At 34.5% G+C, this 72,089-nt stretch overlaps 1 protein-coding gene across 2 annotated transcripts; it reads right to left on the bottom strand.

Moving 5' to 3' along the window:
- Positions 1 to 15,205: 15,205 nt before the first annotated feature.
- On the bottom strand, positions 15,206 to 52,005 carry LOC130223043 (podocan). Of its 2 annotated transcripts, XM_056455740.1 has the most exons (4): positions 51,870 to 52,005; positions 19,282 to 19,363; positions 18,136 to 19,018; positions 15,206 to 17,482 (listed from the first exon to the last, which is right to left on the bottom strand). In XM_056455740.1, the coding sequence occupies exons 2-4, from the start codon at positions 19,346 to 19,348 to the stop codon at positions 16,393 to 16,395; spliced, it is 2,040 nt and encodes a 679-aa protein (XP_056311715.1). In that variant the 5' UTR covers positions 19,349 to 19,363; positions 51,870 to 52,005; the 3' UTR covers positions 15,206 to 16,392. The 2 variants fall into 2 exon arrangements, with proteins under 2 accessions (XP_056311715.1, XP_056311716.1); XM_056455741.1 differs by lacking the exon at positions 51,870 to 52,005 and having other exon boundaries at positions 19,282 to 19,431.
- Between the last annotated feature and the right edge of the window lie 20,084 nt (positions 52,006 to 72,089).

The following is a 72,089-nucleotide window of genomic DNA, read 5'->3' as shown; positions in this document are numbered from 1 at the left end:
ACTACCAGACGAAACACTTCCTTTGTATATGTCCGGCCTCGGCGCCTGGCCATCACTGCGCCTGTTTTTATCTCCTTGTGTCCGTTTGAGAGAATATAAAGAGACAATATAAAGAGACAAAATCTTTAAAGACACTCAGATATTTGAATATTGTTTCCTTCGAAAATCTTGCGAAAATATTAAACAACGTAATGGCATTACATGTTTTTTGAGAACGAAGCAATTCTGAAAGGGAAGGTAAAGCAAAAATGGCAGATAAGGTGAAATAGCTTTTAAATATAACTTTAAGATATAGGTATAAATATTTATTGCAACTCAAACACTTAAAATGACTGCAAGTCAAGTTTTTCAAGTTTAACAAATTCAAGTCTCATTATCCTGACAAGAAGTAGACTGTTATCAAATTGGTAGCAAACATTTTGCAAAATCTCTAAGCTGCTGTATTTAAAACGCATTAATGAATTAGTTTAGAAGTACGCTAATGTCAAACTACAGACATCGATTATGAGTCACCCCTGCTGAAAAAAAATGCTTAAAAACAATTTTAGCTGGTCGACCAGCCTGGTTTTAGAAAGGTTTTGGTAATTTCCAGGCTGGTTTTCAGCCATTTCCAGCCTGGTCTTAGCTGGTCAGGCTGGAAAATGACCAGCTAAAACCAGGTTGAACAGCCTAGTTTACGATGAACCTAGCTGGTTTTTGCTGGTCATCTTCCAGCCTGACCAGCTAAGACCAGGTTGGAAATGGCTGGAAACCAGCCTGGAAATTACCAAAACCTTTCTAAAACCAGGCTGGTCGACCAGCTAAAACCAGCTGACCAGCTTAGGCTGGTTTAAGCCCTTTTTTCTTTAGGGACAGCTTTCATGAAAAGCTGCTGAAAGCTGCTGAATTTATGTATATTTTATTACAACTTTATAGGCTACAGCTATTTATAATTGCTCATAATCATCAACACATAATAGCTGCAAGTCAATTTTTCCAAGATGCTAGGAAACTATTCTGTGCGCTATGCATTTCACCCATATTAGTGTAGTTGTCATCATGTTGTTAGCTTAGCAACATGCTGCTACAATTGACTGCAAGACACAGTTCAGGCATGATGTAGCTTTTAGCAATAGCATAGTGAATGTTCAGCAAAATGCTAAGTCAAAACACTTGAAATCAAGTGTGTCACATTTTTATGAGGAACTACTGTGAATGAATTTTATGTATAGAGTGGCAGAATGTTATCAAGCTTTTACCAAACATTTAACAAAATACTATATTCCAATTGACTGTGAGCTACATGTTAGGTATTTACATGAGTTACTGTGTGTGAAATTCATTGAGTATTGAATTATTAGCATAGCAGCATGCTAACGTGCAACTAAAGACATATACATACATACACACACACATATATATATATATATATATATATATATATATATATATATATATATATATATATATATATATACACACACATTTTCCATGAAGTTGTTGCATGCTATGCTTTTTTAAGGATATCAGTATTGTGCTGCTACTTTAGAAACATAGTTTGAACTGTTTTGAAGTGGTTTCTCACAATATTGCGAGTTACTGTCAATGGTTAGGATGCTGCCTTTGAAAAATTTTGATGATGAATGGTATACATGTATGTTTATGTAACTTTTTCCATCAAATTTTGTGGTGCATCACAATCCTACAGTGTCTTTACCTTGCAATGACAGCAACATTAAATTTAACTGATAATCATGTTGTTACAGTCACAAGGCATTTTTACCGCAGTATGTGAAGAATAGGACCGACTTAACTCTAAAAGTAGCTGCTTTCACATTACTGTCACCCATAAATCTGCTGTGGGTGAATGAAGTCTGTCTGGGATGAATGAAATCCTGATGTCACTGTGAATCGTCTCACGTGGCTCCCCATTGTGCCCAGTGGTGCTGACTTCCCATCATGCTCCAGAGAATATAATAGCAGCCCGTTCTGTTTCTCTTGGACGTACGTGTGTTTGCTCTACAGTTTGCATATATTCTGCGCAAAAGGATTCACATTCTCATAACTGAGATCAAGTGCCTGTGGCTTGCTTTACTGCTACCGCTAAAACGTTTTGCAGAGAATGAGTTAGCCATACTCAAACTGAATGAAAAAAAAGATGGGAGAGAGAAAGGGAGAGAGAGAGAAACAGAAAGAGGGAGAGAACCTGCATGGGAAGCAGAGATCAAACTGTTCTAAAACTAGATTTGTTTTAGTTTCTATCATTCAAAATCACCACCGATTCAAAATCCTTGACACAAATAATTAGCAAATTAGCCTCAGTGAATGCCAGTAAACAGTATCAACAGCATCCATATTTGACTACACTGTAAAAATAATTCTTTCTAGATTGTAAATTCAGCTACGATTATTCTGTTTTAGCTAAGATTGTTTTAGACAAATTAGTTAATTCATTTAAAAAGTCCTTCTGAAGTGAAAAGCTAACTCAAAATGGCTGGTGAGAAGGTGAAAATTTGAGAAGCTATTAGTTTAGCACCATTAGCTTATTAGCTTAATAGCAAACTCCACTCAAACTTACTATTAGTTTAATTTATCGTGATGCTGAGGAGCCTCTAATAAAAATTAACAAATATTTTTATTAGAGTAGGCTACTGGTATGTTAGCTTAGCAATATGCTAATGTACAACTCTAAAAATGAATAACCGTAGCTACTGAGCTGTTAACAACATTCTAACGGCAAACAATCTACGCCATCTACGCCATAGAATATATCTGTGCAGCATAACAGCAATACTACTCATTTTTGGGGATTCACAACATTCACAACAAGTCATTCTGAAGTAAAATGCTAACTCAAAATGGCAGGTGAGAAGGTGAAAAGTTGAGACGCTGTTATTTTAGCACCATTAGCTTATTAGCTTAATAGCAAACCACTCAAACTTATTGTTAGTTTCATTTATTCATGATGCTGAGGATAAAAAAATTAACAAATATTTTTTCTAGAATAGGCTACTGGGCTGTTAGCTTAGCAATATGCTAATATACAACTCTAAAAATAAAAAAAAAACATACTGAGCTGTTAGCAACATGGCAAACAATCAACGCCAACTATTAGATTATATCTGTGCAACATAACAGCAATACTACTCACTTTTGGGGATTCACAACATTCACAACAAGTCATTCTGAAGTGAAAAGCTAACTCAAAATGGCAGGTGAGATGGTGAAAAGTTGAGACGCTGTTATTTTAGTGCCATTAGCTTATTAGCTTAATAGCAAACTCCACTTAAACTTATTGTTAGTTTCATTTATCAAACTACTGGGGACCCTCTAATAAAAAATAACAAATTGTTTTATTAGAATAGGCAACTGGGTTTTAGCTTAGCAATATGCTAACATACAACTCTAAAAATTAATAACCGGTTAGCAACATGCTAATGGCAAACAATCGATGCCAACCAGTAGATTAAATCTGTGCAACATAACTGCAATACTACTTACTTTTGGGGATCACAACATCTAAAGTAACTACATTAGGGGGAAAAGTAAGTTGTTATGAAGATAACTGTTACTGGAATGTGTTTTTAGTCCTACAGTCCTTCCGAAGAAACATTTTCTAGCAAGTTCTGAGTGAAAACTTTTTTGTAGCCAAAACCACAAATTTGCCATATACTGCTACACATACCAGTTTACGAAAATCATCTACTAAAATCATAATTTTGGTAAAATTATTGTTATCCAAGTGGTAATCAATACATTAAAAAGGTTTTAAATATAATAAAAGCACGGTTAACTTTCTTAAGGGTACACAAAAGGTACACATTTGTACTTAAAGGGTCCATATTGGTACCACAAAAGTATATATTAGTACCTAAAAATTTTAAGGGGAACATATTCGTACTTTTTAGGTACTAATATGTACCCTTGAGGTATTAATATGGACCTTGTAGGTACATATTTGTACCTTTTGAAAAGGTACCACCCCAGTGACAGCTTGCGTACCTTTATTTCTGAGAGTATACACATTTATACAGTGTTTATTTATTCTTGACACTTTGGATCGCAGTAGGCTACATTTGGATGTGCTCAAAGGTGATCAGAGAACTGCTGTTTCTGTTCCGCTGTTACATAACCATATATCAGTTCCAATCAGTGTATGTGAGAGTATTTAAAATTCTTATGCTGGCCTTGTAACACACATCTTGACAGATTATTGTGTGAACTCTGCCCTTCTTACCCACTATGACTGTGTGTCTGGCGTAAAAAGTGCCTTCTTACCTAAGTGTGCTTCTGGCTCTCTTCTCATCTCCGCTTGGCTCCGTTTCCTTTCTCATATCGACACATAACACATCTGCTTTTGTTCATTTCTCCATCTGAAGTGTGTGCCTGTTTTGCAAAAAAGAATTGATCATATTCTTGATTTCACTCAAATATTTATGCATAATTCACTGAAAAGTCATAATAATTCAAGATTTTTATTACATTGTAAGGTTTTGATGATTGGTGATTAAATTAACTTGTATTTTCTGCTTTCAAAGCATCACAAAGAGAGTTAACAATCAACACAAGGTTTGCCTCACCGCGTTTTAATACAGACACTTCAGTGTTCACAAAAACTTCTCAGCTTCATGAGTTCACATGTTTATATGATTCTAATGAGTGATAACAGTAAACAGATGTGGCTTCCTGTCCACAACAGAGGAGCTCCAGCACAGTTTCACATTGCATAGCATTTATGCAGGCCAGATTTTATGATTTTTTAAAAATAAATAAACCAATGTATCAATTCAATTTAAGGAAGGAATTTCAGCAATGCATAAAAAGTGAGATTGAAAACGTATACTATTGCAAAACATTTTGCAGTGCTGTATGTATACTTAAATAATACTTACACTATACTCATCTAAGAAAGTTTTTACCTAGTTTCATTATGCATCTGATGTAGGGCTGCACAATATATTACGTTTCAGCATTGATATCACGTGTGTGCCCGCAAAAGTACTTTATAAAAGCACTTTATAAAACGGACCCAACCAATCTATTAATGATTTTATTTTTCACAAATAGAGCTATTTAAGCCATCTGGTAAAATAGTTTTAAGAAAGAAGAAAGAATTGTGTTTAGCGTTTCCCTATCACAAACACAACAGCAATCTGGTAGTGATTGCGCTGCTTTTTTCAGGGTTAATTATTGTGATCTCCTGATTGCAACAGAGAAATACTGGGAGATATCTCTGTAGACTGATGGCATTTCATGCCATTTAGCCTTATAATCTTAAAATGTCAGCAAAATCACCAGTTTTGTCGTCACTTAAGACAATATGCTAGAGAATTATTCTAGCTCTAAAGTGACGTTGGTGAATATGAAATGGTTTCTACTGTTCTGACGTCAGTTGCAGATGTGACTGAATGATGGAAGAAAGTAGTTCCTCATACAAAAGAGTTTTTAGACTCTCCGTGTTTGACTTACTTTTTTATATATTTTTTTATACGATTATGCCGTCGAACTTTTGTATAAACGCAATATCACACTCGTAGCAGCCCAATGTGTCTGTATATCGTCACTGGTGGGACACTAAAGCACTCGGACTGCAGTCTCGTGTCAACGCACGCCTCCCACCAGTGCCGATATACGCTACTTGTATGATATTGCTCATATATGTATATATAACTACATATTTTTAATATTTATTATGCATAAAAATTGCTATTTAACAATACTGTATATTGTCCTTCACTCACTGTTTTTTACTGTTTACACTTCTTTACAAAACAAGTTGAAACTACACAATTCTTAAGGTTTTTGGGACAATGTAATTGTTTAATGTTGAATTCACTTCAATTTGTTAAAAAACATGAAGGAATTGTGTGCAACTCAGTATTTTTACAGTGTTTAGAAAACAGTGTAGACTCTACTGCTAAACCGTTAATAAAACAAAGGAGCACTCAGAAAAAGAGAAGAGTCAAAGACTCAAGATGGATCACGCAGGGAGATTTGAGAGCTGAATGAAAAACGATGAGTCTGCTAAAAATCACCTTTAAATGCCAGATGGTTTATCAAAGCATAACATGAGTCTACACACACACACATGCACACACAATTACAGAAGACCCTTCAGGCAGCCTCGATGTGATGCAGGAAACACATTAAAACAATAATTATCCTCTGAAACACATCCTGCTTTCTTCTGAAGGCCTCGTACTTGCCCAAACAGACACTCGGGCAGCAATTGAAAGTTCATTAGGGGCCGTAATACACCATTTAAAAAATGCTGCAAACTCATCGCCGCTTGCTTATAAGCTTCCTGATTTCTTGGTTTCGTCACAAATCGAAAGTTATGAGGAGAGATATAAATCGCTATATGTGCTGTGTGGTAAACCTCCGCGAAGGAAAGCAACACAATGAAGTTAACAAACAGGTCTGCCACAGCTGGAGATCACATTACTGAGCGTCTGCAGGCCTAGAAAGAGCTGCGTCATGAAAGATCTATTCCTAGTGGCAAACGGCAAAAGTGTTTTCATAAGCATTTCCACCGCGTCTAATGAAGCAACTGTCCCAGTTCTCATTGACGTGAACGCAAGACAGATTAAAAGCAAAAAATGACCAAAAATGGGAGGACGCGTGTCAGCTTTGGAGTGCTTAGGTAATGTCTGCTCGAAGAGGAAACACTGTGTTCTACAACAAATTTTTTGTCCAGTCAGGGATGAAATGAAAAAAAAGGGGGAGAGGGAAGGGAAAAGTCGATTTTTACATTTCCTGAAGAAAATCTGAGTAGTGCTTGCCTCTGGAAAACTCCACCACAATGTAAAGGTTATGCTAATTGGTCGCTAAAACCTGCAGAGCGGTTGTTAGCACATTGCTAAGCTCCCGCTATGATGTTTTAAGCCGTTATTCACTGGCTCAACCATTGGTATGCAAGGCTGTGAAATTCACACTAAAAAAACTAAGATTCATTATTGAAACAATGAATTCAATTATTAATTCCAGGATTTAGATGCACCATGACTTTGCAGGCAGAGTTTGCGTATAAATATACCACACAAAACTGGTTTCAGGGCTTTTTTACTTGACTTTTAAGGCAAAATAGAGGTAAAGATATACATTACAATGCATTATGTTCAATCAGATCATAAGTAGACAGGGTGCATTCCTGTTTACATCTCTTTTGTCCACTTTCAAATACTTTACTCCTTATGGAGTGTTTGTATGAGCTTTTTGCGACAGAATATGTTGTGATAATTGGATTCAGAAGCGCCTTGTTGCATTCCTACTTCTATATGCACAGTATTTTTTCACTTTTGGCCCTGTTTCCAACATGATTTCAGTGTCTTACCACAGGTGGTCAGTCAAGATTCATTACTGTTTCTTCCTGGTATTAACATTTGACCACTTTTTCTCAGATTTTGCATACTCTTGGATGAATGAAACCAAGTTACATAGATTATACAGCCGATTCAAATGCTATAACTGGATTGAACAGGCGTTATCAGTGGTTATCAGCCAATAGATATTGGCCAGAAGGGGCCTTCTGTGACTACTGGTGCATGGATGATTACAGCTTTCTGAGCCTACAGCCTTCTGAGCCTATCTGGCCCATATCTATCAGCTGATATCCATTGAGTGATAACATTTGAAGCGGGTGGATTATAAGCAAGAGGAACAGCAAGTGAATGAACATAAATAGTTGGCAACTACGAATCTGATTTTATTTGTGTTTTTTAGTACAACACAATGAAATAGTACCTTGTTTTAGTACACTTTCTAACAAAATGTCCCATAACATGTTTGTTCATAGTCATTTTTATTTATTTTTTATTGCTGTTTGAACATATTCAACCATATGAGCATTTACATTGATGAAAACCAATCAAGTGTGTGTTTCCTCTGTAATCGGTTGAAATTTTAGACCATATACATCTGTATATAACGTCATCCACTGGTAATCAGATTGACGAAAACAAATCCTAACACTGGGGGCTCTATTTTGATGATCCATGCACAAAGTGCAAAGCGAAGGGCGCAAACGCATTAAGGGCGTGTCAGAATCCAATTTTGCCAATATATCCACTTTGCGCCGTGGCGCATGGTCTAAAAGGGTTGAGCTTATTTTCTTAATGAGTTATAGGTGTGTTTTTAGAATAAACCAATCAGAGTCTCATCTCCCATTCCCTTTAAGAGTCAGTTGCGTTGTGCCATAGCGCATTTGCTATTGACATGACGGACTTTGTAAGTGGAAAAACTGACCCCTTCACTAGAGAGAAAACAGTTAAACAGAGCATCTACAGCGTGAGAATGAGAGATGAGCCTCATCATTGTTTACTTTCGCTTTCACTCTCGTGGATAGGGAAACCTTGTACGCACAGACATCCATTAGCCTATAAATAATTAATTTCGCTTTTTAAGTGCAAAGATTTGTTTCAAAACTATTTCTAAATTCAGTTCTAATTTCCAGCAAACGAATAAATGAACAATAATAACGAAGTGTGCTTAAAAAACTGAGTTATATCCTACACATGCTGTGCCCCATATGGTCTAAAAACCTGACAGGTGGGCAAATCTAAGCTTGTTTTTAATAAAACAAATATAAATATGCATATAATAAACAATACTGCTAATAATGATAACATTATGCAAAAGCAAATTGTCATGAATAAACTGAAAAAGCCCCCCCAAGATGAAGGCATGGAAGTATGCTTTTTTATTTATGTAGGCTAGAAAATAATGTTTTGCAATATTTTAATCCTTTATATTTATATCCTATATATATCCTTATTATATACTTAATATATTAATTTTTCATATGTAAGGATATTTGCGTATTGCTGTACATCCTGTTTGCATTAAGCAATGTGTAAACAAGGCACATAACTAACGTGCTCTGTGCTGGACTTTAGACGAGCTTTGTTCTGGTCTATAGAACAGTCTGTTAAAGTTTCTCAAAATAGCAACGCACCAGCAATGCGCCTCAACATGCCTCCTTTTTTAGATCAGAACGCCTATGGATGCGTAAATGCATTTGCTAACGACACTTGCGCCAAGCTGAAACTAGCAAACAACAATTGCGTCGCACCTTGCGGGTGTATGAAAGGGCCCTGGATGTAAATAAGGCTAAAGCTTGATTAATAATAAACAATTCTTACCAATTCCTACCAACAATTTTCAAGTCTCTGTATGAGTTCTTTTGACAGCAAATGAGAATCTTAAAAAAACACACAAAAAAGAAGTGATTTGATCCCAAATTCGATACCAAAAATTACTTCGGTTTTCTTTTTCACAATCCTTTCGAAAACAACCTAATAAAGCCTTGTAGAAACATGGAATTCCTATAAAGACCCTAAAAAGGACACCTGATTGCTCAGGGGGTCTCATAATCCCTCCTTGCAGATCACATTTAGGGATAAAACCAGACAGGGTGTAAAATAAGTATACTGACCTTTGACCTTTCAGATTTACCACCGGCAGTCCTACGACCCTGAAAGGTCTACAGTTATGGGCCATAACCTTGTTAACTTCATGGAGAAAAAGTTTCTTGTATGCTTTTCCTAAATCTGAAAATAGACAAGGGGGATATATTAGGTATAATCACAGATTCACAACAAAACAATGTAACATGGTCTTTAATTAATCTGCAATAATCAATAGCATCATGTTTTATATACACATACATAGACTCTGTGCAAATGAAAGGAGTGGCTTTACCACTATCTTTCCAGGACAGAAAAAAACCCAATGTTTTATATGCATATGTATATATTTGCATGCATATGGTAATGAAGTGAATCAGCCGAAGTGAAAAACACAAACACAGCAGCCCTCTTGTGGAGTCTGCATGTGTGTAAATGAAGGGCTTTGCATTGGCTGGTTTGTCCCAATAAGGGTTAAATGAAACTGAGGGAAGAGGGTGAAAGAGTGATGGTGTGAGGGATTGAGGACTGTAAGTGTAAATGCATACATGTGTCCATATATTAGTGTGGGTGTGAGTGTGTAGAGGTCCGTCTGGCTCCCATGGTTCTGTCTTTGACTCGATTACTCTCTCTTTCGCTCCACCTCCTGCTTTTCTGCCCGTGTTTCTGCTTCTCGTCTGCATTGACTCAAGCGCCACCTCACTTCAGCTGCAGTAACAGCAGAGACTCTTGAATGTGGAGAGCTCAGGTAGCTCTGAAAAAAAGTAATGATCAGTTTTAGTCATTTGATATCAGGGTACAGTTGTCTTTAGCTGTTAAAATATGAATTTATATGTGTATTATATTAATATTAATAAATATGAATTAACAGTAAAGAGTTTTATCTAGATCTGTTGTATAAAGATTACACTGTTTATATAAATCAAAACATAGTCACATGTATTAATATTAGATTTGCTTTTTATCCAAGCTACAGTACTTTACATAAGGCAAAATAGCTATATAATAATAATTAGTTTAAATAAGGCACAATAGCTATTTAATAATAATAATAATAATAATAATAATAATAATAATAATAATAATAATAATAATAATAATAATAATTAGTTTAAATAAGGCACAATAGCTATACAATAATAATAACAACAACAATAATAATAATAATAATAATAATAATAATAATAATAATAATAATAATAATAATAATAATAATTAGTTTAAATAAGGCACAATAGCTATACAATAATAATAACAATAATAATAATAATAATAAAAATAATAATAATAATTAGTTTAAATAAGGCACAATAGCTATATAAATAATAATAATAATAATAATAATATTAATAATAATAATAATAATAATAATAATAATAATAATAATAATAATAATAATAATAATAATGTTATTAAATAAGGCACATTAGCTGTATAATAATGATTAGTTTAAATAAGGCACAATAGCTATATAATAATAATTATTATAATTAATGCCTCTACTTTTCCCAGCAGTTTATTAATGATTAATTGGTTGATTAGTTGCATTAAGGCAACTGTTTTGTGAAATTTGCTTAAATATGCATGTGGCATTATATGTATATTTAGGTATATTTATAATCTTGCATACAGGGAAAATAAACAGAGGGAGCTATTAATTCAGGGGGTTTAATAATTCTGACTTCAACTGTAAATGTCTATTTTGAATGTTTTCTTTGCACTATTGTGGATAAAATGTTATGAAAGCCAACTAAGTCAAAATCTAATTAAAAAAAAAACAACAATTGTTCTGCCCTTATTGTCTCACCAAATAAAAAGGATGACAAACCCATGAGCAGGTCACCGCAATACCAAATTAGTGCTGAAATCTTTAGCAGAAAATAAATTAGATGCAACTTCAAACTAAGCAATTTCATTCATTCAGGTATCCCAGACTCACGATTGAATTGACTTCCAGGTCCCGTAGACCAGTGTTGACCTGGTTTTCTGTTCATTGACCTGGACAGATGCTTTGTCTCTATCCATTTATTCCTCTTCCTTTTTCCAGGGTGGGGTTTCATTTCCTGGCTTTGTGTTTGCAGACATTCTTGACTGGTAAATAAGTTCAGGCCTTCTGTTCATTAAACGCCACAGGCTAGACTGAATAGAATCACAGATGTTAGCATTAGCATTAAAAGTGCATGCCCACAGGCTCACAGATTTTGTACACTAAGTTTACTTCTTTCATCAATATTAAACAATTATTTAACCTCAGGCAATGTAATGTCTGTGACCTACCCTGGGTTCGGTTCATGGGTTGACATTTTGAAAAGATGTCTGCAATATGTTGGTTTTTAAGGCTTTAGCTTAGGACTGATCAATTGCACACATCTAAACTATAGTTCATGCATTGTGGGTTATTAGATTCAGTAATATACTTTAACCATCCAAAAGGTAACCTGGAGAAACAGAAAGCAAACGGTAAATAAAGTTTGGGTCATTGGGTAGAGTTCTTACTATTACAGTTTTTCTCGATAGCTAAAACACTATTTCTGCTCCATTTTCTTACGTGACATCAATTTTGAGTGGTTGTGTTTAATCAATGACATCTTTTCTCTATTTGTATTTGATTGTTGCTATACTTGTGTTTACCAGAATGGATGGCTTGTGCACTAGAGTGCAGAATTTGTTTTGAGAATGAGAATGTGTTCAGATTTTTGCTAAAAAGTCTAAGTAAGATCTGGACAATGTGTTTTACCATGTGAAATGGTTTAAAGTATTGACAACAGAATGCACAATAAGCTAAATGAGGTCAGGCAACAGAGAACTTAGTTCAGCCAATGGGTTTTAGTGTTCTAGCAACTGAGAAAAACTGTAACTATGAGTTTTGCCTCAATAAACTCTTAATTTGCTGCTTATTAATAGCTATTAAGGTAATTGTTAGGTTTACATATTGGATATGGATGTAGAATAAGATCATGCAGAATATGAAGTGCCATCTAGAATTCTCTTCTACAATGAGCATTTTTCTCAGCCTCCTATGTTTATGTTTAGTTATTTCATGTTAAAAGCGATGAAAATAACCTATTCTTTGCCATAAAAGTGAAATTACTGAATCAAGACAAAGGAGCCTGAGAAAACTGCTAATATTAGAAGAAAATTTCAGATGGCACTAGAGGTTTTTGCATCTAAACTCTTCATATGTACTTTATAAGCACTAATAAACAGCCAATGTCCTAATAATAGGCAGGTAATAAACACTAGATATTAGTTCAAATTGTTACTTAAAATAAAGTGTTATTAATTTTTTCTAAAGTTATAGATTAGAGGTGTCCAATCTCGGTCCTAGAGGGCCGGTGTCCCGCATTGTAAAGCTTTAACTTCCTTCAACACACCTCTCTAGACGTTTTTTTGTACACCAAGAAAGAGCTTGATTAGCTAGTTCAGGTGGGTTTAATTGTGGTTTAATTGGGACCCTGTTATAGATTTTTAAGGGAACAAGTGTGATATAATAGGAAGTGGTAAATTGTGCAACCTTGATCTGCTAAACTGAGGAAAATTTGTCTTGCATCACCATATTTTTAACACTTGTCAGTTAAAAAGGCAAGGCAAGTTTATTTATATAGCACATTTCATACACAGTGGTAATTCAAAGTGCTTTACATAAACAGGAATAAAAGAGACAAGTATAAATAAAATAAAAACTAATAATATTAAACAGTTTTTCCATATTCTAAAACACTGGTGTATCATAATTTCTCATTTTACTCTGGGACTTCCCCACTCTGGTGATCACCCCCTCTTCCCCTCTGTAGACTTTTTTGGTACCTATTAATCTTGGACGTCTCCAACAGATTCATTTTTCACCTAGATTCGAAAAGTTAAGCTTTGAAGCTCTAATTACATGCCCCCCAATTTCAACTTCCTTCTGTAAGTAAATCGCACGGCCCCTGATTTCTACCCCCTCCCGGGAGTAGATTACTTTAGCTAGTCAAACGTAATAAAAGGTTTTTATCTCAGCCAGACGCCAGGGACTTTAACCCCCTCGCAACAGATTATCTGTGGCGAGTCACGTCTCAGATCCCACTTATTGTAATCACGCTGCTATCCCAAACAGATCTACCAGTATGGTGATGGCCCAAGTTAAATCTTTTAATTACAAAACACAGCTGTATCATATTTTCTCACTTTACTCTGGGACTTCCTATTCTGGTGATCACCCCCACACCCCCATCCGTGGAGTCAATAAAAATACTGTCATATAATTATCAGTTAGTTATAGTATAACACTTGAGGATTTTTTTAATTTAATTACATTTTTAACTGGACAGTAAAATGTAATTATGTCATAACAGATTTGTTAAGACATAAAATATATCAAAACATGAAAAAAACTGCTTGCAAATTTCACAATTAATTACAAAGAAACACCCAACCCCAGGCAACCCAACCCAACATTTTTAAGTTATATGACTGAAATAGTATTTTCTTCTAACATATTCTCCCAAAACCTTTTCTTATTCATTTCCATTTTTATAGTGTACAGTTTGTCCCTTTGTTATAGAAGATTCTGATCAAATAATTATAAGGATCATCTTTAACACTATACTATTTATTCATGCTTTCTATGCTATACTATCCACCCTCTCTCGCTTTTGCCAAACAAATCTGAATGGGTTAAAGTCAAATAAACTCATCAAGTAATAATAAAAGGAGTTTTAAAAAAGATAAATATCAGGGGTCAGGGTCCTGCTGGACTGTAGGGATGTTCTGGAAGAATCTCCTTCACCTTACTTAAATCCTCTCTTTTTTCCCCCTCAGTCTTCCTCTCTTCTTTTCCTCAGACTCTCTCTCTCTCACTCTTTCACTCTCTCTCTCTCCAGCTGTCTCCCAGTGCCACGTAGCTTTCCTGCATTATTAGACAGATGGAATTCACCAACCCTACACATGAAGCTGCGATTTGCTTTCTTTCCATCTCATTTCTCTCTCACTTTGTCACCCCCTTCCCCCCTCTTCACCTCTCCTTCCTTGTATTCCCTAACTCTTACACACACTCATACGGTTTGCTTAAATAGTCTCACTGAATTGAAACTAAAGACCGCAAGAGATTGGCAAGACCCTGTCAACTTTGTTCATATGCTAGAGCAGGAACATAATATGCATATGCTTTGAAACAAAAATATACATTTGAGACATATTTTATTAAGAACGGCCATTAAAAACCCACAATAATGTGAATAAAGAGAGCTGAATGATCAATGATGTGCAACTTTTTAAATGGAGCATATTAACTTTGTAATTCTTGACCAGAGAGAAATATTGAATCGTGTGCAAAGGTTTGTTAAAATATACTCTTCTGCCATCTATTGGTGAATACAACCATGTGCAAGTGTCTGTCAAGGTTGTATTTTGGACTCATCCTAAAAGCATAACCTTGAGGTACTCAAATATGTTAAACCAAACATGTTTATTTGCAGGAGATTTCTTTCTTAAACACACACACTGGAACTGCAGCCAATGGCATAGATGGACTGGCTAAGTCCCTGGTGTAAGAGAAAGAAACAGCCAAGAGCTCCTCGGCCAAATTCTGAATAATGCGCTTTTATTCACTTTAAATCTGGCACAAACAACCGCAGCCAATCAGCAAACCCCGCCAAGCACTTACCAAGAAAAATAAAACAAGCAATTTTTAGAAAAACACTACAGATAATGAGAAACATAGTGACAATTATGTATCAGCTCGATGTGAAGAATGTCCCATGTTGAATTTTTAACAGTACATATTTGGAGTGAAGAACCACTCAACATTAGCTGGAGAAGACAGAGATAAGACGACTGCCAAGTTACAAAAGTGAGTGATTTATTTTCAAATGTAAGACATGTTGTGTCACATCGAATTATAATACAATCTCAAAAACAAGTGGGACTGGGATATATCCAAACAAAACAACTCTGATCTCAGTCTTATTCAACATCTAGTCAAATTTCAGAGATGTAACAGCAGTTAACATCATCACAACCAATAACCCAGGCCACATACACTTAAATTCTGTTTTTGGCTATATTTGATCAAACCGAGTAGGATCTGTCTGCGGACTGCAAGACAGGGGCGTAACATGAAGGGGCCTTGTAGTACGTTAGAGGTGTAACAAAGTTATGGAGACATGTCAAAACTATGTTGTCGGCAAGATGGCGCTGTATATCAGTTATTAACGTCTACAACCTAAACCAAACCATCACAGTTATTAACGTCTATACCTACCTAGAGTTGTCACGATACTGGAATTCAATACCAATTGGTACTGAATTTAAAAAACATCCATTTCCCGCAAACCTTTAAGCGCCTTGGAGCATGCTCTTAAACTATTGTGCCAATGTGTACACCTGTTCAGCAGAAATGACTGTGATTGGCTGTGAAGGTCATCGGTTCATTGAACTCAGCGCTGTTTACTGAGTGTAAACACAAATACAGGGACACTGGAGCGTTTCAAAGTCACGTCGATCAGCTGGTTTGTCTGTAAGCTGACATACGAGCGATCCGCTGATGAATCGTGGCTTTAAATATAATAATATATCAACTGAATTGGTTGAGGATAAATCTGGAGAAAACTCTGAAAATGTTCTCTGGTAAGCCATCTTGCCAACTACATTTCATTGTAACATCTCGCATGGTTCAATGGGATCTCGATAACTGTTACAAGTTACACCCCTTCATCTTACGCCTCTGTCTTGCAGTCCGCAGGCAGATACACTTGATCAAATCAGAGAAGCAGCATCAGAAAAGTACTCAATATGTGTCAAGTAATGCACTACCCCTCATGGCCATCAAAACTATCTTCTACAGAGCTGAGCCTGCATATAGTTTGTGGCATTTCTGCCGTTTATATAGTTTATCACTAACTGCAATTTCTGACTCTTCATTCTATTGAAAGTAAGTTTGCCTAACTCATTATCACCCCAGATGCCATTGGCAAAAGTCACCTCTATCCATAGCTTGCCCCTTTTGTCCAGGGCTTCTCAATTTGTTAATTCAGTAAAGCTCCACCACTTGAAAGCCTCTAAGGCATCTGAAGGCCAGCGTGTCCAGATGACCCAGATCTATCATGTTATATTCCAGTTGCACCTTCACCAAGCGGCTCAGTGGGGACACATTGTCTCGACCCCAACAGAATGAATCACGTGGAATCGAGCGGATCTTGTTGTGCATAAATGTTGCAGAGTGCAGCCACAATGGGAGCTGCCGTGGTACCTGTTGTAAGGCATTGTAACTCATATCTAGCTGATGCAGAAGTGGGAGAACTCTGAAAGCACCAAGAGCCACTTTGGTGATTTTGTTTCTTGCTAAACCTAGGTGCTCCAGTTGAGGCATTGAAACAAAGGCATCCTTGGTAATACTTGAGATAAAGTTTCCTTCCAAGTTGAGGGTCTTTATGGTGTATGGTAGATGGCGAGGAACTTCCTTCAGTAAGTTGCCCTCTAGATTCAAACTCTCAAGGCCAGTGGCGTTCAATAGTGCTGCCTTTCCAAGCCCTTTATCGGTCAATCTGTTCAAACTTAAATCCAGAATCTGCAGCTCCGACTCTCCCCAGAACATGTCACCTTGTAAACGTTGAATGCGATTGCCTCTGAGATACAGTTCTCGAAGACTGAGGGGCAGCTGCATTGGAACAGAGGCGAGCTGGTTGTAGGACAGAGTGAGGGTCTGAAGGTTGACCAAAGAAAGAAGTACTCCTGGAGGGATTGTCGGCAGGGTGTTGTTGCTCAGGCTAAGGATTTGCAAACTTGGACAGCGTTCAAAAGCTGCATTGGACATCACACTTATTTGGTTCCGGTCCAGACGTAGCTCCTCAAGAGTAGCAGGCAGGTCTGTGGGGAAGCTTCGGAGAAGGTTCCGCTCCACATACAGTCTCTTGAGATGCTGAATCCCTTCGAAGGCTCTCTTGAGTGAGGAATCTGTTAAACGGTTGTTCCTTAACACCAGGAACTCCATGGAGTCATACTGGGAAAGCAAGTTTAACTGAATGCTATCAATTTTGTTGTTCATTAAGAGAATGTACCGGGAGTTGTACGGAATTCCATAAGGTATTTTGACCAGGTGTTTGTCGGAACACTGCACAACCCTGTAAAACAAGAGATTGATTTGAAGGTCAAATAACAGTGTAAAACGTTAAGGTCAGTTATTTAATGTTTGGTTAAGACAAGGGCTGGAAGTCTAGCTTCATTTTAGCTGCAAACATAATCCAATACACATAATAAAGCTAATCTCATCATGGGACCATTCACCCAAAAATGAAAAATTGCCATTATTTGCTCATTGTCCATCTGTACCTAACAAGTTTGAGTTTCTGAAAAACATATATCGAAGAAAGTTGGACAAAAAGCTACTTACATCAATAGTAGGAACAAAACATACTATGGATTTCAATGGCTGTTTTTCCCAACATTCTACAGTGTATTTTGTTTTGTGTTCAACAGAAGAAAGAAATTCAAGTTTAGGACCACTTCAGTGTGAGTAAATGGTGAGGAAATTTTCATTTTTGGGTAAACTATTATTTAAATGTCTTCAGGAGTACTAAAAACAACAACAGGCAAGTAAGTTTAACAAGAGGTTGGAGGTCAAAACAGCTCCATTACACCTGCCTGTACGTTTCAATTGAGTCTGAAGATCTTGATAATCTTGAAATTTTAGCATGTCTAATTAGTGTTGGAGATAAACTATAAAACACAATGACCCTAAAGGACACCCCTGGGTTAAGATGTAGTTGTCACATACCTCCCATAGCAGGAACACTCTGGTGGGCAGTAGTTATCTTCAAAATAAGGAAAATGCGAAGGAGTTGTTGGCTTGAGTTTCTGCTTATGATTTAACTTTTTAACTTTCTTTGCTTTTTTCGGAACTTTAGTTGTCTTCCTCGGCTTCCCCTTTACAGCCTTTTTTTTCTTCCCTTTCAGTGTTTTATTGTCTTTATGTTTGGCCACTTTGTTTTTTGCTTTGTCCGCAAAGGTACTGGGAAGGGCAATTGCAGTGGGTTCCGCTCTCGCTGCCAAGGCTGTGACTTCTACACTCACTTCCTCCTTTAAGTGGAACTCGGAGACATTCATCACAAGGAGTTCCACTTTAAGATCATCATTTGTGCTGCTTTCATTTAGTAATGTGGCTCCCATTGCATCTGGAGTGTGAAATTTTGGGTTTTCAACTGTGGTTTCAGATGAAAGGTTTGTATTGGTAATGACATAGAAGGTCTCTGGAGTTGATGCTGGTCTCTGTGGTGTGGAGGAGAATGATGGAGGTGGAGTAGCTGATTCTGTGAGCGGAACTGGATGGGATGTGATAGATATGCTAGAAGTGTTATATTCCTTCAGAGTTGGCCCAGTGACATCCAATGTGTCAGGTTCAACCAGACTCTGTCCTTGCTGCTTCTCTGTTTCCTTTGCATCCTCAATGAGCACCATTGTTTGCTCATTACTTTCTGTTTCTCTCGCACCATGTTCTTCATTACTATTGTCAGTTTCTTCTTCTGCACCATGAATTTTGACCTCTTCCTCACTTCTTTTCTCCTCTTCAGTGTTTAGAGCTTCAATGTACAGAGTAAGTCTCTGCTTTCCCCAAAGGTCACCTTCTGCAGATGCATTCTGCAAAACTGCCACAGTTACCCCTACAGAATAAAAGGTAATTCATCTTTATGACTTTTACAAACACAATATGTTTAAAAAAATAAATAATGGTTCAGTTATTATAGGACATTTGACAAATATATTGTAATTCCTTAGAAATATGATATAAGCGAATTACAGTCATATTTCTTAAGAATCCTGCTATTTTTTGTATTTCGACATGCATCTTTGAAACATTCTGAATATTTAACATTAAAACACAGATGAAAACTTATTTAAATTACTTCACTTCAAGAGTACTTACTTGGCTGAAGCACAGAAGCGTGTAAGGTCACAACAAAAATCCAGCACAGCAGCACGAGGGGCTTCATTTTTGGTTAAAAGGGCTAAGGAGAAGAAAGCAATCGTGTAACTAACAATGAAAAGTTCGAATAAAACCATCTGCTGTTATAAAAAAAAATCTGTGGCCATCAACCAAGCTCCAGGAGACTAAAATAAAAAATGTAAACACCTACGATTTTTAAAATGGCAGGCAACCACATTAAAGTTTCCAGAAAGCTTCCATTTACAAGCTGTAACTGATCATTTGAGCATAAATCCAGATCCTGAAGATTTTTTAATGAGGTCGGCCCAGCAGGCACGGCTTACCTGGAGTGTGTTCAAGGTGAGTATGTGGCATCCGTCCCTCATATGTATAAGTTTTTGTGCTCTGCAGACATGCTGGCTTTCTGCTTTACCGTCTTCACAGCATGACTGACTCAACACAAACAAATAGATGCGCATACGGACTAATGGACCCATTTAAAGACTCTCCCGTCTCCTTAATGCAAATTCCACATACACACTCAGGAAAATGACTCGGGAGTATTATAGCTCTCTTCAAAGATGCTTATCATTACGGGAATTTTCTCACTCACACACTAGATCCAAAAACAATCTAGCGGATCAATTCAGAGGAATGGAGATAGACATACTGAACTGAAAGGCCAAAGGTCAGGATTGATACTATTTGCCTTCATTTCACAGACACCGGTACACTGGCACTACAATGACAAGTGCTTTCCTGAGACTATGCGACCTTTGACCTTTCAATAGGATTGTGTGAGGTGCGTAGAGCTGTGTGAGGTGAGGCATAACAAAATATTCTAGACTGAAAATTCTGTAGAAAAGAAACGTTTTGTTCAACCTCTATTTGGTATTTTATTGTAACAGATGTCAAACCAAACAAATAAATTATTCAAAACCTTTGTCTCCAGAGATTCCTTCGCTTTTCTGAGGCATTTGAGCAAGCCGATGTCTAATTCTGACTCCTACTGTGTATCCCAGCAGAGCTTTAGCAGATGCAGCTTTATCCAGAGTGTGGGAAAACAAAAAAAGATGATTAAAATAAGATGTTTGCTGTCACCACCAAACAGCAGGAGAGGAGAGCGTGAGCTGGCAGGAAAATGCAGAGTTTTGGATAGTTTCACGATGCGTTTGCAACTTTGTCATACACTGTACGTCAGGCCTTCCATTAACTCTGCCAGAACATCTGACAGATTTACACAAATTGTTTTTACAGGCCAGCACAGCACAGCACCAGTTTATTTTTATTCAACTGCTTTCAGAATTGTCTGATTTTATTTTATTTTAGAAAAAAAAATTAATAATTATTTTTAATGGTTTTTTCACCTTTATTATGATAGGACAGTAGAAATTTCAGACAGGAAAGCATTGAGTGCAGAGAGAGGGGAAGGATCGGCAAAGGACCTCGAGCCGGGAATCGAACTCTAGTCACCATCAGCACGTCTGTGCTATATGTTGGTGCACAGTACCACTAGGCTATTGGCACAAAACGATAACCTTTTTTTCAGTAATTGCAAATCCTAAGTTGAAGTTATTAAACACGTTACTTCGAGAGAAAAAAATGTCACTGTATTTACATATAGAGGATATATTAAAGTGTCCACCTTAATATTAATAAAATAAAATAATAAATGACAAAATATGGACTGAATCTCCTATTCCACTATAAAATCTGTACTAGGCATGGGCCGGTATAAGATTGTGCCGGTATGATAACCTTGGATAAAAAGATCGTGGTTTCACGGTATTATGATTACAGCTCTAAAATATGTTCTTTTTAAATGTCTGGGTAAAAAACAAACAAAAAAATCCCTTTTTCAAATCCCTTTTGAACACAATATATTTTATTTTTAAGAAACATTTAAAATATTTTGGAACAATAGCTTTTGATGTGGAGGGTCTTGCTCTGCTGGAGATACTGTTGTCCTAAAAAACTAAATAAAATAGTAGCAAAAAACGGGTAAAAAAAACTGTACATATATCGTAGAAACGGTATAAAAGAACATTCTGACAGTTTTAAAAACTTGACCTTTCCAAACTGCAGTAAACCTTGAAACCGGTATCGTCCCATGCCTAATCTGTACTTATATAAATGAATAAATTATCATACAATATTTTATATTGTATATTATTTTATATATTATAAAATAACAACATATGAATCTGTTATATTGCAAGTCATTAGTGACAACTAAAAACTATTTTTTAAAGGCCAGTGGCCAAGTAAAATATAAAAAACAATTAATTAAGTACTTTGGGGTTGAACTTGGATCCTTGAATTAAGCCTTTTAGTATCAGCAAGTAACTCTTGCTCTATATATGACAAACTGTTGTAGCATTGAATGGCATTTCAGTGGGCCTCTTCTGCAAATCATTAAAAAAACATTAGTTTTTAAAAATGGTTTTGACATTTTATATATCAATATTGTTTCTGCACTTTACAGATTCTGTGTTTTTTCCTCCAAGGGTCACCTTAGCACCCTCTTGTGGCCCCCCTAAAAATTTTACTTTGCCTTTTAAATATGTCTCTGGCTAAATGTCTGTTTTTAAATCCATCCTACTGTACGTCTTGCCATTTTCTTTAGTGAGTTAAAAGTTTGCAGTCAAGCCTGTCGCTGGGCTTCTTAATGTAAAATCAATCTCCGGCCCACCACAAATACATGAAAACCTCATAACATCATGATGCATAAATAATACACATTCATTAAACCCTAATGCTTCAAGTGGCACTAAATGACTTGCGTGGTCAGCAATCTGACAGAATGAAGATCAGCTTGTGACTTATGAATCCATGGCTGAGCTCAATTCAAAACACGTTTTTGGAAAGATGTCTGTGATACATTACACTGTAAAGTGAGTAAACCCATTGCCTTAAAAATTACATGTTGATTTTACTTTTACAATTGAAAGTATTTCTGTTAAGAATTGTTAAATTAACTTTAATGTTAAAATTATGCACTTAGCTCATTTACTTAATAATTTGAAGTCAATGTGTTTCAACTAATCGCTTTTTACAGTGTATACAACTACAGATGGTACAGGGAGCACTCATTTCTTTAGATCAGTAACTTATATACAGTAATTCATTCATTTTCTTCTCGGCTTAGTCCCTTTATTAATCTGGGGTCGCCACAGCGGAATTAACCGCCAACTTATCCAGCATTTGTTTCACGCAGCGGATGCCCTTCCAGCTGCAACCCATCACTGGGAAACCCATACACACTTATTCACACACACACATACACTATCAATAACTTTAGCTTACCCAATTTACCTGTGCCGCATGTCTTTGGACTGTGGGGGAAACCGGAGCACCCGGAGGAAACCCACGCAAACGCATGGAGAACATGCAAACTTCACATAGAAACGCCAACTGACCCAGCCGAGGCTCGAACCAGCGACCTTCTTGCTACTTTACACTTTACACAATTTACCTACTAGTTTATTACCTGCCTATTATTAAGATATGAACTGTTTATTAACATTATGATCTTATTTTTCATCACTAATCCTACCCAATACCTAAACCCAATTAATAATAAGTATCTAATTGGGAGTTTGTTCGGCTAAAAGTCTTAATGTTTTTTTTAATATTGTGAATTGTATATTAAAATAAAGTGTGATCCATTTTTTAACCAATGTAGTCAACATACTGACATTGGTCAAGTTTGTTTCTCACCACAGGCTTGCTTGGTCTGGGACTTGTGGAGCTGCGCATTGATGGATTTGCTCTTCAGTGTTTGGACTTCCAGCAGTGAAATTTAAACCACACTGAACTGAACTAAACTGAACTCTGAAAACTGGACTGACACAGTTTCAATGTACTAGAACTTCTATGTTAAGCTACTTTGACACAATCTACATTGTAAAAGCGATATATAATAATAAATAAACATGAATTGAATTGTTCTCTCACAATTAACCACCAGAGGACGCTAAAGGACTGCTTAACTTTCAATCGTTTGCTCAGCTGGTCCATTCTGTTGTGTTGCTTAAGAATTCAGGCCAGAAGTGGATATACTGAACAAGTGGATTGTATCTTCAGCAAACTTTTCCAGCTACCTGTTTATGAAGTCGTCAGCAGCACACATAAAAATAGAAAACAATAGGACATTGAGAAATGTTCCTTCTTTGGTGTCAACAGCTTTATCCTGAAGTAGATAAGAAGAGCTCTGAAAAGAAAGGACAGTGTTTGTCTTACTATTATCTACCGGGATAACTAGAACAGCCTGTCCCAAAACAGACTACCTGTTTGGGTAAAGCTGCATCAACATTTTGGAAAAAATCAATTATAACAAGAGCTTATAATAGCTTCGAATGCAAGATGGTGTCATTGGTAGCCCAAACACTTGACTTGACGTTTGCTAAATGGCACATCTTGAGTTGCTTTAAACCTTTTGTGAGCTGTCCTTTGTGCATGTGCTAATGCCGTAATGACACACACCTGGTCAGGAGACAGCTGAACGGCCAGCTGTCCAATTACATTTACTCAAAGGACTGTAATTTCAACATGGCTTGTTGTTTATGACTGCAAATATCCTGAAATTAAAGCTGACAGGCTGGACTTTAAACCCAGCAGAGATGGTCAAAGACGGGTAATAGAAACCTCATGGTTGATTTTCTAATTCGACAATGCAGAGTGAAACAAAAGCAAATGTTTAGGCGTTCAAATGGATGGAACGGTGTGTGTTTGAGTGTGTGAGGGCTACATAAACAGTGATCCATCAATCTACTCGATAACAAAACCACTGGTTTTCACAAGTTTCTACTATAGCTTGCTATTAAATGTGAACCCTGAAGGTTAACCAACTCAAGCAAGCTTTAAATTTTACACTGTATTCTGCTTTAGTGTGCATGGAGATGTATCAAGCTACATTTATGAAGAGTGGCTGATTTAAAACTTATATGTGGCATGGTTGTGTTTTTTTTTTCCTGAGCCAAGGGTTTTTTTTAGTTGATGTCAATGGAAGTGCAGCGTTTGCATTGACTTTGTATGTAATTTATGTGCACAGATATACTTAAATTCTCATTTGCTGTGTTCCCAGCATCCAAATTCTGTGCAATTTAAATCCCATACGTGGTGTAAATATAAGTATAGTTCATTTTGATGCATGTGCATGGTTTATTCATATAAATGAACTAAGCTCAAATGTAGAACATCATTGATCATTGATGTAAACACGTAGTGTATTTGTATAGGTGAATGCATTAGCTCAAAAGCTTACTGAAGTTCTGGCACAAACAAAGTGCATTTGCATATATAGCTTAAAGAGATGCAAACGTGAATTCATACAGCTCAATGCAGAAGCCCAAAGTGTGCTTCAATTTTAATTCAAACACGTTCCCATAGATGATTCTAAAGTATACTTTAGATTTAATGAAAGGATGTGCCATAGTCATACAGCTGAATGCACGAACTCAAACTATATCAGTTTCAACCCAAACATATGTAGCGTAGAGTATTCATACAGCTGAACAGAACTTGAAGTGTACGAAGTTATGCTTATTTAAAAGCAAATGCTTAAAATATACTACAGCTCTTAGGCAAACACTTAGCTCATGGATAGCTAAATGTGTAAGCCCACAAACAAACTTAAGTACACTTCAATTTTGGCATAAATGCTTAGAACAGGCTAACATACAACTATGAAAAAATCAGGAATCTTCTGCTAAAGGTATATTCCAGCCTGATCTCACGAGAAAACGTAAGTATTTTATGTTTTGTCAGTTTAGTGGCTAATTCGTTTGAATTCGTACAAGTTCAGTCGTACGAAAATGTACGATTTTAAAAAGGGGGCAACCCCACCCCTAAACCAAACCATCATTGGGTGATTAGCAAATTGTACAATATTGTACGAATTAGATCATACAAATTGATACGAATTAGCCACTAAATCAAAAAGTTACGAATTGCCGTGAGATTGTGTTGAATATTCATACAAAACACATTTCTCAATTCCAACATGCTACTTTTCCATAGTTGTCTATGTAAACTTGATATGCAGGAACGTGTCTTTTGAAGCACCTTGCACATGAGTGCCACATTTTTAAGACGCCGTGTCAGGTTAAAAACGTGATAATAACTTGACTTTTACAAATAATACAATACATTGGTGCCTCGTTATTCGCGGGAGTTACCTTCCCACAATCCAGAAAAAGAAAAGCCCCCTGATTTTTACCACGCTTTCAGATTTGACCACATTCTCACCCTGTTATTTAATTGTTTATTTTATTTTTTAGCTTTTGTTTTTTGTCGTACTTGCTTTCTGGAACCGTTCTTCACCGAGCTCAAACCTTGTTGTCGCGGTCAACTCCGCTCTGCCGAAATACGTGTTGAGCTACCCGACAAACTGGTAACAGCCGCCCATACGGAGGTAAGCGGTCAGCTGGTGAGCGTGAAAAGGAACAGCATCATACCACCCCGTGGCGTTCGTTTTAAAGATGAAATGCAGCCATTCGTAGCTCTGGTTACATAATTTGCGGTCTCCAGAAACTTATATAGGGCTACGTTTTCAGAATGAGTTTATGTTGAAAAAATGAGTAAATCCAATGAATCAATTTGAGTGTTGTTAAACTAAACTAGATGAATGAGATGTGTGTTTTTTTTGTGCTAAAGCACCCAGAACAAACATATCACAGCTGCTTATTAAACGTAAATTGACGAATGGCCAAAGCCAGTGGTTGGAAAGCCCATAAAGGCCCCCTGATTTCCATTGTGGATCCTGTCCACCTTGGGCATATCAAAGCTTAGTGGTATTGACCTTACACTCACACACACCTGGGTCTCTCATAGAGTAATTCAACCACCAAGGATGTGCTTTCCGGTTTCATGTGCAGCCCAATTGGACTACGGTATCACTTTCAATAGAAAACCAACAGTTTCTGCTGAAACTAGAGATATTTCTACTGGAAACAGAAAGGAAAAAGGAGAACACAATGACATTGACTGAGAATAGGACACCGCCGCTGCCCCTGTTCCCCTCAAACAAACCCCCATCTGCCCTTCTCTCTGTCTGTCTGCTTGGGGTCGGGCTTGAAAGGTCACAGGTCACAGACAGCAATCAATTTGTTTGTGTCAGGCTCATACAGTAGAGCGAATGAACTCTTATCTTTATATGCACATAAAACCTTATCGGGTTTCTGAGCATCTGATGCCTCTAACAACGGGACAGTCTGTCTGCTGCTTATGTCTCTGAGAGAAAAGCCTGTGTAAATGTTTAATCACAGCTCACCGCTAATTCTGGCTCGCTCTCAAAACTCAGAGCCGATCACTAAGAAATCTAAAGCAGCACTTTAATATCTCCTTATTCCTGGATGAACGGATACTGACCGCACAATGACCAGTCATACATACGCAAATGCCGGTGGTGGACAGGAACTAAGTATATTTTATTTCACTAAACTGGAGTATGTTTTTAAAGTATCTGTAATTAATCACTGAATCAAATGATATGGTCAAAGGGAGACTCTAGTAAACAATTCACAAACTGATTCAAAATCAAATAAGTCGAAAATAAGATTTCAGAGTCAGTGCTTGTGACTGATAGCAAGTTACTGATGTCAAATTTCTTTTATGAGTGCCAGGATTTATTATTGTGAATAAAAAATCATATTTAGGTCACGACTGTAAGTTGTTTGTGAACTAAATCTGGTGTTAAAGGTTGAGCTGTTTAAGCTGTGTAAAATGCTTGAATGTGGACATGTCCATTTTTGTGTATTACTGCATTAATGGTGTAGGTTTTATTTAAAAACTAAACACATTCATTAAAAAAACACATATTAATGCTCGTGCATTTTACCAAACTATGTAGCAACACAAACAGTAGATTTAAAAATGTATATCTACTAAAAATGTCAACATATTTTGACTATGCAACATACAGTTGACGTCAGAATTATTAGCACCCCTGAATTATTAGCCCTCCTGTTTATTTTTTCCCCAATTTCTGTTTAACAGAGAGAAGATTTTTTTTAACACATAATAGTTTCTAAATAATTTCTAAACATAATAGTTTTAATAACTCATTTCTAATAACTGATTTATTTTATCTTTGCCATGATGACAGTAAATAATATTTTACTAGAAATTTTCAAGACACTTCTATACAGCTTAAAGTAACATTTAAAGGCTTAACTAGGTTAATTAGGTTAACTAGGCAGGTTAGGGTAATTAGGCAAGTTATTGTATAATAATGGTTTGTTCTGTAGACTATCGGAAAAAAATAGCTAAAAGGGGCTAATAATTTTGACCTTGAAATGGTTTTTAAAAAATTAAAAACTGCTTTTATTCTTGCCGAAATAAAACAAATAAGACTTTCTCCAGACAAAAAAATATTATCAGCATTTTTTTTTGTTATATACTATGCTGTTTGGTATATTTTTGTAATGTTCACACTTGAAATTTGACGAATAATCATGTATTATTGTTATTTGTGCATGATGTTTTGGTAATGAAACATTTGGTAACCATTTAGTTTAAGTATTTTTAATTAACTTTTAAACCCTAACCATAATAATTAACTATACTGGTTTATTACCAGCCCATTATTAAGATATTGGTTGTTTATTAGTACTTAAAATACCCACCTAAACCCATTTATAAGCAGCTAATTAGTAGTTTGAGCTAAAAGTCTTTGTTAATGCTTTGTTAAAAGTGAGAAAAAAGTGAGCACCCTTGTGCACGGTTCAAATTTACTACCCTTTTGTTATGTTAGGGATGAAAACATCCACTAAACTGTTCAAAAAGTGCATCAGAATTTTTTTTTTTTTCATTTTTTTTTTGGCATAGATCTGTTAATCAACCTCAGTCCTGATCAAAACTACTAAACTGTTTAGAAAATTACAGGATTTTAACTCTTTAATTGTCAAATTCACAAATGATGTCACTGATTTGGTAAAAAAAAACACACTAAATGATGTATTTTCAATGTAAAAAGTATTTTTTTTTTTTTTACCTTTTATCATAGTCTTGGTTTTGTAATAAAAATGTAGTTATAATGGAGGTCAATGGGGCAAAAACAGCCACCAACAGTAAATTAGGAAAAAAAAAAAAGAAAATTAATCAAAAACAATGCATCAAAGACAATGTTGTTTCACATGTCCAAGACTGTGATAAAAGGTAAAAAAAATACCACTATTACTTTTTATATTGAATATACGTCATTTTGTGTGTGTTTTTCACCAAATCAGTGACACCATTTATGAATTTGGTAATTAAAGAGTTAAAATCCTGTAATTTTCCAAGCAATTTAGTAGTTTTCATCAGGACTGAGGTTGATTAACAGATTTATGCAAAAATATTTATCTGATGCATTTTTACAGCAGTTTAATTTAGTGGACATTTTCATCCCTAACATAACAAAGGGTAGTAAATTTGCCCAGAGTGTATCGTTGAAATTTATTTTCTCAAAATATGTGTCAAAATAAGATTCGTCACCAAAAATCATTCCGCTAGCTGAAACACAGAAAAAGTTATGGGCAAATTAAGACTCAAAATCACCCCAGAGTGGATGAAAACATCCCCAACAGTACATAAGGATTAAAATAAAGTGTGACCAACTTCTTGTAACATAATACACTTTTAATATTTAATATTTAAGTGCATACACAAAATTGTAATTTAAGTTTGTAATTGTTTTCTTGCCAAATAAATAAATCTTCAATAATAAATGTTTTCATTTTAACACTCAAATACATTAAACATCCAGTACTTCGACTCACATAAAAATCAAAATGATGACTTTATTATCTACTTTTACTCAATTATTAGATTTTTGTGTATTTAGTTTTACAACTAACAAACACAGACTTTTACGCACTTTGCTAGCCTAGAAAATCCAAATATTTTCACTGATCCATCCTTCTTTCATGAGATCTATGAGGCCTGAAGCGAGGCCCCCGACAAGGCCCCTGCTCTGTTGTCTTAACCTTGTCTAGAATATCCCAGCATATTACTGCTCTCTTCATGTTTTCATTGGACATGTGGATCAGTCGATGTGTGGAGAGGAACTGAAAGTCTTTGGAAAGCACTGAGAGCAATAAAAAAAAGATACAAGATGTGTTGAAAGAGAAATTGAGATACATGCGTCATGTTGTTGACGAAAGGAACATTTATAACGCAAGTTCTACCAACTGCAGGGTCACTGAACATTATACTTTTAAAAATACTAGTATCATCAAAGTATAAATCAGCCTGGACACAAACGCATAGCTTATTTTAATAGCTGAATGCAGAATCTGAAAATAAACGTTCAGTTCTGACACAAATACTTGGCTTATTCTTTGTATATTTGTATTCAGTTGTGCGACAAAAAAATGTAAAGTTTAGATATAACTGAATGCATAAGCACAAAGATTTAATAAAAATACTAGTATTGATTAAGTCTTTACCAACTATGCTTGTTCAACCTGATCAAATATTATTTTTGCTTTTAAATATATAACATTTCTTTTATAATAAATATATACACTTAAAATATACTTGATTGAACGAACATAATGACATCACCTATTTACTGTATAACTGCAGGTTAACTTTTATATAATAACTTTAACTGTTAAAAGCTATTAGTTACTAGTTAATTAGTTAAAGTTATTAGTAACTTATACAGATATAGTATCTAATACCCTTAAATTTTCTGATTTTGATTGTAATACAATAATGTGCACCTTTTGTAAAGCTGCTCTGAAACAATCATTTTTGTAAAAGCCGTTATAGAAATAAACTTAAATTGAACTTAATATACTACTTGTTCAAATTCTTAACTTTGGTGAGTTTATGTATATATGATTATAATTATAATACATTTTTTGTTTTATATTTGTCTCTGTAAAAAATCCATTGTACAAATTGAAAACTCAATTTAAAATTTTAAGTTAGGTGGACATATTTTGTGTTTAATTTATTCATAAAAACGATTTTTCTGCATGCTTGGAACTGTTTGTTCAATGAAAGGTAAAAAAAAATTATCAGTTAAGGAGACTTCTAATTTTAATTTCCTAACCCGAGCCTCACTGTAAAAATTAAAAGTTGAGTTTTTAAAGCAACCAGATGCAAATAAATTTGGAGTTTATTAAGCTTGAGTGGTTAAATTTGTGCCAAATAATTCCGTAAAATATACTTGACTTAAACTAGCCTTTTCAGTCAACTTAAAAAAATTATTTCAATCAACTTCACAACTTCAATCACTGAAGCTTAATAAACTCAAAATTTATTTGCAGCTGGTTGCTTTAAAAATTTCACTCAACTTTTTATTTTTTTTACAGTGTAATTGATCACAGTGAATACTACACATACAGACATTATTATATTCTATATGTACACATTCTGTATAGCCATATCACACAAACAAAGAAGTATTGTTAGCCTATATTAAAATATACAAATGGCTTTATCTACACTGTAAAAAAATCTGTTAATGTAAACATAACAGAGGTTAAATTACAGAAATTTACTGTAAATGTAATTTTAATGTAATTTCTGTAATTAATCGGCTGTTATTATATGGTAAATTTCTGTAAGTTAACGTCCGTTATTTTATGGTAAATTTCTGTAAGTTAACGTCCGTTATTTTATGGTAAATTTCGTTAATTTATCGGCTGTTATTTTATAGTAAATTTGTGTAATTTAACGGCTGTTTTTTTACGGTAAATTTCTGTAACTTAACGTTCGTTACTTTACAGTCAATTTATGTAATTTAACAGCCGTTATTTTACGGTACACTTATGTAACTTAACGTCTGTTATTTTATGGTAAATTTCGTTAATTTATCGGCTGTTATTTTATAGTAAATTTGTGTAATTTAACGTCCGTTATTTTACAGTAAATTTCTGTAACTTAACGTTCGTTATTTTACAGTAATATTCTGTAATTTAACAGCCATTATTTTATGGTAAATTTCTGTAATTTAACAGTCGTTATTTGACTTTTTTTACTGAAAAAAAGGTATAAAAAAGATTTTTTTTACAGTGTAAAAGCAAATCTATTTTTAAAAATTCAATAAAATTTATTATAAAACCAAGTCTTTTCAGCTCCACATTTCCCGGAGCAGCAAAATAAAGCATTTGAATTACTTGTCTATAGACTACAGAAATATATCTGACCCCAAATCAAATCAGACGAGCATTAAGGTCAGAGCTGAGTAAGTTTGTGTCAATGACGAGAAGTGGCACGCTTGACTCCCCTTTTACCATGGAAGAATGGGACTGATGTAAAAGACAGAGCAATCTATATAATGGAGCTCTCTGTATCTGTGAGGATTATTAAAAGCATGAACACAGACGGACGCATATAGGCATTGTATTGATCTGTGCTCATATGTGGGACGCCAGAGACCAAGACACAGCTGCCGATCTTCTGAAGATAATGCAAAATACAAAGGCAGAGAGATGCGCACAGATTTGCAGAGAGCTGCTTGAAAGCCTGTCAAGTTAGACTGTGATTTTAAGTTCTGCTGAAACCTGCAGCATGAATATTCAGATGACCATATGTACAGAGCGTATGTGTGTGTGTGTGTGTGTGCGCGTGTGTGTATTTAGCCTCAGCTGAAGGCAGAACACCATATGCTTCATGACGCTTGTATCAATGCTGGATTGCCCAATCAATCAAACACACACAGTCTTAGAAGATACACAGAAAAGAAATCAAATATGCACTCAAAATAGCTGTGATTCGATTATGAATATAAATATTCTAACTGTTAAAACATTTAAAATTTAGATAATTTTATCAGCAAACTAACTTGGCAATTTCAAAATGACCCATATTTCATTTAAGGGAGACAGCATTTAAAAGACAGATTTCACATGTAAACATCACATTTCTGATTGCTTCAAATAATCTTCCAATAAATATGTTTAAAAATAACTTAAAATGAGCAAGAAACATGATAAAGATATTTATAATATTTAAGATTTATATAAATGAGTTTATTACAATAAAATATTGATTTCTGGTACACTATGTTGTCTAAAAATTAATGTAAACATGTCTGAAACATGACCCAAACACAACTATATCGCAAATTCAGAGAATATGAGAATTTTATAGAGTCTACAATTTGTTTTCCATACAGGTATATACTCTATGCTACAATATTATAAGGTAAAAATGTGATTTCTGCAATCATATTTTTGGTAAATGTACTGTTCCATGCACACCATAAAAACTTGACTTCTGAAAGTGAGTAAAAACAGAGTTATCTGTTTTTTGCAAATAAACATACATAGTCATCTGTCTTTTATAAAGTCTATACTGATATATAAGTATATAGATGTACTGAAATACCTATACTGATACGTAGATAGTAGCTAAATACATTATAATAAATAAGTCCTTGAAGATCTGCCTTGACATTTTAACTGTAGCTGAAAGTTATTCACTGTAAAAATAAAAACATTAAAATCAGTTTATTAACAGTTTCCATATTTTGTGCTTATTTATGGTTATGAATTGCATTATGGGACATTGATCTATGCTCTACTGACTTTTAATGTTGAAAATTCAACTTTGCAGTTTAACAAAGTGACTTTTACTGGCATTTTAGTAGTTTAAAAATTGTATAAGAAATATTGTACAGAAATAAGTCCATAAAATAACAGAAAACCCACTGGCAATTTATTAACAGGTTTTTGTACCTTAACTTAAAACACCAACTCAGACAACAAATCACTTCAAATAGTTTCAATAAAACTCACTCTTTCAAACTTTTCAACATCAAAAGTTGTTAGAGTAAAGATCAATGACCCAGCATTTTATCAGTAAACTAACTTAGCAATTTCTAAATGTACCATATTTGATTTGATTTAAAAGAGACAGGATTTAAAAGACAAAATGTTACGTATAAATATCACCTTTCTCTCTGTTCTTCAACTGAAGATTTAGAAAATTTACTTGAAAAATAAAGAAAAAAGAAAAATAAATATATTCTTAAATATATAAATTAGTTTATTCCAATCAAATATTGATTTCTGGTGCACTGTGTTGTCTAAAAATGAATATACACATGTCTGAAATGTTCCACTTTATTATGTAATAAAAAAATATCTAAAAGAGGATTAGAAAAAAACCCTGTTTACTCAAACACAGCAATATATATGCAAATTCAGAGAATATGAGAATTTTCTAGTGTCTTCTAATACAGATTTATTTCATACAGAGTTATACTACTATAAAAACATATAAAAACATGATTGCTGACAATTACTAAACAGCAATCAAATTTATGGTGATTGTAATGTTCCACACACATCACAAAAATCATGATATCAGATTAATTGGAGTTCACCTGTGGTAAATTCAGTTGATTGGACATGATTTGAAAAGGCATACACCTGTCTATATAAGGTCCCAGGGTTGACAGTGCATGTCAAAGCACAAACCAAGCATGAAGACAAATGAACTGTTTGTAGACCTCGAAGACAGGATTGTCTCGAGGCACAAGGCTGGGGAAGGTTACAGAAAAATTTCTGCTGCTCTGAAAGTTCCAATGAGCACAGTGGCCTCCATCATCTGTAAGTGAAAGATGTTTGGAACCACCAGAACTCTTCCTACAGCTGGCTGACCATCTAAGCTGAGTGATCGGGGGAGAAGGGTTCTTAGTCAGGAAGGTAATCAATAACCCTATGGTCACTCTGTCTGAGCTCAGAGACATCCTGAATGAAAACCTGCTTCAGAGTGCTCTTGACCTCAGACTGGGGCGACGGTTCATCTTCCAGCAGGACAATGACCCAAAGCACACTGCCAAAATATCAATGGAGTGGCTTCACAACAACTCGGTGAATGTCCTTGAGTGGCCTAGTCAGAGCCCAGATCTAAATCCTATTGAACATCTCTGGAGAGATCTGAAAATGGCTGTATACTGTTGCTTCCCACCCAACCTGACATAGCTTGAGACGTACTGCAAAGAGGAATGGGCAAAAATTCCCAAAGACAGGTGTGCCAGGCTTGTGGCATCATATTCAAAAAGCCTTGAAGCTGTCATCGCTGCCAAAGGTGCATCAACAAAGTATTGAGCAAAGGCTGTGAATACTTATGTACAATACATGTGATTTTTCAAGTTTTTTAGTTTTAATAAATTTGCAACAATTTCAAAAATCTTTTTTCACATTGTCATTATGGGGTATTGTGTGTACAGTTTTGAGGAACTAAATTAATTTAATCCATTTTGGAATAAGGCTGTAACATAAAAAATGTGGAAAAAGTGAAGCGCTATGAATACTTTCCAGATGCACAGTATACTGTCATATAAGTATATATATATATATATATATATATATATATATATATATATATATATATATATATATATATATATATATATATATATATATATACTGATATACCTATACTGGAGATAGTAGCTAATTACAATATTATAAATAGGTCCTCGAAGATACCAAAATTTACATCTACCTTGATATTTGAACTGAAGCTGAAAGTTATTTACGGTTCATAAACCATTTCCATATTTTCTGCTAATGTACACATATTAATTGCATTATGGGATCTTAATCTCTGCTCTGTTGACTTTTAATGTTGAAAATTAAACTTAACAGTTCAGTTTAACAAAGTGACTTTTAGGACATTTTAGTAGTTTAAATAAGGTTTCAGACCTATTGTACAGAAATAAGTCCATAAAACAGTAGAAATTGTAATTTATTACCAGGTTTTTGTACCTTAAGGCAAAGCAAGTTTATTTATATAGCACATTTCATACACAATGGTAATTCAAAGTGCTTTACATAAACAAGAATAAAAGAGACAAGTATAAGAAATATAAAACAACAAAGAATAAAATATTTTTAAAAAGATAAAAACAGATTACAGGTTGCCAATATTTTATAGATTGTAAAAAAAAGAGTGATTACTGAAACTAATATAAAGTTTATATTAAAGTTTAAAATCTTTTGTAACATTGCAAGCTTTAGATCTGATTTTTTTTGTAATAATATGTCTGTCCATTAGGATGGACAATGGGTTCAAAATATGTTACTGAAGGTAAATCTCCAGTAATGCTGATTGAACTGTTTCATGTAAAATAAACTATATCCATTTACTAACTCATTGCTGAAACTATTTCATATGTAGAACATACAGATCTTGAAGTTCTTGAGCATATAGCGGATGAAAATATCTCAGATGTGGACATTATGTGGAGTGATGATGAAGAAGAAGATAAAGTTTGTTATAAACAAGGTGTAATCTGTACAACAAAAACCTCAAAATTTAAATAAAAAGAATACAATGTTAATGCTTGTGATTTTGAAAATAAATTTCAAGATTATACCAACGATCATGTAGTTTTTTTGTATTTTATGTTGGTATAACATTCAGAAAGTACAACTGTTCTGACCTGATGTCTATTGAAATATATATTAAAGGGTGTTGAATTTTATTATAATAGTTTGGTCTCATTTATAGAAGCCTTAAGTACTGTGAAAACATACTTTTACATTTCACTTTAAATAAGTGTCAATAAAAGTGACTTTTTCAAACGTTTTAACATCAAAAGTTGTTACAGGAAAGATCAATGTCCCGTACTGCAAATCAAAACCATAAAAAAAGAATAAACAAGAATCCCAAAACACAGAAATCTCTTAATTCACGGATATTTTTTAAAGTGTACTTTGAATCAAATCAAAAACCTAAGTGTGATCAAAAAGTTAGCAAGCACAAAGTTCAATATAACAAATCCAACTCCAAATTCCAAATACTTCTCCTCCCCCAAATTGTGTGCTTATCTAGTGAAGGGCCACCCATGAGCGCATTAGAGGACAGACATGAGACAGACTTGCCGAAACACTCCTGATTTGTCTACTGCTGAGATCTGGGCTTAACGCGTGTGCATCTGCAGGGGCTCAGGATGGCGAGACGTGCTATTATGTCATGACAGCTCACATTAGCACATTTGCCTTTCTGTGTGTGTTTGTGTGTGCGCTCGTGTTTTGGGGGAGAGGTTGATAGGTGACGCCAAAGACGGCCAAGACTGCTTGACAACAGGCCTCTCATTGGCTGCTTAGTGGCTCTTTTAGCCAATCACGCAGTCCCTTGAGAAGAAGGAAAGAAAAAAAGATGCTTAGTATTGTGTGAAAGTGCACTCTCTCAAACTAAGCAGAGGTGCTGAGAGACAGAAAGAGGTTTCCAGTTGTCGAGTTGAGTCTCCCTGAAGACGATTCATCATTTACAAAAGGAAATATGCAAACCTTCAGAGATCTTATTTGCATTTTAATGGCGCCTGAAATGCATGTATTTTTTTTTTTAAAGCAAACCACCTTCACGCTTGCGCTCTTTAGATTTTCAATCCCAAGGGTTGATTTGAGAAGCTTTCCTGGTGAACTCTGAAAACAAAGTGTCTGGGTATGGCTTACAGGAGCACGTCTGCTGTGGACAGATGTTCATTTCATAAGCTTGTGTCTTTCGCTCCAGTGATGATCAGTTATTAGGTCAAGCTGAACGGACACTGCACAAAAGCAGATAAAACTGATTTGAAAAGGTTTGGAAAGATCAATTTTAACCCTTTCAGTGCCCAATAAACTTCATAACTTGTATTTATTTGTGATTTAGATTATACTTTTTGGTGACGCGGTGGCACAGTAGGTAGTGCTGTTGCCTCTCTGAGAAGAAGGTCGCTGGTTCGAGCCTCGGCTGTGTCAGTTGGCGTTCTGTGTGGAGTTTGCATGTTCTCTCCGCGTTCGTGTACTCTGGTTTCCCCCAAAGTCCAAAGACATGCGGTACAGGTGAATTGGGTAGGCTAAATTGTCCGTAGTTTCATTCCGCTGTGGCGATCCTGGATTAATAAAGCGACTAAGCCGAGAAGAAAATGAATGAATGAATGAATGAATGAATGAATGAATGAATGATACTTTTTCTATAATTTATACTATATGATGATTAAACTTTAAAGTAATATGTTACCCAAAAACAGTCTTATGTTGCATTGGTATATTTTCCAGAGAATAAATTGTATGGCGAAAATCATTAGAACATTAAATAAAGATCATGTTCCATGAAGATATTTTGTAAATTTCCTATACAACCTCAAATCAGAAAAGGTTGTGACAGTATGGAAAACGCAATTAAAAAAGAATGCAGTGATTTCCAAATTTAGTTTGACTTGTATTTCATTGCAGATCAAATGAACTCATATTTCATATTTTGTTTGGTCAACTTCATTTCATTTGTAAATATACATCCTTTCCTGTCATTCAGACCTGCAACACACATTGCAAAGTCCAAAGTGGACAATAAAAATCATGAGGAAAACATTAAATAATCTTTGTTTTATTATCTGAATGAAATACAAGTCAATGCAAATTTAGAAACCGCTACTTTTTTATTTGCTTTTTTATACTGGCTCAACTTTTTCTGATTTGGGGTTATTATATAGTATAGTATAGTATAGTATAGTATAGTATAGTATAGTATAGTATAGTATAGTATAGTATAGTATAGTATATAGTATAGTATATTATTATATAGAAATAAATGTGCATTACTAACACTTTGAACAACTTTAAGGGTGACTTTGTCAATGTTTCGATCTTGATTCTTGAACCCTTCTATTCCAGAACTTCAAATAGTTGTATCTCGACTGAATATTTCCTTATACTAACATACCATGCATCAATGGAAAGCTTATTTATTCAGCTTTCATGTGGTAAATTAACCTAACTGGTTTTGTGGGTCATATATTAGTGCCAGTACATTTTTTATATCAATTTATCCAAAATATAGAATATAGCTGGTATAGAAAATGTCAGGTTGATCTGACATCTGTGTCACAATCAACCATCATGTGGTCAAACCAACATCAAAATACTAATTTGGGTTGATTTGATATTTTTTATGACAAGGCAATGTCAGTTCAGTTTTTAATAGCCATCTGGAGTCCTATTAAAACATAAACACTAATCAGCATTTGAAATGGATCAAAACCTTTCAGCAAAGTTGTCCTAAAACCAAAATGTGTAATGAATAATACCATTCATGTCTTAGGAAACTTTTTTGCATACAGCACCGTATACAGAAAGCAAACAGAGAGCCTGTTCACACACAGCTTGAAATGTACACATATTAACAGCTGTACTGCTACCTTTCAGAGGCAAACGTATCATCTCAGACCATCTGCTGTCTTTCACCCTGGATACAAACTATAAATAACTGTCAAACCGGACCTGTTGAGAGAATTTCAATAATAACGCTGTCAAATTGCTTTGTCCCCTCAGAAAGGTTGTTTTCTCCCCGTGCTGAAGGGTGTTTAAATTAGACGAGCGTCTCTCTCAATCTGGAGAAGTCACTGTGTTTCCATGTCAACCTGTCTCACATCGAACCACCGGCTGACACGTTGATGATTAATGCTGCACAGCCTTGACTTGTTTGCTTGGAAATGGAAAATGTGCCAATTTTATAACCCCCAAAAAGATATTGTCCGAGGATGATATAAGCACTGGTCATTGGCGGTTGAGTTTCTGACTACTTAACACAGAGATGTAAATAGGTGTATCATTTAAAGTAGTTTATTTATGTATTTTGATTTGTTCTATGAATCAACAAGGACCGTGGTCTAAGCAAAAAGTCTTCTTTAAAGTTCCACTGATGCAAAAGTTACACACAAATCAGAGATCACTACTGAGTCTGTAATTTAACTGACAGCCAAACTTTCCTGTTTTCGCTGTAAAATGTTAAGCTGTTCTAAAGTGACTGAAAGTCTCCAAAAGAAGGATGTTCAGATGAAGAGCAGTGATAAACAACATGTGGTTTCTTCCTTGATTTCATTGCACAATTGGACAGTGAGCCAACTGTTGTCAAGCAAAACTGGTAAAGCAGTTTCTCAAAGCTGAAAACGTTTAAATAATGAAGTGGCCAGCCCAGAGTCCTGATCTAAACCTGAATCTAAATCTCTGGCTACAAAATGATGGCCAATATATATAGTTATGGCTAACATAGTTAATAAACTGTGGAATCTTTCTTTGCACTATAATTGTAGCTGTTTAATTTTAATGCTGTGTATTCCACATAATAAATGATTTTTTTTTTTTTGCCTTGGTTATGTTGTAAGATGGTAGAGCCACAAATATAATGCCTTCAATTTTAAATGATATTGATGAAATTTCATTGTATTGGCAGTGATTTCAACACTCAAGATTGATCAAAACACCTGCATAGAATGTGATCACTTGATTAAATGGTCATTATCAGTGGTTATCAGCTGATAGATATGGGCCAGTAGGGGTCTTAATTTAACTGACTGCCAGACTTTCCAGTTTTCACTGTAAAATTTTAAGCTGTTCTAAAGTGACTAAGTCTCCAAAAGCAGGATGTCGGGCAATGATAAACAACATCTTATTTCTTTGAGTTCAAAGCACAATTGGACAGTGAGCCAACTGTTGTCACGCAAAACTGGTGAAGCAGTTTCTCAAAGCTGAAAATGTGTAAATAATGAAATGGCAGCCCAGAGCCCTGACCTAAACCCGAATCTAACCTGATCTAAATCTCTGGCTACAAAGTTATGGCCAATATATATGGTTGAGGCTAATATAGTTAATGAACTGTGGAATCTTTCTTTGCACTATAATTGTTACTGTTCTCTAATTTTAATGCCGTGTTTTTAAGATGGTAGAGCCACAAATATAATGCCTTCAACAATCAAGATTGTTGAAAATCTGTAATATAACAGTAAGTTTCTTTAATAAATTAACATATAATATAAGTATAAATATAAGCCGCATAACAGCGCAGCTAATAACAACATAAATAACATAAATAACAACCGCAGCTGCCATTTTTAACCATAAATTTTATAGATTTCTTTTTACAGTGTAGATCTTTTTTAATAAAAAAAAACCAGGAGTTCATCAATTGTTCTGTATTTTTTTTTATCTCATATGAATGGCATGACAGCAAGTAAATTAACTGCAAATGTACTCTTTAGTTTTGATCTAGTTCATTTACACGAATCACTGAAATTATTCATGTGCTACATTATGCTGCGGCACCGTGCAGCTGGTAGTTTGTTTACATGCAGTCTTGACAGAAACTGAGGGTCAGTGTTTTCTGCTCCAGGAACCCCAGACAATCCACTTAAAATAAAGCGAGCGCCGGCTGTCCCTCCTCATCACTGCGAGCTGAAGTGAAGACCAGACCCTCAAATCTCCCATTAGCTCGGCCGGTTTGGGGGGAAAAAATAAAGCCAGAGTCATTTTATAATGCACTGAGTCTAATGTGTGTCTGTGTTTATGTACAGACATGGTAGTAATCCAGTCTTCTGAGTGGATTAAATTGGATTGTCTGGAAACTGCCTTCCTTCTGTGCTCAGACAGACACAAACACACAGACACACTATTACTTAGCAATCAAAATAGAGAATTATCATTCATATTTTGTTTAAAGTAATGAATAAATAGCTACAAAAAACAAACAAGTATATATATTTTTTGTTTGAAGTTTATTTTTATAAAGCTATTTATTTATAATTTCAAACAAAATAATAATGGCATGTATATACATATTAATATATACTGTATTTTACTTATAGAAAATATTTAGAATTGCCACGATCACCAGCGATCCAGCCTGTGCAGATCGCTGGTAAACATGCAGATCACTATAAGGATACAAATCCGCCGGTATATGGACTACAAGATCCAGTCATGCAACACACACACACACCTGCTCCAAGTCTCCATTGATTAGACTCACACAGCTGATGCTGCTCATGGACTGATTACACCACACATATATACGGCTCACTTTGAGACTCTCATTGCTGAGTCTTGTTATACTGAACTGTGAACATTACGACACATTTTCCTTGCCTTGCCTTCCGTGTTTGAACCTTGCTTTGTTTTGTTTTGTTTATTCTTGTCTGCTGCCTGCCTTCTGACCACTCGCCTGTTATTTTGACTATGAACCTGGATTTGCCTGTATACATCTGTTTGTCCCTGTGTTGACCATTGCTCGGCTGACCATCTCTGTCTAATAAACCCTGCGTTTGGATCCTCAACTCCCTTGTCCAGCGTCACTTCACATTACAATAATATATTAGATATGATTTGTTATCAATAAACCTTAAAATAATTATTTGATGCAAAAATAAAACTGTAAAAATTATGTTTTTATCGTATTTTTATTGTATTAATTTAATATTAAAAAGTTACAAAAAATATTAATCCATTAAAAATATATATTAATAATTATATACATTAACTTATAATTAAAATAAAAAGCAGAATGTAAAATTAAAAACTGTAAAGTATAAAAATAAAAGAAATTGCAATATTTATATATACATATACTGTACAGATACATATACACAATTAACATTTAACTCAGGAACATAAACTCTAACAAGTAACTACACAAACACACATTTTTATACAGTGCCTTGTGTGTGTTTTTATCATTTAAATTTTTCGTAACCTCTAAACTTTCATGGAAAACTCCCCATTATTGGGCCACTTTCCTTGTGTGGTCTCCACAGCCCAGCTGATCCCAGGTTTTACTATATTCTTTTGTGTCCCTTCAATTTAGACAAGTCCAGACCCACACACAGAGTCTTCCTGTGGGCGCACGAGTGTGTTTAACTGCGTAGGCAACTTCCAAAGTTTACACACAACACATCATAACACACACTCACAACCAGATGTGAATAAAAACTACACAAACAAGCTTCTCCCACCCGTTACTTTCCCAACTGCGCCCTGGAAAGAAATGAACGCAGCTCCTTAGATTAAAGTGTGTGTCGTTTGCATCTGTTGGAAATATTCGGGCTTCTTTTATGTGGCTCTGGCCTCCCACATCCTTTATTAGCTCTTTTTTCATCCAGAGACGTAAAGTCTCAACTACACACACACTAATACACACATGAACCAAGCATATGTGAAGAGAAACACCTCAGAACAGAACAAGATGAAAAAAAGCAGTCAAAACACAGCTAGATTATCATACAAAAAAGAAAACCTATGCAAATATCATAATATTTTCTCATGCGCTTGCTGTGTGTTTACATCCATCTCACCTACATTGACTTACATTTACTGGAAGACTATGCAAGTGGTTATTTTCCTCCTTACCGACAGTCACCGGCACTAACTACAAACACTTATTACTGGCCAACACAGTCCTCTCTAATTAGGGAAAAAACAGTTTAGTTCAACGAGCAATGTGTGTTATGTAAGTATTGTTTGTGGTTTATGTGCTGAAGTAACACACTACTGTGCAATATACACTACGGATGCTATGAGAACTTGTTTCCATCAAAAGATTATTAAGTAGTATTAATAATATTACTGGATGCTGTGTAAAAATCATCTAGTTGTGAGATATGAACTATGTAAAGTTATATGCATGCTTCTTCTCAAAGTTTGCATGCTTCAGACATTGTTTACCATGGTGCATTGAGGTTTATAACAAATCTTAAATCCCTCATTCATCATTGTGTGTTGTACACTCGGGTAGGATGGTCTGCTTTGTCCACTCGTAGGCTCAAGCATTGGCATATCTTTGTTTAAAAATCTATTCCAGGGTTACTCCCCTCATATAGCCAAACTTACATTTGTAAAAATCCTGTCTATAGCTATAGCCTTCGGTCTCAGGAAGTTTATTTATTGTTTGTACCAGTGGTGCGTACTAAAATGGGGAAAAAAGGCTCTTAAGCAGCACCTATTGCATGGAATAATCTCCAAACAAAGCTGGAGTTTATAGAGTTGGTTTCACTACATGCTTTTAAAAAAGATTTGAAATGATTTGGAGTTTGAAACCTCAGCCTGTAGATGTTCTGAATTGTTTTTAACTGTCATTGTATGTGTGTTTTCATGGATGAATGATGTTACCTGTTAATTGTTTTTGATTGTTTGTTAAACCTATGTGAACTGTATGCAGCCTATTCTTGGCCAGGATGTTCTTGTAAAAGAGATTTTTAATGTTAACGTGCTTTTCCTGGTAAAATAAAGATGATAATAATAATAATAATATAAATAATAATAATAATAATAATAATAATAATAATAATAAAAGTCGGGATTGTGCACTCTCAGAAATAAAGGTACAAAATCTGTCACTGGGGTGGTACCTTTTCAAAAGGTAAACTTCTGTACCATATAGGTGGACATTAGTATCTTTAGGGTACATTTTTTTACCTTTAGGGTACACTTTTGCACCCTACACATTTGTACTTTTTATTTATTAAAATGCACCTCTAAGAATCTGTTAGTAACAAAAATTTAACTTTTGAATAAATGCTATCCCAGTGACAGATCACTGTCTCAGTGACAGACTTTATTTCTAAGATTGTGAGATGTAATTCTCTATTCTGCTGTAACTTTATTTATTTGGGACTCCTAGGGTTTTTGTTTGTTTGTTTTTTTACAATTTTGACTTTTTTCCTCTCAAAATATCTTGCAATTCTGACATAATTTCCCCAAATTCAGAATTTATGTCTCACAGCTTTGACTTTACATACTGCAGCTTACAAACTTGCTAAAAACGTCTTACTTGTGTGAACTTTGAGTTATAAATTTACAATTCAGAAAAAAGTCAGAATTGACATAAACTTGTAATTGCAAGAAGAATGTCAGAATTTTGAAAGAATTTTTTAAAATTCCACTGTGAAAACAATCACATACTTATTTCTATTTCTGAAATATTATAATTATAAAAACGTAATTATCTCAGAAAACAATTTTTTAATACTTTGAATAGGATATAATGCATTATTTAATTAAAAAATCCAAGATTATTATTATGAATGATGAGGTCCTATGAAATACTATTTAATACTAACAATACTATTCTTATTACTAACTTACTAGTTTTTTTTGCCACAAGTTTTAGTAGATTGAACTGTTATTAATTATTAACAATTAAGTTAATGCCACAATTGTTGTTGTTTTTTAATTCCATGGAGAAAACAATCTCATACTGCTTTCTATTTTTGAAATATTATAATTATAAAAATGTAATTATCTCAGAAAACTATTTTTTATACTTTGAATAGAATATAATTAGGGCTGGGCTGATAAATTATATTATATTGAATATCGATAAAATTTATGTCCATAACAATGATAAGCTCTGGACTTTTTTACTCTATTTTAGCCTAAGAGCCAATCACGTAGCAGAAATGTGCAACAATGGGAATCTAAAAGTGTGTTGATATTAGAGATGTACCAAATTTTCGGCCACTGAAAATTTCTTGGCTGATAATGTCATACCATTTAATAGATGCTCTAATTTTTGTGGCTTCAGTGATTGTTGAGGTACTTTTTTTTTATCTGGAAGCATCAACAATTATATTGAAATATATATTGTTATCGTTCAATATGGAAAATAATTATCGACATTGCATTTTTGCCATATCACCCAGCCCTAAATAATGCATTATTTGATTAAAATATCCAAGATTTAAAGTGACAATTCACCCAAAAATGAAATTCTGTCATCATTTACTCATTCTCCACTTGCTCTAAACCTATTTGAGTGTCATTCTTCTGTTAAACACAAAGGAAGATGCTTTGAAGAATGCTAAAAAGCAGCAGCCATTAACATACATAGTGTTCCTACTATAAATGTCAATGGCTGCCGGTCTCCAACATTCTTCAGAATATCTTGTTTGGTGTTCAACAGAAGAAAAGAAATTAATGAAAGTTTAGAACCACTTGAATCTAACTAAATAGTGATGAAATTGTTCATGTTTGGGTGCAATATCCCTTTAAGCAGAAAAAAAACACATTTCACACTGGAAATAAGAGGTCAAGCTGAGTGAATTTCTTTATGGGATACAAAACAGGTCATCTGTGCAAAAAATCCCCTGCTAGCAATCTAATATAAACAAAGGGGTCAATAAAATAACACTGGTTTATTTGCATTAGCCGTTAACCATTATGCGCTTTTCATTATCACTGTGCTTTTTACAGCGATGATTACTCTCAGAGGTTACAGGTGCCACCGGTGGTTTACTGTTTAGTGGTTGACATCCAGTGTCCTCTGTAATGAGACAAATTGAATTAGCACACAGATGGTGCTATCAGCCACTGTCACATAGCTGTAATCTGGCTGTGTGTCGGCCGACATGCTTTTAAAGGATTTCGGGGGGGACAGATTTCTGATATGTGCATGTGCGCGTTTGTGAGAGGCCGGTATAATACACACAAACAGTGAAAGAGCAGCCTCTCAACACCAGCTGGACTGAGCATTACTGACTGACCTAAATACTCATCACACACGTTTACAGAAAGATTATGAATATGCAAATGCATCTGATCACAGTGTGAGTAATGAACAGCTAGCAGACTGTAATAAAGCAAAAAAAAAAAAGTCATTGTGTTCGTCACTTCATGACAACAAACTATTTAAAGCAACAGCAAAAAAAAAAACATGATCACTGACACGGAAGCTAGAATAAATGCGGTGTGTGTTGAGGATGTGCTTTTTATTTGAGTTTTTCTCCATTATTACTATTGTTTTTACATTATTATTATTTGCTTTAGCATTATTGATATCACTGTTGGTGTTATCAAAGAATATTACTTTTATCATTACCAACTTAATAATATTATTATTATTATTATAATTATTATTGTTATTATTATAATTATTATTATTATTATTATTATTATAACTGTTTATATTATTATTATTATTATTATTGCTATTATTATTATTATTACTGTTTATATTATTATTATTATTATTATTATTATTATTATTATTATTATTATTATTATTATTATTATTATTATTATTGCGATTATTATTATTATTATTATTATTGCTATTATTATTATTATTATTATTATTATTATTATTATTATTATTATTATTATTATTATTATTATTGCTATTATTATTATTATTGTTATTATTATTAATATTATTATTGTTACTGTTTATAATAATAATATTATTATTATTATTATTATTATTATTATTATTATTATTGCTATTATTATTATTATTATTATTATTATTATTATTATTATTATTATTATTATTGTTATTATTATTATTTCTATTATTATTATTATTATTATTATTACTGTTTATATTATTATTATTATTATTATTGCTATTATTATTATTATTATTGCTATTATTATTATTATTATTATTATTATTATTATTATTATTATTATTATTATTATTATTATTGCTATTTAACACTACCAATATTATTCTTACTGCTGTTTATATGTTATTTCCATTTCTTTCTATTGCTGTTTATGTGGTTTGTGTTTACCACTCTACTGCTGTTTACATACATGCTCTGTGTTTACTATATATTTTATGTTTTGCATTCTTTAAAAATAAAATAAATTAAATGCTTATTTCATAAAAATAAAAATAAATCAGTTTACTCATGTTAAACTACAATGTAAAAAATGCTGGGTTCCACACAATCAATTTGATTTGGGACAATATGAAGGAATTAGGTTAATGTATTAGTTTTTTACAAATTTAAGTAGATTGAACTTAAAGCAATAAAGCTGTCCCCCCAAAAACGTAAGAATTTTACTGTTTCAGCTCATTTTAGTTAAGTTTTCTCATTTTCTCATCCACTGTAAAAAGTGATTAATAAAAAACGTGAGTAAATCCATTGCCTTAAAAATGACAAGTTGATTTTACTTAAAAATTTAAGCATTTCTGTTTTAACTTAGAGCTGTTAAGTTGACTTATCTTAATATTTATAATTATGCACGTAGTTCATTTACTTAATAATTTGGAGGCAGTGAGTTTACTCACTTTTTCCAACTAATAGTTTTTTACAGTGTATAAAGGAATTAGATTAACGTATTAGTCTTTTACAAATTTAAGTAGACTGAACGTAAAACACTTAAGTTGTCCCAAAAAACTCAAAATTGTGTAGTTTCAACTCATTTTTAATAAGTTTTCTAATTTTTGGAGTGTAGAATGTTGAATAACACCTAAAAGCGTTAAGATAAAATGGATAGTTTACACAAAAACTCACCATTTACTTTCCTTGAAATTGTTTCAAAATTAATTTGGGTAAAAAACACCATTGAAGAAAAACTGTTTAATGGCTTTTCATTGTTCATTTACATAATTGCATTTCGAGATTTTGTAAACAATGTTTTTATCTCTGTGTAAACCAAAGCATTTATAGGCATATATAAGCTTACAGTTTAATGACAGGTGTAAAATTATTAGTTACAGAATGTCCATAAACACTCACATTATATAAAATGAAACGCAAGTATTAAAATAATATTTGTATATATTTATATATGTATATATTTATATATTTATATATATATATATATATATATATATATATACATATATATATATATATATATACATATATATATATACATATATATATATACATATATATATATACATATATATATATACATATATATATATATATATATATATATATATATATATATATATATATATATATATATATATATATATATATATATATATATATATATATATATATATATATATATATATATATTTATATCAGTCATATATCATATATCAGTCATATTTTTTTGAGATTTAACTAAACAATTTAGGGCAATAAGATTTTTTTTACAGTGTAATATATGTAATCCTTTTGAGTTGGAGATTTAAAAAAAAAAGTTCAGAACTGTAAGCCCACAAAAGCAGACCTCTCTGTTGGAAAAAAAAGTGCATTTTATAATTGCTTAAAAAGCATGATTTGATATAGACTAATGCTAATGATACACAGGCAACTTTTTGAGCAATGTTGCTGGGCAATATTTAAGAGTAAAGTTACTTAAGTTCTTTTCAAAGTGGGCAACAAAATTGTATCTGAATCTGGGGCCCTGCGTCTCACTTGGTTGCCCAGTGATGGCATCCTTTTCCAAAGTTGCCCAGCAACATTGCTCTAAAAGTTGCCCCGTGTATCATCACCATACTTTGTATTTTTCAAGGACTAAATAAAAGTAAATTGTAGGGAGGCTCATATACAACTCCATTAACCACACCATTTACTAATATTATTCAGTCAAATACTCGAAGTGTTGATACAGCCTGACTTCCAATGAGGACACAATTTCTCTTCATATGGCAAAAGAACTGATGATACAAAGTGATGCAAGTGCAAACCTCAAGAACAGAGATCCACACCTGACTTTATATATGCCAACACTCTCTAAAACCTGAAAGAGCAGGTGTAACCACACACACACACATACAAACACACACAAATATCAACAAAACAAAAGCCTTTGTTTGGTTCCAGATCTGTGGCTGAGCATTTAAGAACACATGTATTTTCCTGTAGGCTTTATTTTTCATTAACGTCTAAAGTTTGGGGAACTGCTCACGATTTCCTAAAACCCTGAAGTCAATTTTTAGCCAGCCAGTAAATGAAAAGCCATGCTTTCTTTCAACACAAACTTTGCATATGCAAGTATACGTGGGTAAGTGTAAACGCGTGTGTCTGCGCATATGAATCGCAGCATGTTTGAGTTTGCGATTGTGTCCTTGTACGTGTGTGTCCGTGCGCGTGTGTGTACGTGTGTTTGGCCTCCACAGCCCTTCATTAATGCAGAATTAACATGGACATGTTCAGAACATCCTGTCCCTCAGCCCTGAGGTCACCGCGTTTGTCTGAATTATTTAGTTCAAGAAAAAACACAAACAGATTACTGTGTGCTGAATGCATCAAAAATAAGGGCGGCTAGAAACGACACTATCCCTAGGGCGTCTATTGTGTATTGCTGCGTTAAACAGATCCAGCAGTGCGCCCAGAAATCCTCATTTTCTAAACTGTGCTGTTGGATTTGTTCTGTTAAGAATCTATATAATTAAAAATGTTGTGTTTTTTGTATATCCTCCTGAGACCCCGCCCATTGACTTGTGTCCTCTGTAGTGGACGTTGCGTTTTCATGAATTGTCTTTTAATTTTTTGAGCTACTCTGTCAAGTCCTGCTGTACTGTTCAGAGAACATATTGAGGGTTATTTTTAGAACGTAACTCCCGTGATTAACAAGGGACCACAGTATATACGCTTGAGGATATAGTGTAGTTCTTTATCTGCAACAATAGTTCCATTAAGTCATTTAATGTCCATCTATTACACAAAATGTTGTTTAAACACGGGGGAAAAAATATTTGTTTCGATATTGGAAATGTTCTATTATTAAGGTTGTGGTTTGAGAACTGAGAGTTCACTGAGAGTTTCTTTGTGGAACCAAAATAATTCCTTATGGCATTAGTGCAATCAATCAATTAACATACAAAAACATTTGCAATATAGAAGAACCATTTTGTGTGAACAGTTCCTAATAATCTTTTCTTCCTTTTCAGCCGGCAAACCCCTATAATAACAATGCCAGTGACTCATGACCCCCTCATTCATCAGAGGTGGTTCTAATATAAAACGTTGTGCACACATCAATAGGCCTATATAAACACTAGCATATTAACAACATAAAAAAGTGCAACAGTCTAACAACCATATCATTTTTATAGTCAATTATTAATTTGTTTAATTTAATATTAACCTCACCTAAAGAGACCTGTGGGCACAATGTTTTCAGCACAAGTCTATTCTTGGTTTAATTTTGGAGAACGCCACTCAGAGATCATCCTCAATGTTCAGTTGTGGCCTGTATTTATTTTTTATGTATTTGACTGCTATAAAGGTGTCAGAAAGTTTAATGTGGTGCTATAAAATCAATCTGCTGCAGCTGACGCTATACAGTGTTGTTAATCTAACGTAAACACACTATATATGAAAAAACATTTTTGAAAGACTGATGGCTTTTCATTTGCATGTTGTTGTTTTTTTATGTAACTATTAACTACTATTTTTTCTTCTGTGCATGGATAAAATACAGTAATTCTAATAGTTTATTTAAAAAAATTTGACTTTTGTAAATCAAGAGACCCCCTGTCATTGTCCCGCAACCCTCACTTTGAAAACCACTGTATTATTCTAACTCAAATTCTAACCTCTAAAGAAAATGTTCACTATTAAGAACCTTTTATGTACTGAAAATTCCTATGGATGTTGAAGGTTCTTATGGAATCAAACATGATAATAAATAACCATAAAGAATAGCTGCAGAACAAATGGCACACTATGAACTTATGCACTATGTACTTATGCACTTACACATTCAACAGCATAGTATATGTATGTAGTGTTGTCCCAAATGGAACAATAATGTTTTTTTTACTGAGCGGAAATTCAAATTGTTTCCCTGATGAATTGGTGAAATAAATGACCAAACTACCAAATAATACTTGCCATGAGTATAACCACATTCACCATCGGGAGGTGGTAAAATCACTCTCGTAAAATTAGCAAATTTAGCAAAATAAATAAAGTAATCCAACCTCAGTGCCCGATAGCTCCGCCCCTTCCACTACATGAGCAAAGCAGCGGCCATTGAGTGCGTGAAGTGTCTAACAATTAAAGGGCACTTATTATTTTTAGAGTTTTCAATGTGAATGCACTACTAACACTATTTATACTACAAAATGGCATAGAATACATTTTTACTAACCGTATCTGTTTAATGTTTATCATTTTTCTTTTTTTTTTTTTCATATTAATTTTGTGTTGTCACTTGTCACTTTATGTACACTGGAAGCTTCTGTAGCCAAAACAAATTCCTTGTGTGTGTGAAGCACATTTGGCAATAAAACTGATTCTGATTCTGAATAGTGCATAAGTATGCAATTTGGGATGCATCAAATGTTTTAAAAATATATATTTTCTATAAAAAAAGTTTTATTAGGAATTTCTTTAAATGTTTATTATGTTTATTAACAGTCTTTGTTTGAAGTGTCCCACTTTTTCTTAGAGCATTTAAAGAAGTTAAAGATCCTTTTCAGACAACAATGGAAATATAGAATATAATAGAATATTAGTACCTTTATAAATCCATTCAGTATGTTTATGTATCCATTTTGTATCCATTATGAACCTTTTTCCATCATAAATAACCTTTTTTAATTGAAAGTTTCAATTGTAAGTCACTTTAGACAAAAGTGTTGGCTAAATGACTAAATGTAAATGTAAAATGCGAAAGTTTAGATTAGAGTAGATTAGATTAAACTTTATTTTCATTGCACATGTACAAGTACAAGGCAACGAAATGCAGTTCAGGTCTAACCATGAGTGCACTAGCAGCAAGTGCAGGATATAAGTTATAAAATGCAATAATAGAAAAACTGTGGGTAATATGTACTATGATCATTATATACAGGTTGTATGAACTATGAGCAGAAATTTACAATAGATGAATATATGTACAGGTTGCTATTAAAGTTCATAAGGGTGTTGAAAATTGAAACCATGAATACGATAAAGTAGATTTAAATGTGATCTATCCCTTTAAGTATTAAAAACCTATGAAGGCCTGCCAAGAAAAATGCAACCCATATACATTCACCCTCTCCGCCCTATCAATCTATGTGTCTCTCTTTCCCCCAGAGCAGCTGTCTTCTTCCTCCTCCTGCATGGTATTTAATAAACGCACTGGACCCTGCCTCTATAACCAGCTGCCCGTCTGTCCTCTATTTGTCTGCCTCCCACTTACTTGAATATTGATGCGGTCCTGCTTTTGATGTCAGCGTTTGTGCCCATGTTACATCATTTAAACGCTGCCGTCAACTGCGACACTGCAAGAGACCAGTCTGTTGAACAGTACACAGAAAATAGACTGCATTATGTTATGTAAGGTGTACCATAAACCAAGATTATGCAATTGATTTAATCATACAGAAAGGTTTGTTTAGTACAAATACAGATGCTTCATTTCCCACCCACATAATATACATTTTTCTTGCCCTGACAGAGAAGGGCAACTTGTGCCAGGGTTGTTACACAACTCAGCCTAAGGATGTGAATGGGGTGAGGTAGATTTGCACACACACACACACACACACACACACACACACACACACACACACACACACACACACACACACACACACACACATATTTTGTGCAACCTAAAATTAGGTCAGTATGACATATAAGAAATGCAGATCATCAGACAGAATATGTTTGACCTTTGAGCCGTTTCCACAATGCAGCAAACAAAAATAATGACAAATTTGTGTTTCAGAATGCTCTCATAAATGTCATTAAGACCAGGATTTAGAGGAAAACTCCACTTATTTTGAAAATAAGCTAATTTTACAACTCCGCTAGAGTTAAACAGTTTGAGCGTCACCATTTTTAATAAAGTCAGCCGAGCTTTGGGTTTGTGGGAGCATTTTTAGCTTAGCTTAGCATAGATCATTGAATCAGATTAGACCATTAGCACTTGCTCAGAAATTTTCTTTTTAATAAAAGCTTTTCTCTTCTGTAGTACCTTATGTACTAAGACTAAAACAATTGCGAGGCCAATATGGCTAGGAACTATACTCTCATTCCAGTGTAAAACAATGTGCTAATGTACAATGGCAGCTGGAACAATTATATTACGCAGCACCTGAAAATAGTCCCCAGCTAGGGGACTTACAAACATGACCATCTGCTTTAAATTGGAAATTTATCAAAACTAAGGATGGTCCGATTGAAATAGGTATCAGCCGATAATCATATTTTATGACTCAATCGCCAATCTGGCCGATCGCATGAACCGATAGTAAGTGTTTGTTTACGATTTTACAGCAGTTTACACACAGAGGAGATGCACGTGCACACCTGGCAACGCTACAACACGAGAAAAGAGAAAGGATGCATGTGGCGTGAGCGATCGTTGCGTTCCCAAGTGTATATCCAGTGTTTTGAGCTGCTGTGACTAGAGTCTCATCCAACCTGACCTCTGCCGGAAGCTCCGCGAGTCTCCCGCATATTCATAGCTGCTCCATGAGACTCGCAAATCATGTCGACAAGAGTGGATGAGCAGGAGAACAGATTTTCTAAGAGGCACATCGATGTTCTTAGTATTACAATTGTTAGGTTAAATGAATAGATATAACTTTTTGTAATATACTTATTGCAATAAACAGAAGTGTATAGGCCTATTTCCTGTTAGTAAAGAAGTCATATGTTTATACGTGTGCATTTTAACTTCTTAAGCATCAAATATGTGCTTCAAACTTTTTCTTCAGCGAGACATGTTAAATGATTCTTCCATCATTTGCAATGTTTCTAAATTGCATTGTCAATAATTTTTCTTACCATTTTTTTTTCTGGTTTATTTTGTTCTGTAAAGCTGCTTCTGGTCATGATGTGTTCACACTAAATGGATATAAGAGTTTTGTTTAAGGGATTAAATGCAACATTCTTTATTTATTCTCTTGGGTAAGGCGAAATCTCCACTTAACTATCATACTTCAAGGGAAAACATGCTTTATGTATTATCAGATATCATTATATCAAATATCATTATCAGAATTGTTACTCTGTATCGGTCAATCACGATGACAAGGAATGGGTACTCGGTATCGGTCAATCACAATGACAAGGAATCGGTACTCTGTATTGGTCAATCAAGATGACAAGGAATTGGTACTCAGTATTGGCTTCAACAATCCTGATTGGAGCATCCCTAATCAAAACAGCTTTTTTATCTTTTTGAGCAAGATGCTAATGGTCTAATCTGACTCAATGATTTATGCTAAGCTAAGCTAAAAGTGCTAATGCCAGACCCAGAGATTGGCTGAATGTATTCAAAAATGGTAAAGCTCAACTGTTTAACTCTTTTCAAGTGGTAAAATGAGCCTATTAAAAAAAAAGTGGAGTGTTCCTTTAAGTATATGACATAACATGCTGCAGTATATATAGACACTCACACTATCTAAACCCAAGCATCTGAATCAGCCCTTGTTACTAAAAAATCTCTCACAGCACAGCATAAACACTAACACAGGCCAATACTCGTATATGATCATATTGGTATATTCATATAGGAAATGATTAACAAAAAAATTATGGTTACAAATATTAAACTGTATTTTTTTTGTTATCTGTAATGATGATGTAACTTCAGAGTGGGAGCTTGATTTGTCTGGTGATCTGTAAAAGGCAGTAAATTCATAACAGGAGCTCTGCCATCCTACATCTCATCTCTTGCATAACAGTATTGAACCTGTTGCGGCAGCCGGACTGCCATCCGTGTTTAACGCTTCACTGGGTCACTGAAGGCCTTTTTTTTACACTAGTACAATTACACAACAACGTTCTTGTGCAATAAGGTTTTAGCTAGACAAGGATCCATCACATGTTTATGTGGATAGTTAAATTTGTCATAAATAATATTTGATCTCTGAAATGCTATCTTTTATAGAGGTTTGTGATCATAATAATGATAATTCTGTAGTTGAGCTATACTGATTCTATCTATCTATCTATCTATCTATCTATCTATCTATCTATCTATCTATCTATCTATCTATCTATCTATCTATCTATCTATCTATCTATCTATCTATCTATCTATCTATCTATCTATCTAAACAATGTTATAGGGTACTTATTTTATAAAGATACTAAATATACACTCAAGCTCATATAACAGAATATTAAGTCAACATTAATTTGCTGCTTACATTTTAACAAAGCAAGTCCTTTACTCTCTTCTGTGTACACAACAAACACTGATTCAGCTCCATCTCATATAATCAACACCAGATGTGTTTTCAGGTCAAGGCATTCGAGTCTCTATATTATTACCAAGGTCAATGTGATCTCGCATCAGTATTAAGCCTGATTATTTAACTGCTACTTACTTAATGGAAAACAGGGCTAGCATGGCTTAAGATGTTTAATTCTGCTGTTGAAAAGTCACTCTGCGCTATTGTGTAATGAAAGGCCAAGCGCTGCAGCTGAGAAGGATTTACAGCTCCTCATGACCAGAACCACTGCTACTGAGGTCAAACCTGAAAATCACCATTTCTTTGAAAGAGCGCTATGGCTGCTTTTCCTTACAAAATGTGTTTACAGCATTATTTATTTTAATCTTTGGTAACAATGGGCAAATTGCTGCATTTATGTTCTGATAAATCCTTACATAACCCACAACAGTTTCTCAACTTGAATCCAAGCTTTAAAGTAGTGACTGGATGTGCCAAAACATTGTGATTAGTGCAACACTGAACTTTACACTAGTTTGGCAAAAACAAGGCAACATTTCCAAGCCCTAGTGATCCGCTTCGCTACACAAATGCTGACCGGATCATCATGAAACTTCATAAGTGACTGATCTGAAACCGCCATGCCGTTAGCATGTTGCTAAACTAATAAAATACACCTTACAGACAAACATGCTGGCTGAAGAAAACTGCGTATACGTATACTGTGCATGTCTATTATCAAAGGTAAAGGTGTGTGTAAAATTAATTGTCTTTGATAATAACTACAATCATAATTGCTTTAATGATCTGTGAACCGAAAATTAGATTTCACTTACATTGCAAAATCCAAAAGCACTAATTAATATGCTTTAATTATATAATTAATCCATAATTTATATGGATACACCTTAATAAAATGTGAATGGTTAGTGATATTAACGTCCTGCACATTAGTATATGTGAGGGGGCTCATGAAAGAATAAAGTTACATTAAAACCAAGCACACCATTGTTTTTCTTGTGAAATCCCAATAAGTTCCTATTGAAAAAACAAAAGTTGGATCCAAGATGGCCGACTTCAAAATGGCCACCATGGTCACCACCCATCTAGAAAAGTTTACCCCCCTCACATATACCAATGTGCCAGAAACAGGACGTTAATATCACTAACCAATCCCATTTTATTAAGGCGTATTCATATAAATGGCCCACCCTGTATATAAGAAATGATTGAGTTAAAGGGATAGTTCACCCAAAAATGAAAATTGCAATCATTTGCCATCACTTGTTCCAAACCTGTTTGACTTTCTTTCTTCTGTTGAACACAAAAGAAGATATTTTGAAGAAATCTGAAAACCTGTAACCATTAATTTCCATAGTATCCGCTTTTCCTTCTGCTAATGTCAGAGGTGTTCATCTTTCTTCAAAATAGCTACTTTTGTGTTCAACAGAAGAAACTGAAACAGGTTTGGAACCACTTGAGGCTGAGTAAACAGTGAGTTAATGTTCGTTTTAGGGTGAACTATCCCTTTAAGATTTCAGGCATCGGTCCAACAAATATAACATATTTGAGCATTAGTGAATCATTTTTTTAACAAATCTTTTGTCAATGATTCAGTGATCTATTAATTTCAAAATGAATCAGCTGTTTTGAAAGAATCACTTGAATACAAGACTTAATGAATTTTACACAGTAGAACAGTTATGCAGTATGTTACTGAATTTTAAAGTTCCATTGAGAAAATTACTGTATATTTTACGATAATAATAATATACACTACCTGACAGAAGTCTTGTCCTTAATCCCATTTGTAAGAGCAACAAATAATGAATTTACTTTTAGTTAATCATTTGGAAAAGTGGCAGAAGGTAGATTTTTTAGATGAATCATCTGTTGAACTGCATCTCAATCATCACAAATACTGCAGAAAACCTATTGGAACGCTTATAGACCCAAGATTCTCACAGAAATCAGTCAAGTTTGGTGAAGGAAAAATCATGGTTTGGGGTTACATTCAGTATGGGGTGTTTTACAAATCTTACAAATTTTACACAATAGGACAGTTATGCAGTATGTTACTGTATTTTAAAGTTGCAATGTGAAAATTACTGTATATTTTACAGTAATTATAAGTAATACTGTAAATAAATATGCAGCAAGAAATGGTGCTATAAAGGTTATTGCACACTGAATCCAAAATTTTTGTCCATAATTTTAGCACGTTAAAAAATAAATTCAACCTCACGTTATGTCAATCGTATTGACACACTGCCTCCAAAATTTTCGTCATTCAAAATTTTAACCGGGTTAATTTTTTTTCCGCTTTTTGCATCTGAAAAAGCACTTTGAGAGGTGTTTTGACAGTTTCGAGCCACCGTACAAGCGAAAAGCTAAAAACAGAATGCCGTCACTTGAGCCGCAGATAACTTTATGACAAACACAGTACATAAAATAAAGACGGACAGTTGAGAACCCGTATATGCTGGATTCAGTGACTGGCACACCTCTCCTCTGCTGCTGTTTGGTGTATGTGTTTGTGTCCATACATTTGACGTACTGCCCATAGGCAATAAAATAGATAGCTTACGGTTTGTTGCTTCGTAGATCTGAATGTGTTAAGTATCACAAGCAATGCATCAAAATTCCACTGATTGCCTGAAATAAACTTAACATTTGGGCATAATACAGCGCAGCTCTTTGATAAGGAGGAGAACTCTCCTTCCTTTCTATCAGTATTGGATGAACAGCCTATTCCTCTTTCTACGTTGGAGAAGAGAGAGGAGAACAACGTATCACTGCTTAAACTGACTCCAAAATTTTTGGCATTTTTTTCGTAATGGATTAATTAATATGCATCAGACTATTTACGTTACAAAGTTTTTGCATATGAATATAAAAAAAATCACATACAAAAATTTCAGAAGTCAGTGTGCAAAGACCTTAAATGTAAATACAGTATTTTTGCAATAAATGATCTACAGTAAGTTACTGTAGATTCTACAAGAAATTGCCAACAGCGAATATTTGTTTAAAATTAAGAAAAGGCACTATTATTTTTTTTATCATTGATGATATTTACCAAAATCTTCCTCCTAAAACAGATTGTCAGAGTCTTAAGACACCTATCAGTGGGTCTTACAACATTGTGAGATTAGATGTGGTCAGTTGAAACCCATATCTCGAACACTTCCCCTGCTGTCTAAAATAACCCACTACCAACTTCTGACCTTGGAAAAAGCATAGCAGCTAATCAACAGCTGTGTCTTTCCCAGCCAATCCACATCCTGAAATAAAAGAGTACCACTCATATAAGGTTTTCCACCCGGCCACAGAGATTAACGGACAGGTTGATAAACGAACACCACCACTCTCTCATAACCCTTCAGGATAACATCTAATCTCAAGTCAAACATCTTTCTCAAAGTATCCCGTGTCTCATGGTCATGTGATGCTTTGTTTTCGATGAACTCAAAGCAGAACAATGCAAATAAGGTAAAGAAAACAGATTAACTTCAGCCTCCTTTTTTTCAGGTCAGACCTGTTTGGCGTAATAATGTTTGACATGTTTGAGAAAGTGCATCTACTTTGCACTAGATCTCCAGATAAGATATTTTGCTCTTAGGGCATGTTTGTGTTGTAAACCGACTTTATGTGTGTGTGTGTTGAAGGTGGGGTGGTGAGAAAAGATAGTGGATTATTTATGGTTGTCAGAAAACTTTGTTTAATCCGTCGACACTAATTCCTCCCCCATCGCAGATTGGGCCATACTTAGGATTGGAAACAACGATCTTATCTTTTAATGCGAGTATCTTTCTCCTTCCTGTTCTAAGTAAGGAACCACAACTATGAAGAAAAAAAAATAAAAAGCTAAATTAAATGTAACATGACTCATGTTGCTCAATAGTTAAGATCTCGAATTACACTGATTCTCCTTTAGGCTCCTTGTGAGTTCTGCTCTGCCTCAGCTTGTTTTCAGTCAGTCACAGAAACTGTCAATGGAAATTTCCAGAGAAGCAAAGCATGTAAAACGCAGAGAATATTGAAAAATACTTAACACCACTGTCATCGCCATGTGTTGATGTTTTAAAACTTGTCATTATACAGAATATCATTAGAACTTTCGCTAAATCTAAACATTAAAATAACTACAACAAAATAAGCTCTTAAAGATGAAACTGTAACCAGCTAATCATTAACTAACATTTGCTTTAAATTGCTTTCATTTAAGTAATTTAATGAACTGATTCACACATGAAAAGGATAAACAGTTATTGTTAATTATACACTATAAATAGCATTTGAGTAATACAAATGAAACCTATTAATGAAACTTGCTGTAATTATTTAAAATAAATAGGAAATAGGTTTTTAAAACCAACATAAAGTAGACGAAATGCTTAAGTGTGGAAAAAATATAATAAAATTAATGAATCAATGCATAGTTTAACAAATAAAAAGGCAATTAACATGTCTGACGGGCAAAAAAAGATAATGTTATGTTCAAATGCATTACAAATAAATATATAACTTCTTTATTAATTATTATAGCATTTTAAGTCATTTTATGCACATCATACTGTATGTATTTAATGGTAAAACATTACAATAATGCTTTAGAATAATGGTCAATTGTTAGTTATTGTTAGTAAATATATTAACTATGTATGAATAATCTTGTAAAGCATTTATTAATCATAGTTCAACGTTAACTAATGCATTATTAAAATCCAATGTTGTGCTTGTCAACATTAGTTAATGCACTGTGAGTTAACATGAACTAACTTAAATTAAATTAACTAACGTTAACATGAATATTGTAATAAATGTACTACTAATAGCTTGTTAATGTTAAAAAATACCTTAATTAATGGACTATTATTTCAGTCTTACCTATATTAATTTTACATATTTAATTTGATTGTTTTATATGTAAGAACTTTCTGTAATATTTAAATTCCTTTCATTTTTTTATGACTGAATAAATAGAGAAGGGGAAAAATACAGCTTCTACTTTTGTAAAATAATCTCTCAGTTTCTATCTTCATCTACTAATCCTCCATTCTGCACATTCTTGCTGTCAAACGAACTACAAAGTGACTCTGCGCATGATGCATGAGCCAAGCCAAGTAATTTTTCCATGTGAAAAAAAAAAGAATGTTTTTGGTATGTGTTCTCTCAAAGGCTGAGTCTACCTGACAGCCATACTGTTCTCCAAATTATTGTTTTAAAAACCCTACAAACTGTCAACTGGACATTTGTGGCTTTTATTCCATCGTTATTAGCTTCAGATTCAAGCTGACAAAATTACCTCATAAAAGACAATTGCAATTAAAACCATTTCCCCTCTGGAAAACAAACCAAACAATACCACCGACCATTGTACAAAAATATTTATTTATTTGTATAATATTTGTTGAATTAAATGAACTTTTCTAGTCATCTCAACTTACATTAAACTTTGTATAACATACAAAATGTAGTTAAAACCTGGGGTGTGTTTCCCAAACAACGACATAACTCATGGCTGAACTATCATAGTACAATGCATCGTTTGGGAATTGAACAATGTAGTGACGAGTGTTTCCCAAAACCGTAGTTTCTCTGTTGCAGATTATTTGAACCACGTTAGTTATAACGTAAAAAACCCCATAATGACGGGGTAAAAGAAACATCTTCTTTAGAGAAAATGCCCATAATTTTTTCTGTATAAAATGATATTGTTTTACACGCGCACACACACACTTAACAGTTAACAGTTAACAGATAACAGTTTTGGTAAAAACATGCACTCGTTTTCTTTATAAAGAAGAATATGCCAAATTCTATTCTAAAACATAAAACCACTTAGCTAACACGTATTGTAATCTCATATATAAATCATGTAAATTGTTAATGGTTGTAAATTACTGTAGACTATTTATTAAAAAAGTAATAAAAATAATAATGATTATTATTATTATTTTATTATTATTATTAAGTAGGATATTGTAAATGTATTTATTTATTTTGAAAAGTCTACTTTTTAACAACTTTGACGCATTTAAACCACTGCAGAAATGTTCTAACCAACAGGCCCTTGTCATATACAGTAGGCTACAGACACATTTCTTCATAAATATCCTACTATGAATTAAAAGCATTAACGTTTACTATATATTTTGTTTTCACAAGCTTTGGAGACGTAACGTAAATTCCGCTTTTTTAAATTATAGGTCACCTATAGCTTTCGTCATGAGCCACAGCTGAGGTCAAAATGGCATACATTTTTTTTCAAAGTGCACTAGGAAGGGAACACATTTGTCAATATGAAGATTGCTAAAATTGAATTACACCTAAGAGAGATTAATGGGTTTTTTTTTTCTGATGGAACGTTCGAAAGGAATAGGGCATAGGGGGATAACTGGGAATAGAACACAGCCAGAAACTATGCACCCCTAACTACAGTTCCACAGGCGTAGTTGCAAGCGTAAAAGTTTGCGAACCAGTTTGTGAATGTTCATTGGAGCGATGGATTTGGAAAACGCCAAAGCAACGACTATGTTTGTAACGACAAAACTTGCGACCTTTGTTGGCTAACGATGGTTTTGGGAAACGAACCCCTGATTAACTTATTAAAATTAATTAAAACATAAAAATATTTATTGTCTTGAATAAATTTGTCATAATTTCTGTCATGATTTTTATCCAATCAAATTATCTCTCAGCAATTTGTAACTTTTTGATTTAGTGTCTACATTTACACAACAATAATATAGAGAAGTTTTTCCTTGCGTTCAAAAATAGTTCACATTCAATTCAATTCATTTCAATATTCAATTCAATTCATCTTTATTTCTATAGCACTTTTACAATGTAGATTGTGTCAAAGCAGCTTAACATAGAAGTTCTGGTCAATAAAAACTGTGTAAGTCCGGTTTTCAGAGATGAAGTTGAATTTAGTTCAGATCAGTGTGGTTTAATCAAATCAAATGCACCACCCATTGTCACCTAACCATGTGAAAGAGAAATTACACGTTTCTAAGAACAGAATCAAAGTATTTTCTCTCATAAAAAGCAATTGAGATATTATCTCATTGATCATTTTCTCCCTCTGTCTCTCATCGTGCCCTCTTCAACACTCTCGACCTGCCATGTAATCAAATTCCGTCCTTAATTGCTTGAATGTCCTCTCATTAAAGCTCAAGAACATCAGATTAGCATTAGCACACTAACTATAACAAGAACTCCAGGACGACGTGAGGTTGTGTGTGCACAGAGGCGAAAAGAGGACACCTTTCAGAAAACAAAGTGGTTTTCCCACTGAAAGCTCGTGCGCTGAGGTGAAAGTAATGGATTTTTGAATTATTAACACACACCGACTATCACTTTAATCACAGAAAGGCTAAAAACACACACAAATGTACCCAACTCATCCCTGAGCATATAATACGCACATATATTGATATTTGCTAGTTTCTTATCAACTTGAAGTAATCAGAGGAACGGACACAACCAAAGAACACGATGTGAATGTCACTGAAGATGTCGACAAGGTTGTGTTTTTGCTACGATAAGACGATTCTGATTGTATTGTGTGTTTGCGCTGACTGTGAAAAAACGGCAGCAAATCAAATGGCGCTATAAACATGTTGACTTCACACCACCAACAAAAGCACTCTCGAAATGTCTCCGATGCTTCATAATTGGGTGCCGGAGCATGAAGAGGTCACGGAGGAGTTTTCCAAGCCCTGCCATCGCCCACAAAGATATGACAGAAAGCATTTCCAGTCCAACATTTCCACACGCTAGCTAACAGTAAACCTCTGCCTTCCCCCAACGGACAGAAGAACGAGAGTGTCAGACGGGCAGAAAAGACGGAGTCTCTGCAGACACTGACCTAGTTTTGGTGCAGACAAACACAGATAAGTGCATGTTCAGTAGCTTATGAACAATCACTTTACTGACTGAACACTGAGGGATAATAGTGGGGGAAAACAGAAAATATTTCAACAACAACAAAAGAAAGGTTTCATAAAAATGCTAAGTGAATGATGCATGTAGGCTTTAAAGTAAAATTGGAACATTTTTATTGACTAAAAGACCCAAAAAGGGCTGAGAAGCACATTTTAATCTTATGCATTTTCTATTGAAGGATCTTATGACAATGATTTTCGCCAATCCGATCACAAGTTGATGGATCTAAATACAAGAGTTCGAAATGATTTAATCTTCCAGAGGCAGTCAAAAATTTACTCGGTTGGATTGATTTTGTTGTGAAAACTCTCATGTGGTCAAACCACGAACAGGATCTTGGTAGTGGCTAATGGTGATATATGATCTAAATAAATAAATTAACATTATTTGATTCATTGCAAAGAGCGATTTATTACTTTAATTAAAAAGTGAGAAAAAACATTATATTCTGGGACTGTTAAATTGACTTAGCTTAGTTTTATAATCATGCACAGTTCATTTACTTAATAATTTTAGGGTGTTTAATCTTCACTTTTATAAAGTAACGTCAGCTAACTGCTTTAAAGTCAATTAACCACTTTAAAACTAATGAGGGTGATGCAGTGGCGCAGTAGGTAGTGCGGTTGCCTCACAGCAAGAAGGTCGCTGGTTCAAGCCTCGGCTAGGTCAGTTGGTGTTTCTGTGTGGAGTTTGCATGTTCTCCCTGCGTTCGTGTGGGTTTCCTCCGGGTGCTCTAGTTTTCCCCCCCAGTCCAAAGACATGCGGTACAGGTGAATTGGGTAGGCTAAATTGTCCATAGTGTATGAGTGTGAATGAGTGTGTGTGGATGCTTCCTAGAGATGGGTTGTGGCTAGAAGGGCGTGAAAAAACTTGCTGGATAAGTTGGCGATTCATTCCGCTGTGGTGACCCCATTTTAATAAAGAGACTAAGCCGACAAGAAAATGAAGAAAACCAAGGAGTTTACCACCATATTTTTTTTAAACTAAAGTATATTAACCACATTAAAAGCAACTCCCTTTTTAAAACTCAAGTCAACTATTTGCTTTTAAGGGTCACGAAACATGAAAACACATTGTTGACAGTCATATATATGTCCCACATTGCTAAAAACACATATATTTCACTAAAAAGTCAAAATTGGTTGTTTTTGCGTTGTTTAGAGCTAATTCGTTCTTCCGAATTTTGTAGCAACGTCACAGCGATGAGATCATTGTGTAAATTCCAGAGTGGAGATAGCCTGTCTGTACCGGCCGGTACAAAGTGACGTCATTGAGTTTTCAGCACATCTGTGCATTAATTTATGAGAAATACTTGGTTTAAACCAATCAGCGCTCTCTATTGTGAACGAGATGCAACTTCATACATATGCACGATATAGCTTAGAAGACTCCTTTTACCTGTTACAGTGTTCAGAGAGACGCCAAGTTGTGTTGCCAACCGTAAGAATTGTTTTGAAAACTTGGGTCATCAATGTTGCATTTATAAATGTTCCACAATGAAGGTTTTGTGTCAATTTCCCCGCGATGAGAGCACAGCTCGAGTGTGGACCCACATGTGTAGATATCATGCGACAAAACTATGTTGGTAAGGAACATTTTTTACGTGAGAGCTCTTCGCATCTGGAAATGGTGAAATCTGAATTTGCCACTCGTCTCCTTTTAAAAAAAGACCCAGTTCCAGTTAGTGTTGATTGTCCTGTCTCTACGGACTTGATAAGTGTGTAACCAATGTTCTTTGTTTATGTTTATTCAGATGGCAAAGTTAGTTAGTATCGTCAGCAGTACTCTTTCAGTTTTTAAAGACATTCCTTAGTCATAATGATTTATTTACTAAGTTTACAGTAATATCACTACAACATTATAGACTGAATCCTCCACTTTCACACAGCTCTCAGATCCACTGTAAATGCTGTTCTCTGAATCACTGTCTATCTCCCCTGCGTCTGTGTTTGTGTTGCTGCAGTGAAAATCAGCTATTGTGCACGTACTGAAACTCTCCTATTTTAGCAAACCCTTCCCTCTTTCGCCACTCGACACTCCCACCTAAACAAAGCTGGATTCACCCACTTTCCTGACTTAGTAGAGCAAGTTAAGTAAGACAAGTCACCAATATTAGAGTCTGATTGGTTTAATTCTAAAGTATTCTGTCTTTGTTGATGGTCTGTCTTAATTCAAAGCCTTACTGAATCCACTTATAGAAGAACTTTACAACACAAAGCACAGGATCAACTAAATCCAAATTAGTGTTTTGTTTGACACGAAAACATTCATGTCAGTCTGTTATTGTACATCAACTTCCCTTAAAATGTTGAATTAAATTGTAATTGATTTCTTTACATGTTGGTCATACTTTTTCTTCTTTAGCAGTTCCCAATGAAAGCTGCAGACATTTTGCCGAGAGTAACGATAAGAGTTAAAGATTAGTTAAAAGAGACTACATAAATCCATACTCCTCAAAATTCTCTCAAAGCCTGAAGACTGAGAATAATGCATGAACTTTCTCATCCCGTTTCCCCTTCACCCCCATTTGCTTTAATTCTCAATGGAAACTGGAGGCAATTGGGACAGACTTCCATTTAAAAAGATGGACGGAATGAATTACAGAACATCAAAGCCTCCACATGCTGCAGAGCTGAAACACCAGAGACAGAAAATTCGCCGTCTGCTCCGTCTACGCAATTTACATTGGTTTAATTAACCAGTACAAGCCAAGGACACAAGGGCCTTCGAGTGAACAGATCCAGCTTTAAATTGGCTTAACAAATCCCATTTATTGTTATCTTAATGAGGGTGTGCTTCACAAATGGCCAGACGCCGATTGGTTTGGAAAAGATTTAGCGCTTGTGCATGTTCTGAAGGACTCTATATGTATTCATTAATAGTCAAATGATCGTATAGACACAGAAAAGTGTCAAAGATCTTCAGTGAGAGTTTATGCAGACGAATAAAGAAAATCATGAGAGGACTATGTAGCATGGTTGTGCTTTTTTTATTATTTCCCAAAAAAAGTTGCCACTCTTTGGTGCATTTAGTATAACTAAGATCGAGCTTAATAGGCATCTCTATCAGCTTGTGTCTGTGTGTGTGTGGGTTGTGTTTTAGGTGATGTTCGCTGGATGTCCTGAACAGGCTGCTCGGCTTCTGTTCAGCCTTATGGGACAATGTGCGGACAAGCGTACTGAATCCATCTGCACTCTTTCTGTGTGTTTACCCTGCCCTCTTTCTTTATGTATGTAGTCCATACAAGTGTGCTATATCCTCACATGACCTCGTCACTTTGCCTGTTGAATTTATTGACTAAAAATCTTGCATTTTAGTTGCTTTTGTGTCTGAAAATGTCAATATTTTTCAATAGTAATAAGGCCATAAAAGCAATTTTTTTTACTTTATTATTTAAAAAGGGAATTATTTATACTGGCTGTGGAAAGTCATGTTGAGCACACTGCATTGTGCGATACAGCATAAAAAATGTTCTTTATTTGTAATGATTTTTGCTAGAACGTAATAAAAAATATTTTTGAAGCTATACACATTTCTATTTTAAAAGTAGATCTTTTTACAAATCAGTGCTACTTCCCTTTTTGTTCTTTCATTTTATTATTAAAGACTGTGTACGCGGTAGCGAGTCTGTGACGTCATTTACTTCTGCATTCTTTAAATTTTAAAGGTCCGTACTGGCCCAATACCCCATAAATGGTTCCGTTCTCTCATCAGTTGGAATAGAATAACTTTTGCATAGATTATGATAGAGACATTTTTCTTTTTTCCTATGATTACATGTGCAGGACCCAAAATAATTAATTACAGCAACCTAGACCACACAGAACCTAAAAAGTACACTTTCAAATTTGAGTTTACACAAAAAAGTGCCTCTTTTGTGGGGGGGTTATTATAACACAGACAACATATACAATTATGTTAATCACTTTCGACAGTGTTTTATGAAAATTCAAATGTTTTTCTTTAAAATGATACCAAACTTTTGCATTTACACCTCTGCATGTGGAGTTGGGAAGCTTTTGAAATTGGGTAGGCAAAATCCAGGCGAAAGCCCCAAAATAGCACTTGACATTCAGAGGTTAATTTCCAAGAGAACGTTTCACATTTTTCATTTAAATTTACATTAAATTTTCTGTAGTACATACAACAAAGCACATATATATTCCATAATTCAGTTTTTTTATTTAATATATATTAATATTATATTATAATATTATATTAATATGTACTTTAGTAATAATTTCAACATTAACTGGTCATTTACATTTAGTGATTTGTAAATAAAACAAAGACTACAGTGGAACTTTACAGTTTTACAAGGAAAAACTCTTTTAGTCTTTCTAAGCCTTGGTAATTATTTACGAATTTTAGCTGTTTCTTTCAATTTTCCCCTCATTTGCATGGTTAGTTTGGATAAAAGCATCTGCTAAATGAATGAATGTGAATTTTTACACCCATGAATACACCCAGCAGTCATGGCTGAATCAATCCCAGCAGCCCCGGCTTCTCTCATCCCCTCTGTGTACCTGCAGGTGGTCCGATCACCTGATGCTGCAGCGGCACATTCACCACGACCTTCAGACGCCCTCACAGTAACCATGGCAGCAGGCGTTTAGTGCTGCATACATTAGCATTCGCTAAAGCTCAGCCGCTCATCAAAACGCATTGATTTTGCTCTGTGGATTAATACAAAACACTCTCCATTAGCCCTTAAGTCCTCTGACCCAACAAACAGCCTTTGAAACAGAGCCACTTAAGTGGGAGGGAAAGATGCAAAACATTATTCTGCTTATTTTAATAAGATGCAGCATTCTGAGCTGTAAAAGCTAATGAAGGCTAGCTACAGTGAGGTCTGGACTCTGTGACCGCAGACGCATTAGCTTAACCCTCCGGTTAAAGTCCTGCTGAGATAACACTTATTGAAACGTACAATTTAGCATGATGTACTGTTGTTGTTGATGCTAAATGCTGTGCGTTTAACTTTGTCAAGCATGCTTGTTTGTACTGATGAGAGATTAGACTAGAATCAGGCTAACAGCTAACGGAAACTAGCAATCAGCTTGCATGCATGCAAAGTCTAAATATAGGTATCTTTAGAATTACGCACAAGAGCATGCAATTGTGCATGACATTAAACCAATCAAACTTCGCTCTTCTTTGTGTACATGTGAAGTGTACTCATAGGAAAGACAAACAAAAAGAGAACAATTGGTTGAATATAAACTCAATTAGCATTTTAACATGTGGCGAAGGTGGTCGTAAAGAGAGTTCACCTAAAAACTATTTGTCATCCTATAAGGTCTTTCTTCGGTGGATCACAAAATATATATTAACTAATGTTTCAAATGGGTCTGTCTATATATGAAAGTCAATGGAGGCCAAAACTGTAGGGTCTCCATGGTTCAATATTAAGTATAAATAATGTTTAAATGATAATTAAAATACATAGAAATGTTTCGGCGAGGGTGTTTGTTAAATATCTTTAGCTCTGTATAAAAATACCTGATGTCAATGGAAAGTCCCGAATGCATTAAGAGATGTCTCCAACAGCAAATATTCTCAGTGACATGCTAAAGTAGAGCAACTGCGCAAACACGAATCAAGCCAAACAAATGTGCCTCTACTTTGTGTAAATGTGGTGCATTCATAGGAAAGACAAACAGAGAGGGCACATGATAAAACATTGCACGAAGGTGGTCTGAAAGAGACAATTCACTCAAAATGTAAGTTTATCATCATTTACTAATCCTGCATGTTTATTTCCAGTTGTCTTTCTGCACAATCATTTTTTTAAATCACTTAAAGATTAACCTAAAGGCACTCGATTTTATCACCCTGTTAGATTCTTTATTCTGTGGTACACGAGATAAGATATTTTTAAGAATGAATGAATGAAAACATGGAAGTGTGAATGAATGAATGAATGAATGAATGAATGAATGAATGAATGAATGAATGAAACAGAAGTGTGGATGGATGGATGGATGGATGGATGGATGAACAAATGAATGAATGAAAACATGATAGTGTGGATGAATGAATGAATGAATGCATGAATGAATGAAAACATGGAAGTGTAAATGAATTAATTTATGAATGAAAGAATGAAAAAAACACAGAAGTGTGTATTTATGGATGGATCAATGAACGAACGAACAAATGAATGAATGAAAACATGCAAGTGTGGATAAATGAAAGCACAAAAGTGTGAATGAATGAATGAATGTGAACTTGTCAAATGTGAACCTAAAGGGACTTAATTTTGTCATCCTGATTGTCTTTATTCTGTGGTACATAAGAGAAGATATGTTTAAGAATGAATGAATGAATGAATGAATGGATGGATGGAGGAACGAGCGAACGAACGAACGAACAAATGAAAACATGGAAGTGTGAATGAATGAATGAATGAATTAATGAAACCATGAAAGTGTGAATGAATGAATGAATGAACGAACGAACGAACGAACGAACGAACGAACGTATGAACGAACGAATGAATGAATGAATGAATGAAAATATGGAAGTGTGAATGAAAGTGAACCTGGCAAATGTAAACCTAAAGTGATTTTATAATTCTGTAAGACGTTAATCTGTGGTACGCAAGAAAAGATATGTTTAAGAATGAATGAATGAACAAATGAATAAGCGAATGAATGAATGAATGAATGAATAAATGAATGAATGAATGAATGAATGAATGAAAACACGAAAGTGTGGATGGATGGATGAATGTATGAATAAACGAATGAATGAATTAATGAAAGTAAACATATAAGTGTGAATGAACGAAAGCACAAAAGTGTGAGTGAATGAATGAATGAATGAATGAATGAATGAATGAATGAAAACACAAAAGTGTGGATGGATGAATGTATGAATGAACGAATGAATGAATTAATGAATGTAAACATAAGTGTGAATGAACGAAAGCACAAAAGTGTGAGTGAATGAATGAATGAATGAATGAATGAATGAATGAATGAATGAATGAAAACACAAAAGTGTGGATGGATGAATGTATGAATGAACGAATGAATGAATTAATGAATGTAAACATAAGTGTGAATGAACGAAAGCACAAAAGTGTGAGTGAATGAATGAATGAATGAATGAATGAATGAATGAATGAATGAATGAATGAATGAATGAATGAATGAATGAATGAATGAACGACATGTCAAATAATTTATATAAACGTAAAATGCAGAATTGTTTCTGTGAGGGTTAGATTTAATTTGGCTTACATCTGGATAAAAAAGATGCCCATGAACACACCAGATTACAACCAACTTATGAGTGCACGTTCTGATTCTGCTGTTTTCTCGTTCAGAATAGAAAAACAGAACATCCAGCGTGCGCGTACAAAACTTAAACAAAGCAGCATTTAGTACCATTATTACAGTAATTGATGAAAAAAAGAAGTATTCGCTCCTGCAAAGATGTCTGATAATCTAAAGATCCATACAGTTTGCAAATAATTGAGAAATGTAGCGAAATTATGTTCCTGCATGCTGAATCAAGGCAACAAGCTTCAACATTAACCCGATGAGATGCAATGTTTGGAACACAAAAACTAGCCGGACCGACACTGACCAACAGACCAATGAAGCCCAATGCCCGACTGTCGGCTTTGTGTGTCCCGGCCCTAAAAGACTAAACAAATTTTTATCTCAGCACAAGAATGACAGAAGTCTATATAAGGTCTCCACCATGTATGTGTGCATGTGCGTGTGTGTGAAAGGCAGAGAGGCGTCAGTCCAAACAGTCTGTGTATGGCATTTGAGCTGCTTTTGTGCACAAGCTCATGTGTGGCTCAGATAAAAGGCCTCGTCCTCCTCACAAAGACTCAGATCAAGCCTCTGCACAAGAGGAGCTTTTCAAAAGTGCATCAGAGCAGATGAACAGAGACTGGAACTGACGTCAAACCCTGCAGAAAGGTGTATGTGTGTGTGTGTGTGTGTTTAATGTGGCCTATCAATCAGGCAGTCCAGATCCCTCGACAACCACAGTAAACACAACTTAACATACAGAGTGAACAGCAGCCCTTTCAAGTAAATGAAGGCAAATTGTAATATAATGATTCACAGACTTGAAGAGTAGATGGCCTTGCTAATTATAACTAGAGTGTTTGGGTTTAGAGACTGGAAGAGAGAATAGATGCCTTTGTGCTTGTATTATAGTCTGCGTCTGAGTAAATCTGAAAGGTAGAAACCGAGACAATAGAGATTGGAAATGAAAATTAATGTTAATGTAATCTTATGGAAATGAAAATTAAAATGTGCTCTAAATAATATTTTTTCATTGGAAATGTCAAAGAAATGCTATCAGATCTTTATAGAATCTGTCAAATATTGAGATTTTACTCAAACCCTAACCTAATTAATGTCTGTACATTTTTAAATGGTCTCTTGAGCAATTTCCTCACCATTTTCTCGCACTCAAGTGGTTCTTAAGCTTTATGAAATTATTTATTCTGTTGAAAGCAAAGCAAAACATTCGAAAGAATATTGGGGAAATGCAGACATTGACGTTCGTTGAAAAAACTAACATTGCGATATTTTATTTTTCTACGATGTATATAATGCGATATCGACTATAATTTCACCAGATAAAATGAATAGAATGAATTTTGATGATTTTATAAGGGAGAGCATCTGCAAATTATGATATTGTAAAAATAAAACGCACAGTGCTTTATGATTTTTAGAACATTCAGCAATATTCAGAGAGACAAATTTCATAATCAAATGTAAAATTACAATGGGTAGGTTTACACGGACACCAATAATTTGATTTTAATATGATTAAGACAACACTCTGATAAGACCATGCTTCTACCAGCTTTTATTTTATTAATTTAATCCGATTAAGATCATAATCTAACTAAACAGAAATCGGATTAAGACGTGGAGTATGCCGATTGTAGTCGCATTATTGAAGTGCAGTACAGACATGTAAACATATTAATCAAACTATTACCACTGTGTAGGATTTTGCCGCATTTTGCGACAGGATAGTCCAATTATGTCAAAGACTGAGAGCCAGATGCTTTTATATGGACATTCAGTCACTGCTTATTTATTTTTTCCCGAAACAAACGATGTGACGTTGTGTTTCGTTTTATTTAGGTCATACAATGTTCTTTTTTTAAACACCGTAACATTGCTATAAACATGTTGGACAACTAAGCTGAAAGCAGGGTAAACTTGACAAAATGGAACCCCTTTCAATGGTGTTTCTTTCATTTTCGAATTTGCGATTGTTTTATCAGAGTG

This window comes from Danio aesculapii, chromosome 4 (genome assembly GCF_903798145.1).
Source record: "Danio aesculapii chromosome 4, fDanAes4.1, whole genome shotgun sequence".
Lineage (NCBI taxonomy): Eukaryota > Metazoa > Chordata > Actinopteri > Cypriniformes > Danionidae > Danio > Danio aesculapii.
Note: the sequence above shows the minus strand (reverse complement) of the source record. Positions and strands in the feature narration are given on the sequence as shown.

What these genes read in the sequence shown, in the direction of transcription:
- LOC130223043 (XM_056455740.1), bottom strand. Translation starts at nt 19,348, where the DNA reads ATGAAGCCCCTCGTGCTGCTGTGCTGGATTTTTGTTGTGACCTTACAC. An exon ending in CGCTTCTGTGCTTCAGCCAA is followed by an intron (nt 19,019 to 19,281) that starts GTAAGTACTCTT and finishes TTTATTCTGTAG; the next exon opens with GGGTAACTGTGGCAGTTTTG. An exon ending in GAGTGTTCCTGCTATGGGAG is followed by an intron (nt 17,483 to 18,135) that starts GTATGTGACAAC and finishes CTTGTTTTACAG; the next exon opens with GGTTGTGCAGTGTTCCGACA.